This window comes from Eucyclogobius newberryi, unplaced genomic scaffold (genome assembly GCF_026437365.1).
Source record: "Eucyclogobius newberryi isolate DKJ021-1_F unplaced genomic scaffold, fEucNew1.0.hap1 SCAF_7, whole genome shotgun sequence".
NCBI lineage: Eukaryota > Metazoa > Chordata > Actinopteri > Gobiiformes > Gobiidae > Eucyclogobius > Eucyclogobius newberryi.
The window spans coordinates 11951947-12024035 of record NW_027316389.1 but is presented as its reverse complement, the minus strand read 5'-3'; the positions used below and the strand labels follow the sequence as shown (position 1 = coordinate 12024035).

Sequence of the window (72089 nt, the reverse complement as noted above, 5' to 3'; positions counted from 1 at the left end):
AAAAAAAAAAAAAAATTCAGAAGACAGATGAGTATCATTGTCTGCTAGCAGGGCACTTGGAGCTGTAGTCAATAAAATAAAGGTCTGTCCTGAGTTAATCTTTGACACATTTACTAAACTGTACAAGTCAAGCTAAATCTGTGTTTTATGCTACACAGTTTGAGTTTGGGGGTCTGAAGATGCTTCAGAATGTAAAACAGTCTAGCTCATTAATCTCAAAGACATTATTTGACAGATATAAGGAGTTTCTTTACTGAGCCATTAACGTGTATTGTACGTGTTGTCCCCCCTGTCTGTAAATACCCCCCCTTTTTTATTATGTTCAGCGTCTTTGGGTCACTGAAAAGCGCTATATAAATACAAGTTATTATTATTATTATTATTATTATTAACACTTGAAATATAATTTAACCTGTTTCCATTCACCTGTGCGCAGGCGCGCAGTTACCAATTTACAAGAGTTCTCTTACATCATCACTTTTATTTTCTTGGTCAATACCAGCAAGTTATACATCATTTTAAAGGTTATTTTCTCAACAAAACGAATATGTCATTGATTTACATTGAATAATATGCCCCAATAAGCAATTGCCAATAGTTTGAGAAAGTCTCAACTTTTACAAACGCATGTCCTACTTGTTTGCTGTTTATGACGGACGAATCGGTGTTCAATCTGTACATTCTTGTACTCAGTCTGTCCGTATGACTCCATAGAAAAACAATATCCACTCCGATTTCGAGATATTGTCAAGTAAACAAATATTCACGATGAATGCTCGACAGGCGCATTTCTCCGTCCATAACAAATTACCAGTTTGACTTATAAGATGGTGTTTGACATCAATCTTTTCTTCAGACTGTTAGCTACAGAATGAGACCATCCACAATTTTTTCGGTCCACGAGTTTGTTTTTTACAGCCTCCGCAAAAATAAATGCGCCGCTTCCGACGCATGCGGTTTCTCTGTTGACATCAAGATAGCGCATGCTAACGGTGACGTAGAAGACTTTGACATATTATTCTAGCCAATGAGTATAGCCTTCGAATGATGGGTGGGACTTCTTCACACAGAATCGTCTCTACTCAGCAGTCAAGAGCCAGATTTTTCGGCAGGAGGCGACTAGATTTTATGCATCACGTTTTCTGTTTTTATTAGCCTTTTGGATGCGCATTTTGTTAGATATATGTATTATTAAACCAATTTTTATTTCATTTTTTCACCTCTATATGGGAAATTCATGGGTAAACTCATATTTACACATTTTCACATACATTGTTTTTAGCAGTTATAATAGGTATTAGTGGCCTACAAAACATCAAAATGTATGATGATGATCATAGAGGAGCAGACACATGGCGAAACATGCTTAACTCTGTACAGAAAGGCCTGGGCTGGACTGGGAGTCAAATCTTTGCAGCGGTCCACATGCTGCTCATTTTCCAAAAGCCTTCCAAGCATCCTAAATATTCACCACAATGAGTTTATGACCACTTTTCACAACTTTCAAAGACGAGAAGTTTTGCCGTCACAGTGAAGCGAACAACAACTATCACAGAAAAGGCTTCAAGTATGTGACACTGTTTTACAAAAATGTATTTTCTACCCTACTACTACGATGGAACCCTCGAATGAGGGCTTACACTGTCCTAACAACAAGCATGCAAACGGCACACTTCCTGCTTTGGGAAGACTAAAACACTAGATCCAAAGAGCACTCAATTGATTCATTTTTACCAAAAGAGCCTTGATCATCTCTACGGTGGCAAAACAGATTTTAATTTATTGCATGAAATAAATATAGCTCCTTCAAGTTCTCAAAAGTGCCTATGGTACTTTACCGAGTATCCCTCAGTGAATTCATATTAACATGGTCTACACAACAATGCATTCATTCAAACACAAATTTAATCAATATTCACTGTAGAATATAGTCAGACATGTTTACGTGACCTCCTAAATAAACACCCACTAGGATATGAAAAAAAAAATGAAAAGAACTATAACATGTAAACAACACACCCATATTTTCTGATGATTTATATATCTGTGTGAGGGCACAGGGAGATGTTCTGTATCTTAGATCATCAAAAATTGACCCACACAGTCTGAAACAAATGGATTCTGCACGAAGAAAAACAAACTTGAACCAATCCCTCTGTGATGATTATTTATCATTACTCCAAACACAAACAAAAGAGAAAAGAACTGCGCTGCCTGCTCTATCCCTGCAATAAAACATGACAAAGTGCGAATATTAAAGCTATTAATGCTGCTGTCGTCTTCATGTAACTTCCTGTTGTTTATATTATAGGAAATAATTGAACAGAAAATATTACCTGCGGTTGTACAGCAGGAGGTGTAACTCAGTGGGGGGGTAGTCAAAAGTGATTAATCCGGTCTTGCTCCTCATGGCTTTATACTAGGCAAATCATATGGATGCACCAGGAGGTATTTCGACATTTGGAGACACTTGGACAGCCTTGAGACAGCACATGGTGGCTAATTTACAGAGCGCAGAACTGCTTAGCCCTCCCGCTGACACAGGCGGTCAGCCCACATTGCCGTCTGGACCTTTTCGGAACCGCTGGAAGGCTTTTAGTTTCCCTCATCACTTTCCATTCTGCTGCTGATTGAAGAAAACCTGTGGAAAAAAAGAGCGAGTGGGTGAGAGCACAATTTCGTAAGAGTTGGCATGCGTTTCCTTGGCAACGGGCTAAACGATACTAATTATAAAATCAGACAGGCCGTGTAGACCATGTCACTTTGACTTATGTTGTCTCTTCATCACAAATTCCATCTAAAAGCTTCCTCAATCGCTGTACTTTTTATTCTGATTTTGCATTGCTGTGTATGAATTCGTTTTTCATAAAGTTGGGTTGCTCTTCTAATGCTAGCAAGATGAGTTTGTGAGTGAATGGGCTGGTATGTATCACATTGTTGGGACCTAAACCTGGATACACAGTCACTTTATGATGACCTGCCTCCTTTATGAGGACAAAGGCACATTAGATCAACAACACTGTTTAAAGTTAAAGCGACGCTCTTAAAGCCGTACTTCGCCCACAAACAGAGTCGAGGAGGGGCTGAGGGGGAGTGTGGGCGGCTCTCTGAGGCATGTATGTGGTGTTCTCTCCACCAGAGATCTTACATGTGCACCTTGAATGAGGAAATATGATAACACTCCATCCAAGAACAAATCACTGAGAGGATTGACCAAAGCTATATTTGAATAATAAGGAGACTGACATTTGCCCTTTGACATATCCAAATAAAATCACAATAAAATAATTATTCTAATTCAAGAGTAATTAATTATATTCTAGGCTTTTACCTTTTTTATTTGTGTGTGTGTGTGTGTGTGTGTGTGTGTGTGTGTGTGTGTGTGTGTGTGTGTTTTTGTCTCCTTCCTCTACTAGTTTAACTTTTAGATCCCACTGAGAGACAAATTCATACACTCAATGTTCAATAATCATTTTGCTGGTTATTGGAATCCGACTGGCAGCAAATGTATTTGTCTCACCGTCCACATCACAGATCTATAGCAACAAGAAAGTAGGCCCAGCCATCTCAAGATGAAATAAAAATAAAAACTTTTTTGTTACAGGTAGTATTCCTCAGCATTGCCTTAAGTAGTCTAAACCAATGATTCACAATCTACGGGTCCCAAAGTTTTGAAGTCTGCCAAAAATATAATGAAGGTTTAGTATTTAAAATCGATATTGTAATCAAAGGTAAATGGATTTTTGGTCTGAATTATCTTCTTTATTATTGTCAAGTACGAAAAGTAGAGATGATGATGATATTGCCAGCAAATCCCCTTGTAAATATACAGGTCCAAGAGCAAAAAGCATTACCAATATTCCAAACAAACTAAAATACTTGCTGTGACAAATACTGTTTTTGAATTGTGATTGTGTAGAAAAGGATTTATTGGTGCATAAAGCAGACTAAATGAACCTTATTAGCCAAGCATGTATATTGATTCCTCCAGATTTATTATTTTATTCGATCATATACAGCCCATTTGTAAGTCATGGTTCATTCTTACTGGAATTTTTTTTTTTTTCAATTAAAAAAAACAATTTTTTCAAGAATAAATGGATGTGCCATGTTTAAGAAATGGTGAGCGAAAATAGCTCTACGTAAACAGTGTCAGTGCTCTCACGAAATGCATTCTCAAAAAGTCCCATTATATCCACTTAGTCGATTGGTTTGTCGAAAGCCGGGCAAATGATGGCACTGCTATTTAAGTGTAAAAATAAAACTGCAGATAACAGAAAATGAATGCTGACAGGAGCTGATAGCACCAGCACTTTACTCTATGGTCTAGAAGTCAACGATGTAATCTCAAGTACATTTGAAACACATGGAGGCATATATTGATCAATGAACCTGGGTGGCTGGGCTCGGCTGAAGATACAGTTTTACCACTTTTCGCTTTTAATATTCACTGCAAAGTCTTTCTTCTGTGATTTGACTTGTGGTCTGTGTTTCTTATCTCCGAAGAGGACGGCGTCAGGATAAGAGATGTCTTGATTATCTACACAGCCCGCCACAGAAGAAAAAGGGTCAAATGCGTTCATATTTTGAAGGATCGTCTTTAGCTTTGATTACAGCACACATTCGCTGTGGCATAGTTTCAATAAGCTTCTGCCATATAAATGATTTATTCCCATCCAGTGTTGCATTATATTTCACTAATTGATCTTGTATTGATGATGTATTGAGAGAGACTCTCACTGGGGTTCAGATCTGAAGTACATTAGTTCCTGTCTCTCCTTCTCTGCTTTATGCCAATGATTTGACCCTTCTCAAACACACTGACATCTTATCCATGACAGCGGGATTTGTCTTTCCGCATGGTTGTTTCAGAAATGAGAAGCCGCTCACTGCATGAGTTGGGTTTAAATACAGTGTTGCAGCGGAAAGATCATGCAGCATTTATCCAGTAGAAGGCTCGGACCTGCTGTATTTGCTTAATTGAATCTAAGTGGCGACTTTCATTTTTTAGACAGGCAGTGTATTTGCTGGTGCTGTTGTGTTGGCTATTTGACGTTTATTCAATTGCTTTTCTTTGCCGTTGGTTGATGTCAGTGTTCATTGTTTGATTTTCTAATCTTTTCTTTTAGCTTCAACAAGTTCAAGAAATTGTAAAAAAGGAAAGTATTGTATTTACTTCACTATTTCTTCATGTCAGGAGTTCTATCCATGTAGGGCTATATCGACTAAAATGTATATGTCTGTGCTGTTGAGAATATTTCCATAACAACATTCAGTCGATTTTATGTCAGCCCAACAGAAATGTGCTAAAACAAGTCAATAGAAGAATCAGCTGATGTTTAATTAAGTATCGGACAAAGGTGAAATTACTGTACATTTACCCACAAAAATATACACATACCTGTGTTTGGATGTTTTTCCATTGCATTCTATGATCAGCTCTTTTTGCAGCATGTTGTATTATAAATGATGTACCGGTACTCAATATTCAAATTTGCACATCTTCAAAAAAACATTTATCCCTTATTTCGATTGTGCTTACCTTTACATCTATAGTGACTAAATGCAAATGTTACATCACAGCTGATTTAATTTCAAGCGATACCTTTGATAAACAGGAATACATAGGAAAGAACCGCAAATACAATCAAACACATCCTTGCACAGGTGTAACACTTGCTGAGATCCAGCTCAGTGTGTCCTTGATATTCTTATAATCATACAGTGGAGTGCCAGCCTTGTCTCCTTGATCCATTTCTGCTCCTTCTGCTTTCCTCTGGAGAGCGTGGCTATTCCCAGCCCCTGTAAAAGCTTAGAGGCATACAGTGATAATGTAGATTACTGTAGCCCATACTACACCAGCAGCCTTTGTCAATAACTGTCTGCCTACGCTCTGTCAGATCCCTCAGCACACAACCTTGCATGAAATACTGGTTTGGTAAGTGGGGCAATAGTGACACCTAAAGGCTAACGTATAGTGTGCAATGTTCAAATGCACGCAAGACATAAAAACATGGTAGAAAAGGTCATACGGACACTGCTTTGATGTCCAGATGACAACAATCCTTTTCTACAATGGAACACAACTGGTTGAATGAGGGATTACACCGACAACGAAACGTGATTCAAAAATACAAACCTTAGGGAAGTATATGAAAATTATAGCAGGCCGATCGATTAGTTGACCAAAAAGTGGAGCTATTATTGGTTCAGACCCAATCTGCACTTAAATGACTAAAACTCATTAAAAACAAATATGTATACAAAAAGTAATGTTGTATTTATCTGTAAAAAAGGCTGATTGTTGTGCATATATATTTGATAATAAAATGCAAAGTTGGCTAATACCAATTTTGGCCAACTAAGGCACCATTGACTGATTAATGGACTAAACAACTATATATTTATGTCAATCCTTAATAGTTCATTTTAACAGCCTGTTCATTAAAGGCTGATACATACTGTACCTCTATGCAACATACTCATCATGTATTTATTAGCTTTGTCCCCCTTGTTCTAGTCAAACCCCTCTTACTATAAATATCTGTGATCCATGTCCAGATAAAATCAACCTAATAAATAATAATGATAATACTAAAAATAATACTTATATCGCCTTATATTAGCGATTCCTAAGACCCTCAAAGGCGCTTCACATTTCCGTGGGTTTTTCATTCACTGTAGCATCAGCTTCCCTGGTGTGGATTAACGAAAGTGAAGCTACCAATCTGTGCCATCGGCCCCTTTAGCCACTACCAATCGCTCACACACAATATTCATATTCATACTCAGAAGGTGGAAGAAGTGTCTTGCCTAAGAAACTGAGAGCTTACACCAGAGCCATTGACGCCCAACTGTTGAGTTGGTACTCCCAGGCCCGACCCTGCTTAACTTCCAAGACAAGACAAGATTAGACACTGAAAAGGCGGTAAGGCCACAAATGGACCATAATAGTTTGTTTCCGTGTTGCAGAGGTTGTAATTACACATGCATTGCTCATTGACAGGGTGGAGAAGTCAGATTACACGTTAGACTGTGGAGAAATTGGCATTTGTAGCCATAATTGACGCCGATACATTTTTCTTCCCTGGGATCATATGCTAATCAAAACTTGAAGTATTAAAGATGACACAATGGGCGTGATAAGGCGCTAATGAAAGAGGGGGCTTCATGTGGGACAGCCATTGACATACACCAGGCTAATAAGTTCTGTTCATTAGAGCGTGCCCCTCCTCCCTCCTCCTCCTGTCTGTAGCGCTTCTCCAGACTGACAGCTCTGACACAACCACCTCCCGTCAAATGGTAAACTTTTGACCACATTCTCAAATAAAACATTAATATTGCACGGCACAACCAAAGCACGTCATCAGCTCTCTTTATAAATGGATCAGCAGCACACTATTATTGGCCGGGTGACATAAGCCTCTACTCAACTGACTGTTTAAAAATAGATGGCGCTATCTATAATACCAGTATTTTGATGACATTTTCGGCACGTCTGGGAGGATGTCTTTGTCGTGTTGGTTGGCTGACTCACACAGGGTGCACTTGATATGACAGACTTTGATCTCGTCCCATTCTCTGGCTTCGCTCTTTTGCTATTCCCTCAGTGGACTTGTGCATATGTCGACCCACATCCACCCTGAAAAGGCAGAACGAAGATCCGTGAAATGAGATGCCAAATTCGAGGCTCTCCCTATGTGACATGGCAATGGGGGAGAAAAAGTGTAAATTAAAAACGAGTGATAGCAAGGGAAAAAAGAACAAAAACTAATGAAAAAAGGCCAAAACAGTTCGGTCGCACTGGGAGTAGAGCAATTCATTCATATGGAGAGTGTTAAAGTGCATAGACTAAGCATTTCATATAACGTTGTGATTATAGTTAAGATTTTACTCAAATGTGACACATTTTTCCTCAATTTTACAATTTTGTACTTCTTGGTTAGACTCGGGCAGCATATAGGACATATAGAGTATAGTAATTCTACAACTGTTACTGTTATTTTGTTCGTTCCAGTATACTGTCTCTTTTTTCAATGGATGTCAGACAAATTATGTCCGTTTTAGAACTCAGCTCTACTTCCATTTTCCACGTTTGTTTACATTTTTTTCTTCACACACTGTCACTTATCTAGTGTAAAACTACATGCTAAATACTTACCACAGGGTCTATCCCACCAAACTAAGATAAGATAAGATAAGATATTCCTTTATTGTCCCACATGGGGAAATTTCATTGGTGCAACGCAGGTAGATACAGAGGTAGATACAGAAGAACAGATCACTTATAGGAAGTCTGAAAAACACTTTCAGTAGAAGATCTCCTATAAATAAATAAAAACTCCCATAGACAAATAAATAAATAAATACATAAATACCATTGCATGTGATCACGACAGTAATTGCACATGAATATGTGTCACGACAGCACATAGGTTGCACATGAATTGCACATGAATTCCAACAGCAATTGCACATATGACAGAATTGCACATGGTTAGGTCAGTATTGCGAGTGTTCAGTACCAACAGTTTTTGTTATAAAGTCTGACAGCAGCAGGAAGGAAAGACCTACGGAACCTTTCCTTCGCACATCGAGGGTGGATCAGTCTCTCACTGAAGCTGCTCTCCAGAGCGGAGAGAGTGTCCTGCAGGGGGTGACACTCATGGTCCAGCATAGATGTGAATCTAGCCAGGACCCTCCTGTCCCCCACCTCCTGCACCGAGTCCAGAGCACAGCCCAGGACGGAGCTGGACTTCTTGATGACTCTGTCCAGCCTCTTCCTCTCCCTCTCTGTGATGCTGCTGCTCCAGCAGGCCACACCATACAGGAGGGCCGATGCCACCACAGAGTCGTAGAAGGTCTTCAGGAGTGGCCTTGTCACTCCAAAAGACCTGAGTCTCCTCAGGAGGTAGAGCCGACTCTGGCTCTTCCTGTACAGTGCGTCCGTGTTATGAGTCCAGTCCAGTTTGTGGTTCAGATGAACACCCAGGTACTTGTATGAGTCCACTCTCTCAATGTCCCGTCCCTGGATGTTCACTGGTGAGGGGGCAGTGGGGTGGCATCTGCGGAAATCCACCACCATCTCCTTGGTCTTCCCCGCGTTGATGAGGAGGTGGTTCCGCTGACACCAGTCCACAAAGTCCTGCGCCAGTCCTCTGTACTCCGCGTCATCGTCGTCCGTGATGAGTCCAATGATGGCAGAGTCGTCAGAGAACTTCTGCAGGACACAGCTGTCCGTGTCATGTCTGAAGTCTGCAGTGTAAAGGGTGAAGAGAAAGGGCGCGAGGACAGTGCCCTGGGGCGCCCCCACACTGCAGGTCCGAGTGTCAGACACACAGTTCCGGGCTCTCACAAACTGGGGTCGGTCTGTGAGGTAGTCCAGGATCCACTCTGCCAGGTCATACTCCACACCAGCCGTCTCCAGCTTGTCCCTCAGGAGCAGCGGCTGGATGGTGTTGAAGGCGCTGGAAAGATCGAAGAACAGAATCCTCACAGAGCTGCCAGGCTTTTCCAGGTGAGAGAGAGAGCGGTGCAGCAGGGAGATGACGGCGTCCTCCACTCCGATGCCAGACCGATATGCAAACTGCAGCGGGTCCATGGCTGAGCTCACGGTGGAGCGGAGGTGGTCCAGGACTAGCCGCTCCAGTGTCTTCATCAGGTGGGACGTGAGAGCCACTGGCCTGAAGCTGTTGAGGTCTTTGGGGCGCGGTGTCTTAGGCACAGGTACCAGACAGGAGGTCTTCCAGACCTGTGGTACCACCCTCAGCTTCAGGCTCATGTTGAAGACATGCTCCACAACTCCACACAGTTCATCTGCGCAGGACTTAAGGAGCCTGGGGCTGATGCCATCAGGTCCTGCTGCCTTCCTCACTTTAATCCTCTTCAGCTCACTCCTCACCTGTGCTGCTGTGACAGTCAGTGGTTGGCAGGGGGACTGTGTGCTGGGGGGATGGGTGAGTCCAGGCGAAGTGGGGAGCCGATGGTCCGGGGCAGATAAGCGAAGAGGAACAGATGCAGGGCATTGTCCAGCTGTGGAAGAGGGAGCATGCAGCTGTGCAGGGGGAGGGGCGGGTGACCGATCAAACCTCAAGAAGTGAGCATTTAAATCATTCACCCACTGTAGATCCCCCTCTGTCTGGGCAGGGGGGATTTTGAAGCCCAAGATGGTTTTCAGGCTCCTCCACACTCCCTGAATGTTCTTTTGCTGCAGCTGCTCCTCCATCCTCCTCTTGTAGCCGGCCTCAGCCTGCCTGATCTTCCTCCTCAGCTCCTTCTGCACAGTCCTCAGCTCCTCCTTGTTCCCTGACCTGAAGGCTCTCTTCTTCTCCTTCAGCAGAGCCTTCAGTTCACGGTTAATCCATGGCTTGTTGTTTGGAAAACACCGCACCGTCCGGGAGGGAACAATGTTCTCAAAACAGAAGTTGATGTAGTCCGTGATGCACTCTGTGATGGTGTTGATGTCCTCCCCATGTGGGTCATAAAGCTCAGTCCAGACAGTGGTGCTGAAGCAGTCCCTCAGAGCCTCCTCGCTCTCAGCAGACCACATCCTCACCTCACGGGACACCACAGGCTGCCTGCGCACGATGGGTTCATACACAGGCCTCAGATGTACAAGGTTGTGGTCCGAGCTGCCCAGGGGAGGGAGGGGGGAAGAAGAATAAGCCTCCTTGGTGTTGGCAAAAAACAAGTCCAATGTTCTATTCTCTCTGGTGGGGCAGGTAACATACTGGGTGTATGTTGGTAGAACAGAAGAGGGAGAAGCGTGGTTAAAGTCACCAGAGATGAGGAAGAGAGCCTGTGGGTGCTGTGTTTGCAGCCTACAAGTGCAGGAGAGCAGTGCTTCACAAGCATTTTCAGCATTGGCAGACGGGGCCACATAGACTGCGATCAAAATCACATGTGAGAACTCCCGGGGCAGATAGTATGGCCTCATGCCAATAGCCAATAGTTCAATATCCTTGTTACATAGCTGCTCCCTCACTGTGCAGTGTTCGGGTTTGGACCAGCTCGTGTTCACATACACCGCCAGACCTCCACCTCTTTTCTTCAAGCATTCTTTCGTTCTGTCCGCCCGCAGCAGATGAAAATTGTCCAAACCTACAATAGAGTCTGGCATTTCTGCTGTTAACCAGGTCTCTGTGAAAATCAAGACGCTGCTGTCCCTATAAATCCTCTGGGACCGCATGAGGCTCGCTATTTCCGTCATTTTATTTTGAAGGGACCTCACGTTACCCATGACTACGGCGGGAACCGACTTCCTGTTTGTCCCTCTCTTCTCTCGGAGTTTATGTCCAGCCCGTCTGCCTCGTTGCGTTTTCCTTAGGATGTCCACCGGGATAACGTGACGATCTCCGGGTAAGACGACTGTTCTCCGCAGTTTCATGAGTTCCTCCTTTGTGTAAACGCGGTACGGCGCCGGGCGGGGGGCGGGGCCGGAGCCGGGGGACTCAGAGCCAAGACACATCGCAACGACACGACGAAAACACTCAATCCAGCCGAATAAAGTCAAACTAAGTTATAATTAGAAACACATGAGAACCTAAACCATAAATACTTTATTGTAATGTTACTGCAATACGGATAAGACGTATTGTACTCTTTTTTTATGTGCATCTGTTTAAAAAAATAATCTATAAATTCAATGAAAATATGTGTAGTTGAGTTCTTGCAATAGAATGGCTCTAGTTTGTTGAGGAGATATTTGCCAATTCATTTCATATTAACCTTTTATAACTGCCAAGAATAAAACTGCTAAACCACTTGATTTGCTGCATGTCTAATAAAGTCTATTGTTTGGCTGATCTACATGCAGAACAAACCCTTCACTGTTGCCTTGCCTCTTTGTGTTGCACATTGTTAACACCCATGAGGTGCTGTACTTGTGAGGTGCCGGCTCCGTAACAGATCTGTCAGATTTAAATATATCATCAAGTGGACATTTTTTTCCCAAATCCTAATTGACGTCAAGCAAAAATAGACCTTCTTTGTCCTCTCTTTGTCAGGATTGTATGGCATAAAGCTAGAAAGTGACACGCGGATGAATGATTGCACAAAGGAATGCATTTAACATTGCATTCATACCTCAACTGATGGTTCGTCATATCTTAAGCCTACCAGGAAGTCTTTAAAAGAAATTATTTCAAACAGTGTAAACTATTGTCACATGCGTTTCTGGCAATCGGGGGATTTTTTTGGTGAAAATACCAAAGCATATTGTTACTGGAAGCTATGTTAAGACTGGTTTGGCAATTGTTCTGGAAAGAGTGAGGTCATGTTTTTGTTCCCTTGTGTCGGAAGATTTATATAATTTAACCAGATCAGAATAAGATGCATTGTCCTTCTCAGTGAACAAATTTCTTCGGCAACATAAAACAATTTGTAATGATAATAATAATGTGTGCAAAAAAACTAAATATTCATGTGTATATTTCTGATGGCTTCAAAGGCTTCTAATATTAGCATATGGCACATTGTATTATTTACAGCTAAGTTAAGTCATTTTGCGATAACATTGAATTCAAAATACAAATAATTTCTTGTAATAGTGAATTGTATTAAGTGTAAATAAGTTATTTTTTTAATAAATATTTTTTCTAAATGCTGTGTTGCAAATGCAGAAAGTAGCTGTAATAGAAAAAGGTCAGCCATCTCCAAGTGAGCAAGTATCATTACAGTTCAAACCTCTGTATTCTAATTGACTTCCAGTTTAATTCAAATGTAACTGCCTTTAACTAAATAAATAAACAACACTTCTGTCACATGCACACACCAAAAAACATAACAACCTTGCACTCAATGGCATCACCCAAACTCAAAAGTATAGAGACTTATCCATGTGTTTGTCTCCAGTAGATTAGACTATGTAAAGGCCTGCTCACTGGCCTCTTCAAACGAGCTGTAAAACAGCTGCAGTACATCCAGAACTCTGCTGCTCGGGTCCTGACCAGAACCAGGAAGTACCATCACATTAGTCCTGTTCTCAGGTCTCTGCACTGGCTCCTGTGGCTCAGAGAATAGACTTTAAAGCAGCTCTGCTTGAATACAAGTCTCTACATGGCCTAGCACCAAAGTACATCTCAGACATGTTAGTGCCATATGAACCATCTCAGAGACCGGCCTCCTGCTGGTGCCCAGAGTCAGGACTAAACATGGGGAATCTGTATTTCAGTTTTATGCAGCTATAATCTAGAACAGTCTTCCTGAAGATGTGAGATAGGCTTCTACTATGACAATATTCAAATCCAGGCTAAAAACTTTTTTTTTAGCTGTGCATATGACTGAAATTATTTTCTTTGCACTCTTGGCTTTCATATCTTAAACTGTCTTGTGATTTCTGTAATTTCTTTGTGATTTGAATGCACTTTTTTCCGGTTATAACTTTGAATTGCCTTGTGTATGAAATATTCTCTACAAATAAACTTGCCTTGCCTCGTGTGGACCCTCGATGAATGCCTTGTCCTCTCTCTTTTCGCACATTATACCAGTGGTGTCCAAACTATTACCCGAGGGCCAAATGGGGGCCTCAGACCACTTTTTGTTGGCCCTCAGGCTTCCTGCTTGATTGGCCTAAACAACCAAATGTCGTGACTACGATAGGGATATGATGTTTAGGTGGATGTCTTCCACATGAATTCCAATTTATGAGTTAAATGAATAATTATTGACTGTATTAGTTTCCAACAACGCCACCCTGGATTGGTGCCAGGGACACATACACAAGTAAGGCAAGCGCAAATTCTTTGAGTGGACCAGGAGACTCAGATATAGGAAAACAGTTCACAATTTATTAAATCTAAAGACAGAATAAATAAAACATTTGTATTTTTAATAATAAAACTACTACTCTCATTCACACATTCACACCTCTAAAACAGTAGACACATTTAAACAATTCACAGAAATAACAAAAGTAAAATAAAACAGCAGCCCAGATTGTCCCTGCAGGCACTTAGCCCAATTACCCTACCAGGAGGTGGCGCTGGTCCTTAGCAGCAGGCCTGGGACCCGGTACAGTCCCACAGTCCAGCTGGGGGCCAGAGCCGACACTCAAAAACTCCAAACGTTGATATGTTACAGTCTGTCAATGTAGAAAGGGGCCGGTGCGAACGTGCCCAAACCCACCAAGGGCACGTGGAGGGAAGTTATGGGTTCGGGGTCGGAGGAGAGACCCGCGGGGTTACCAATCCTATAATGTCCAATAGTTTGGGAAATTAACTCTCAGATGGATGTCCAGAACCGTGCGCAACAAGCGAGGGAGAGAGGAAAAGAGATACATACCGGTGCTCGAATCTGTGCACTATGCGCGCCGCGGCTGGGAGGAATCCCGGCGCACAAAGCCTGCACGTGACGTCACGCACTACAAACAGTGCTAAATTAGAGCGAGTTTGAGTACAATATAAATCTATGGAAGCGAGACAGCTTACCGGGGCGTTAAACCTGGGGAGCGTGCGGCACGAGTCATACAAGGTTTGAGCAGGGTTTGGTGAGCGCACGATGCGCAAACCAGCCTGGTTAACACGCTGGTGTGATCGCTGGCTTTAAGCCTAAACTTTGGGGTGTTTTTGGGGCGATCAGAACGAATGCTCCGGTCCTCGTGCCGCTTGCACTGCTCCCAGGTGGCAGGTGACGTCAGAGGCGAGAAGGGCCAGCGCAGGTGAGGAAGCCTCCTTTTAAAGGCCCGGGTCACAGGCCATAGGCTGTCAGGGGTTATGAGGGCCTACTGCCACACAAAGGTAGTACTTTTTACTGTAAAATTGGAAACATTTTGCTTTCACCTAAATAACAACAATTTTGATGTGACATGGACCTCATATTAATATTGAAAGCCTTAATAAATGTGTACAGGTTTATCAAAACTACCTCAATTGCAACATTTCCGTGTCCAGCCCTCAGTGACAAACGTTTGGACACCCCTGCACTATACTGATACACTTCCTGCTCCGCCGACAAACACATGTGGCTTCTTTTTGCGTGATCTGTCATCACTGAAACACATTTTCTAAACTGTCTTGGCGGAAAGAATGCTGTGTTGATAGTTCAATGGCTGCATGCTATTTCCCTCTGAATAGACATTTGATATCTGTCACTACCAGTCAGGTGTACAATGTACTTTGTGTGTGGGCGGGGGAAAAGTGTGTGTGGGTGTGTGCTATGCAAAAAGTTAGCATATCATTAAACTGGCTACCTATTGAAGGAGTATAAGGAAGTTAGGAATAAAAAAGCTATTGTGAGCGGGGCAGCACCTGGTTGTGTAGCGTGGGCTGTTGTCTGCTCAGTCAAACCACGTACAAACCTGTTCAGCACGTTGTTTGGAAAAGCCTTTGCCAAGAGTTGAACCTGCTGAAGCCTCATTACAGCCCTGGTGGGATCCCGTTCAACTGCTCTGGTAAGATGCCACGCTGCTTTTGTAAACACTAGACAAGCCAAATGGAGGTGAGAAACTTGCGTGATACGAAGACAATGAAAGGAAAGTTTGTGGAATATCTTATCATGGTTCATTTTCCGGCTAATTAGTCTAGTTCAGTTTGCGGCGCTGCTTTATAAAGCTTTGAAATTGATGTTAACAGCTTCAAGATGTAACAAAACAAAAAGACATTTAGGCTCTAACTGGTGTCCAGAGTCAGCACTAAGGGTTTTAGCTTTTAGTTTAATTTAGCAAAAGCCTCTACTCTGACAATGTTCAAATCTAGTTCCAAAATAATTACGTTTTTTCTGTGCATACTGTATGACTTACTTGCAATGATTAAATCTGAATCTGAATACATATTTCTTGTCCGCTGATGAAAGAGGAATAAAATTGCAGCACAAACCCACTTTCCATATTGTATTGTGCTTATAGCTATATTCTCAATGTTATTATAGTCCTAGAAATGAAGCAAAAACCAAAACATTGTTGAATGATTTGATTTTACTCATGCGATACGATAAGACATACGGGAGGATTAGCACTGCTCCCAAGTCAAACGCAGAAGAATCCTTTTATTAAAGACAGCACATGGATTATTGATCTAAGAGTATATTTACAACAGCTTCTTCCCAGTGTCCTGCTCTCTCTTACCCCTTGTAGCAGATGATACCTGCTTAAGCTGTGGTGTACTGCAGCGAGGGTTAGTGAGCAGGCGACATCAAGCGTTTGAGCACACTTGGCAGGCTGTCAAAGCAGGGCAGGGACTGGATCTTCCGAGGAATTATGGCATGTGGCACGAATCTCTGGGGAAATCTCATTGAACGATCTCGACTTATGCTGTTTGAAAAGCGATTTGCAGGATCTTTATTGCAGATCTGTTGTTAATGCATGTCACACAGCTGTTTATGCGCGGATAAGTAACATAAACGTGTCAAAAGATTTACATAAAGTTGATGTTTACGACGCCCTATAAAGCTATGACCGGTAGCTCCCAATGAATAGATGATGTGTTGGGTGTTGAACTTTTCTATATGACATGTTTCGTACTCGTGGGGTCTGTAATGAATGGATAAACTGTCACTAACTGTATTTGTGTGGACTCAATGCATGCATTTCTTCCTCATTGCTGCATCTGCTGAAAAATATGAATTTACATGTAATGCAAATATAAACGCACTTGTGGTTAGCATTAGAAAGCATGTCGTGTGGCAAAGAGGCTTCTGTCGTGGATATACTGTAATATGTAACAGGTAAAGGCACAGTGGCCGTAACAAACAAAACTAAAACAATATTTTAGTTTCGTGTCGTATGTCCATTATTTATAACCCTATAACAGTGTCTATGCATAATCTCATGATGTGATTTTAGTTTTTTATTTATCATTTACTCTTGCCGGTAATTATTATTTTGATTTATAAAAAAAATATGTTTTACTCTTTTGTTTTAGTTAAAGGCAAGACTGTTTTGGCCGTCTTATTCCAAAACTTGCTCTTACACTTTGACTTCTCCTGTGGTAAACGTTCATTATTTTGTTTTTATCCACCACATTAAAATAATTGTAAAAGCTCACACGCGAAAGGCCAAAACCTGCCTGTAGCAGTTGAATAATGATGTGTGTAGAAGTGTAAACAATGCTGCTATTTCCAGTGAAGTGTGTTTACTTGCTTTGCAGCTTCTGGGCCATGAACCATCAGAGTTCAGCTGCAGAATGAGCATAATGTCCAGCGCCCCCCTGGAGAGTCACCTGACCACCCCCTGGGATCTCTCCCATCCTTACCCCGACAGTAAGTTACAGATACACATAGATATACATATGTATTTATTTTCCATACATTAAGTGTTTATTAACTCTGATCTAGAAGAGATTTTGATTGCTCTGTATCGATAAATCATGTAAAACAACAATAAAACAATCAATCAAGAAACTAATTAGCAAGTGAAACTGTCAAACAAATATAAAACAAGTCATTAGAAAATAGCAAATCAAACACAACCCAGAATATGTCATTCTATTCATGTTAAACCAAATTTCCTAAAAACCATTGCATCATACTTTTTGTTTGCTGCATGAAATCATGTTTTTGCAACAACCAATAGTTAGCAGATAGATGTTTAAATTTAGCCTATAAAAAACATTCCGGCACAAGCAGAATTAAAAGAATAAACCATTATTTGGTCATCACTCGCAAATACATTGGCCAGTTCTGATGTCATTTGAATTAGACATCATATAACAAGTGTGTGACAAGTGCGTGTGAGTGACTTTACATGTTACGAGTTAGCTTGAGCAGACACGTGCTTCCTCTCGTTGCAGTCCATACAGTGATGTTTGGATGTTCTGGTCATCTGCTGCAACACGAGTCCCAGCCTCAGTTCTGGAGTAAGTTCCAGGTTTGGGACTGGCTCCACCAGATCATGGACATGCACCAGATCGACGCATCCAACGTCTCTCTGCAGAACCTCGACATGGACGGCCATGAGCTGTGTGCCCTCGGCTACCAGGACTTTCTCCTAGCAGCAGGAAGTGTTGGACCCATTCTCTTCCACAGCCTCGCAGAACTCAAGTGGAATGGTGTGTTTCAAAATGAACTTATTTGGCTTTTATCAATGGTTTCCGGTTTTCACTGTCTAAATAGTCAGATTTCTCAAAGGGTCATTTCACAATATCGCCTGCTTTAAGGACAGGTCAAGTACAGAGGACAGACTTCTACAGGGACAATAAAGTGTACCTTAAACTTCAGCTGTTTCCCTCTCAAAGCTAACGCTAACTTTTATTTTAAAAAAGCAATTCAAATAACTCAAGATTACCCAGTTGTTTTTATTTGTAGATTACTTCAATGTGTGGCATTATTTGATAGTATTATGCTTCAAATTTAATAATGTACTAGAATTGAGACAATGATGATGAAAACACAAAAACATGATTCATAAAAAGTTGATTGTGGCTCTATATTAACTTTAAGATTAAATTCATGTTAGAATTGGCCGACACATTCATGTGTATCAGCTCCTTGATTCATGCGACATTTTGAGGAACTTTTTCCTGTTACAGAATATATAATATTTAGTTTTAAATTGTTAAACGGTAATTGCTTTGGCAAAGGTTCTGAAACCCATGGATTCTTTCCTTTATAAACAAAGACATATGAGAGGGTGCTGCAAATCAACACTCTTTCCTTTTACATTATTCATTTCAAAGTTAGTTTTATAAAATACGGGGTGAAATATACAAATGTTTTCAAATAGATACTGTATAGATTAATACAGAAGAAGTTGGCCATACTTGTATACTACATCTGAATGTGAAGGTGAAGGTGAATACGGGACAATGGTCAGACATTAGCCCATGGGTACAATTCGTTGTGCTTACATCACCATGTATGTTGATTAACATGCACTGTCCTGACCAAATCTACAAAATAATAAATAATAATGTGCCAGGGACAGGGCATTAGAGGCAGGAGATATTAAGAACATTGATTTTCACAAAGATTTTTTCCCATCCCCAATAGCAGTGTGATTCCAGCAGAATTGTCTTGATGAAGTGTTGCTTGGGAGGAATTGGCGAGCTGGTCAGGGGTTGCACTGCATGCTGCTGTGTAGGGCCAAAACACCACTGTAAGCTGCGGATATGATGGATTTGTTGTTTGCACTTGGAGGAAATAGTTCTTCTAACAAAGCACACAGGGAGTTGGAAGCTAAGACGCCAGCTTAGAATCGCCGTATCCACTGTTGGTAATTAAGGTTGATTGAAAGACTTGAGTTTTTAAGGGGTACAAAAACTCACAAGGAGAAGGGGAAAAAAGAAAAATGTTGTCTAGCCTTGAATGCCAAAGGCTCCAGGGCATTTACAAAAAAACATTCTTGACACAATAGGGCTATCACACGTTTAAAAAAATTCCAGCTCCGTCGCAAAGACACACAATGGATCCATTGTTAATGGGTCCATTGTGTGGCTCTGTGTGGCATGGGCATGAATGATAATAATAATGTTGTGGATGTATGTTGTCAACGTCCTCAAAGCACTCTACATTACATAATTCATTCACTCCTCATTGCTAAGCTAATTGTGAGCCTGCACTCTCAACCACTCCGACCAACATCAATCACTGGTCGATGCTAAGATCAAAATGCTGACCTTTGTTTTGGTGAGTAACTGCAGTAACCACAGAGCCACAGCCACCAGCAGATGCCGCTAGGACTGTGCGCGTTGGTAGAATCTTGAATTAACTAAAAACAATGGTGTAGACTGTAAAACATGCTTAACTGCGCAGACGAGGCATGTATGAATGAATGAATGAATGAATGAAACAAAACACAAATCCAGGCATGGTTTGGTGTGATATTCAGTTTAAAAATAATCTGTTTTGATCAAATAAAATATTGGCACATTTGGAATCATGTCTGTTCTACTGTATTTTTGCACAGGCCAAAATCAGACGGATATAGAACCACTGGATCTCAAAGAAGGCAAGGACCCTCAAATATCTGCATCATTCGTTTAAATAACTGTACATAACTCTAATTCTAACTCTAATTCACTGCAGAGCCATATTCGTTTCCCCATTCCAACTATTCTTCCAAAGGTACACTCATAAAACGCAGCCTTGTCCTTCTACAGCGATCGAAAATCCACATTGTGGTAAATACTTGTTTGTTTTGACAGATGTCTGCGACCCTTCTCTGCCTGTTGCCTCCCCCGCGTCCTCCAGCGGTAAGTCGTAACTCGTGACAACGGGACATTCATTCACACCATCTCATTAGGCACCATCAACTGACGTGAGGTGCCACTTTTGCTTTTCATTCCACAGAAATTAAAAGACGCATGAATCGCTCATGTCTGGTCAAGAAACAAAGTAAGTATCAAATCGGTCTTGTGCATTTTTTTTATGATTTTGTGTATATATATTTAGCGATGTCTCCGCTCCTCGCAGGCCCGAGAGGCACCCACCTATGGGAGTTCATCAGGGACATTCTTCTACACCCGGAGCGTAACCCGGGCCTCATCAAGTGGGAGGACCGCACAGAGGGGGTCTTCAGGTTCCTCAAGTCCGAAGCGGTGGCTCAGCTCTGGGGCAGGAAGAAGAATAACAGCAGCATGACTTATGAGAAATTAAGTCGAGCAATGAGGTACAGATTCATGTGCGGAACTCGCCCCGTGTCAATGTAGAAACCCCATTGTAAAGCTACTTAAAGCATGATTTTTAAATGACCTGGTCTAATGAGCTCACTGGTAATTGCAGAGTGAAGTGCTAGAATAGCCTGAACGTATTGTGTTCCAAAACATTAAGCTCATTTAAATCTCATCGCGGTGAGCTTTAACTGCTTCTTGCACCTATATCAATCAGAAAGTTTTGCCAAGAGCCTAATCAATCTTTCCCATCATTATCATTATGCGTTATCATTAATTAATTATGTCTGTTTGTCTTTCAGATACTACTACAAAAGAGAAATCTTAGAGCGAGTGGATGGACGACGGTTGGTTTACAAGTTTGGACCTAATGCAAGAGGATGGAAAGAGGCAGAAAAGTGACTATTTCATTTGTTTAATTTATGCATTTTTTATCGCGTTGAAGGTTTTTAAGTGTGTTTTGACTGTTTACACAAGCAAGCTTTAATGTTGCTCGCCTTTGAATCTCTTCTTGTGTTAACACTGCACTGAGAAGTTCTTACGATGTGCCCTGAAGAGTCTGTTAACCTGTTTACAAAGAGACGCTTCTGTCACAATCAAAATGGTGTGTTTTTCTTTTAAGACGCTTCCCAGGGGAGATTTATCAGACTTGAATGTATGCCACATCTGTGCTGTGAAGTGTCCTTTGGGAACACAATAATAGTACTGCCTCAAAGCATGAAATCTAAATGATTTAGTTAAACGATGTAGTCATAGTCCTTTATCAGCATTTACAACTAATAATGACGCTTGGATTTACTATTTTGAGCTTCACAGGCTTTTCAAACGCTTCGGGTGTTCATGATTAATTTGCTCCGTATTAAGCAGCGATCGCACAGGCATTTATGCTGAAGTGTCTTGCCAAAGGACAAATAAGCAGTCATCGAAACTGGGATCAAACCATTAACCTTTCAATTATAAAAGTCTCTGTAAACCTTCTATATCTTTAAATTTTTTAACCTGATTCAGTCTGGATGCTACACACACAGGTCAACATATGAGAAAGGAGAAAAGCTATTGAGTAACTTCAATAGCTTTAATATGTTTTTGATCGGTGCTTCCTCATAACAAATGGCACTAGATGTAGCATTTGACAACCAAAAAATACTTAAACTAAAGAGCTGTCTGTTGCTGCATGTCGAATAAACACTGACTGTCAAAGAGAAAGAAGCTATAATTGCCTTCCAAAATGTAAATAATAAAGTTTGTTTTATGAATATATGCTGATCTGCTGTCTTCATTCCATTACGGATGTCTCAACCGTGAGTATGAGTGGTTGAAGTTTCGGTTAGTGTATCACATGGGACTTTCACTGTTAATCATTTGCCGGAGCGTGCCATAAACGCCATGAAAGTCGCAAGTAGCATGAGCAAGTCAAGAATGTTAGCGGTTACATATTACAAAAGGACTGAACACATAGTGCAGTCAACCATAGAAGTGTGTGAATAGGGATCAGTTCCAAAGTAATATGATTATTTTTTGTGGGAATGATTTATTTCTGTCACGTCCTCAACCAAATACAGCATGAGTCTGATCACATTCTGTCATGCAGATTGCAGACTGGGGCTTTTTCACGTCTCAACTAAATGTATGGTATCTTATGTGATGGTTGGCCTTCTTAAATGACTTAATTAATGGGTTGCTTTTAATCATGGGCAGTTTATTTAACATGCAATTTGCTATGGAAAAAAAAAATCTAGAAGATAAACTGTTGTTTTGTTTTGGGGTTTTTTGGCACTGTCTCATGCCAAACAGGTTTAACAAGTGACGGTTTACACAGATCCAAATCGTCATTGGGCAATTGCAAACGAGGACAGTGCACAGAGGTGAACTCATGAACTGTTGGGGAATATAGGCAGACCTGTAAATAAGATAATTAGGTAATTTACATAAATTGTCTCCTATATTGAGAAGTGCCAGTTGGATCAATTCACATTTTTATGAGGAGAAATTAAAACCTCCTTTAAAGAGGTAACTCTTTGATCCTGGAGATTACAGATACTTTCAACATTTGGTGGTATACAGCCTCTCTACATTAACTCTACGCTGTGACATGATTAGAAGAGGCCTTCAATTGAATTGCTCTGATTAAAAAATTAAAGAAAAAAACGCTGTCATTTGAATGTACATTACAAGGTATTGTCTCTGATTGCAGGAGAATAATAGACACTGATTGGTGCATTACTATATTATTCTACTTTACAAAATAATTGGCCTGTGCAATTTCAGCTCAAGTGCTTTATTTTGCACTTGCTTTGATTTTAGTGATGCATGTTTTACAGGGATTTCAAACACAAAGCTTATATACTAAACAACTCATTTACTTTAGGTTAATGATACAATAGTGTAGTCACACTCATGGCACGCTCTAAATGTAATCTAGATAACTGGTGTAGGATTTGCCACCTTTTGTCTTTTTTCTAACGTTTCACAGCATTAAACTTATCTGTCTGCTGGAGACAAGCGGGAGACACCACCATGCCAAGTTACAGTATCAGATCTGTGGAGAGTCTGTAAGCACCACGTCAAAATTGGCTCTGAATTAAGACGAAAGCCAGAAATAAACTGGACTGTTTTAGAACTAACCCTCCAAACCAAGTCAACATTAAGCTGCAAACTGGGCTCAAACCAGCCCCAAACGTGGGCAAGAGTGAACGCACCCTACATACTAAAATAAAGACAACAATGTTACCTTCAACTTCTTCAAACGTATTTTTTTCAACTGAGCCAACAAAGTTTTGGGGTTAGTGGGGAATCATTGGTATCCACGTTTTTTGTGAACCATACAGTACCTCTTAGCTATCAGCCGAAGTGTTGAGCTTGATCACTGAAACCTTGTGAACATTTTTGATAAAACCGGAATTGTAAAAATGGTGAGCATGATTTAATGTGCTGTGACTGTAGAGCACCTGGTGAATAACATTTTCTGTATCATGAGAGGTGACGTGCAATACCAGGCTGTGTTCATGTTTGATAAGCACAAACAGGAACATCTGAAATGTCGACCCATGTAATACAAGTTAACTATTAAGCAAATCTACACCACTAATCTCTACACAGAGACAAGAACTAGTTTGATAGACTAATGCAAACTCATTCTTTGCGTGACTTGATATCAGTTTGCCTACTGTGTGCCCAAGCTGATTTTGATCACTGCCTTCACAAGAACACATTCCCATTTGAGCGTACATTTTTAATAACATGCAGTGTGAGAAAAATGTGACAATGAACTTTGGGAAGGTCCGTTAAACCTGTACTGCCAGTACTGTGACACTTCCCGTCAGTGAGCAAAATGTTTGGCACCAGTGGAACTATTTACTTGTCTGAGAAGGAAATGTATTCTCACTTATGATGACGAATTTACTCCACATTGCTAACACTATCTAGTGTCTATCTAGCTGTTAGCGTTGTCCATACACAGTTTATGTTTTTGTTTGTTACGCATAGTCTTTTATTGCTAAAAGTGAGGAGAAGGTAATTTGGTCAGAGGAGGAAACTAGATAAAAATCAAATGACAGCAGTGCACCATGTTTCTTGTGGTGGGAAATATGGAAAGTAAGCTAAATCATGTTTTGTGTTGTTTGTAGGACTTTTGTGGGTTATAAATATTAAAATGCAATGATTTTGCCTTTGTTAGCAAATATGCTGTCTCTTATTTTATTGATTTTATTTGTTAATTTGCTATTTTATTCTTTTGCTCATAATTTATTTTATTGGCTTTATTTTTTTGGATTATCAAATTCCCTGAGCATGTACTAATTTTCTATTGCTTACAATTATTGTCACACGACTTTGGAAACTTTTTGTTTGTGGCATGTGCTATCAATTGATTGATAGTGTGATTGGATTTTAGTCTCTATTAGTCTTTCTTGTATAGTGTGTGACATTGTGAAAGAAAATATATCTATACTAGCCTATATTACTTTCATGGCTACTTAATCGTAATTGTATGCATGTTTGTAAAAAATAATGTAATTGTTTTTAGTGAGTTGAAATGAAGGACCCCAACGTCTAGTTTAGAAGGACACAAAGAAGTATTGAAAAAATTGTCGATCTTATCCTAAATATTTTTTTGTTGCCAGCTTCCTGTAAACAGAAAATACTTTTTGTTATTTCCTGTAACTATTTTGGGATTAGTACTTTACATGTTTGGGCAGAATTCACACCCAGACAGCAAATGTTACCCGCCATTGTTACTGTAATTACAAAGTAGCTTGGTTAATGAGTAACAGAAAAAGAATGCAGCCCACAGGATTGCATAATTTAAACAAATTCAGTTTCTTTTCACAGAGAGTCAGTATATTCATAGAATATATATGAAAATTGTAAGAATATCTTTCTTCTTGCAACAAAAAATTATAAATCTATCATAGCCTGATAGAAACTGAGGTCGATTATGTGAATCTTTATTGGGAGCAGACTATCAAAATGTATCAAAATGACTATCAAAATAACTGCCCGGTTACTTGCAGGTCTTCAGGAACATCTTTGCTCTTTCCTGACCGTTAGTGCAACATAAAGAAAATAGCTTGAAGAAGACATAAAACCATAATGCCACTGCTAATGCAAAAACAATATAAATGTGTTAATTGTAGAATACTTTTCAAAAACTTGCCGCTAAAGATACGAGGCTTACCGTTTTCATGCATTACATCATTCAAAGTTTCAAAGAAATTCAGTTTGTATACATTCATGTGGAATTGGCATTTTTTTCTATACAGTGTAGTTTTCATTTCTATCCAGAAGAGGGCAGCAAAGTACAGAGAAAAAACAAAATGCCACTTTAGGACCCCATTCCACTACTGCGCTCAAAAAATAAAATTACAAAGATAAATAAAATTAACCTAACCTGCAGTATCAGAAAACCGTAACCTAGATTGCACCCAGCAATTATTTTGAGACTGTTTGAATGTGGTTTGTAATAATCCGCTTTTCTGTCAGGCATCTGCGTGGGCACGTCACGGCGGAGGACGACAACATGGCGGCCTCCTTGCGCCTGGGTCGTCAGGGGATATTGTTTGGACTAAAATTAAACCAGTTTAATAAATGTGTCTGGGGTTTACAGTCATGTCAGGAACGCGCAAGGCACCTGTTCCAGTCCGCGTATTGTCTTGGTGAGTCTTGTCATTGCAGAGTTTTAAATCAGTGTAATGTTTCTTTTCGCCGTTACTCTTCGTGATCTTGTATCTGTGTACTATGTATCCTTGTGATTTTCTATCAAATAATGGTTTTGAATATGTATTTATGTTCACTTTTGACAACATGCACTTTTGACAAGTCATCTCCACACGGGCAACTATAGGAGCAGACATGAGGGTTATCCAAAGGCGTTTGAGAGACCAGATTGTCACCTTTAGGCCATAGAAAAGCTTTCTCAAACTTTGACAATGCTATTTCTTCAGTCTCAGCAAAGTGTGTGAAAAGTGGGTGCCATTCCTAATCTGGGACCATAAGTGTAAACGCAGATGCACAAAACCCGCACATCTACAGAGCAAACTGTAGCTTTATTTGTTGTACAACCTGTCAACTGCTGACCCAACACAGTGCAGTGGTCGCTCCTGTTTTCACCTCATTGTCAAACGTGGTTTTCTGAACAAAGGTGATGAGAGGGATGGCACTGAAGTCAGCTCAGACCTCACTCATTTGAGAGTCAGTTTGTGTTCTCAGTGATGACACTTCTTCTTGGAGAGGAATTGGTCTCAGACTTTAGCCTTGTCTGCTTCTGAGCACCTGAGACCAGAGAATAAGGTTTTTTGTTGTTGCTTTTTGCAGTATTGTACAGGGATAAAGTGAACAAAATTCACAAACACAGGAACTTGTTTTGGTGATTCGATGCAACACAAACAATAAAACATTGAACAATGAATAGCTACCAGATATATAAACAAAGATAAGTAAGTAAAGTTCATATAAGGTTTTTAAAAATAGGCATGATATGTATATAAATAAAATATTTAGTGAAATAAGAAGTGAACAGTGCGGTGAGTGCAAGGTGCTTAGGCAGTGTTCATGAGTACAACGACAGAGGGAAAGAAACTGTTGAGTGGCTCAAATAGTCCATGTCCAAGATGAGAAGGGTCAGCTGTGATCCGCCCTGCTCGTCCCAGAGTCCTGCAGGCATACAGGCCCTGCAGAGATGTAAGTCCGCAGCCAATCACCTTCTCAGCAGAGCACACAATGCGCTGCAGTCTCTGTTTGTCCCTGGCTGTGGCTCCAGCGTACCACACGTTGATGGAGGAGGTGAGGATGGACTCTATGATGGCTGTGTAGAACTGCACCATCATCTGCACTGTCAGCTTTGCTTTCCTCAGCTGCCACAGGAAGTACATCCTCTCCTGGGCCTTCTTGATGAGGGAGCTGATGGTGGGCTGAGCTCCCACTTGAGGTCCTGGGTGAAGATGTCCAGCCCTTCAACATTTGTACCTAGGGATGTCAAAAGCAAAGGGATACTAATACGACTATCAAATCTAAATACTAATTTGAGCAAATATCAACGTTAAAAAATATCAGGACAGGACACAACTTGACCTTTCGTGAACAGTTTTAGAAGGATATTGAGCTTTATCATAACTAGTATGTATTAACTAGGAATGTGCTATTATTTTGTCAAAATGACTATTGTTGGTTTTTAAAAAAAAAAACATTATTATCATTATGATTTTAGTATAAAAATCCGTATTAACTATTGCGTCTGTTCCTGTTCCTATTTGTACCTCATTGACAATATCCAGCAGATGGCAGCAACACACAAGAATACCAAGGACCAGAATCCTTTGAGCAAGTACACTAAAATAATAAAAATGGGTTGTAGCTTTGCAGGAACATTCTAAACACTGGAGTTCTGGTTCTTATGGTGGAATACATTGTTTATTGTGGTCAAACCCCTGTGACGATTTGCTATTTGTGCTCGATACCAGCAGCAATACCAGCTTCTTTATGTTGTTGTTCGTCTCTTGTGGCTCCAAGTCCATTGTCCTGGTGAACTCTGACCTCCTTAGAGTCTAACTGTTTGTGTGATGCTGCCTTCAGGGCCAGTACATGCTCCCGCACAATTGTAGCCTTTGGTATTGGTTACATCAGTCACATAAACAACCCGCCAGGTTGGTTTTTGTCATTGGTTCTTTTTGCGCTGCTCTACCAAGTTAAATTCACTTGATGCCTGCGGCTATACACAAGCATAGCGTGTGTGTAAAGATTCCAAGATGTAGGAGTTTGGTAGCCCTCAGATAACATAACTCCCTTCTCTTTATTCGTATCATGCATGGTTTGTTAAATTGAAAAATGCCAATAAAATAATGCAATGTCAAATTTGAAACTGATCCAATTTTGTTGTTATTGAGGCTTGTTTGTGTTTATAACCTGCAGGGGTCGCCCCACTCAAGGTGGAGATGCCTGCTCTGTCTCCGACCATGGAGGAGGGAAACATAGTCAAATGGCTGAAGAAAGAAGGTAAACACCATAATGTATTATCATTTATCATGTCTCCTATCAACTAATGAGATCTAAATTGGTATTGCATCTCAATAAAACTCTTATGTTTATATTTATCTAGTGGGCATCAATTATAATTTGAGCCGCATAGATCAATGGTTCCATAGAACTCGACCCAATCTAGACTTTATATATGTAAGACATTTTTATCTTATCTGAATTTAAGCTTATTTGTATTAAACTGCATTGAATACTAGCATTAAAATATCAATATAATGTTGCACTTCTGTACCCATAAACACGCTGATGAACCGTTTCCTTCAGCTACGTCTGCTTTAAACGAGCAGCTGCAGAATCGGCGGGAGCAGTAATGGCTCCCTGTCTGCATGACATCAGTTGGCTGTGTAGGGCAGAGGGCTCGGAGCTGGGAGCACCCAAGGGCCCCACAGTGCTAATTGGCTCAAAGAAACCGCCGCTGTCACTATTCATCACTGCTTAGCAACTCCGTTCAGCCAGGCATCACAGCCACACTCTCATCTATCATGAAGCAGCAAGTGCGATTCTGATTGGCTGCCGCGCTGTGTTGCCATGTGCCGCCGTGTCAGCGAAAACACCACCGCTCAGATGAATGGTTGAATCAATTGTTTTACACATCAGTTAATTATTCATCTGAACTCCTTTTGTGTTTAATTCTAACACCTACCTACATGACCACAACAGCCTTTCCAGTGGCTTGTGGGAGCATCTATTCAATTTTTCGATTTTCAACAGTACACCGCTCTCCCAACCCCTGAGGTCATCCCGCGTTAATGCCTCATACAAACCCAATCTGGACCCGACTACGCAGTACTCTCAGGGGTCTCCAACATCGATACTGTAATCTTCCCCTCACCCATACACATTCTGTTACAGCCTCTTCTAACATGTTTCACCCTTTTCCTTTAAAGCAGTCCTCCTGTTCTGCCCAGGTTGCTCTTCAAAATGCTGACAGAATGCATTTAATCCAAACACTACAATTTGTGCAACAAGATTTGCCAGGAAATGAGCAAGAATGCCATTGCAGACAAATAACGTATTGCTTATTTCCTCCTAAATTGTATTGATCCTCGAGGGAAATGATTTTAAATGGTTTAATTTGTTACGCTATTGATTTCAAACATGCGTTGCCTTTACAAACTGCCATTAAAACTGACAGAACTACACACAACTACTTTTTTTTTTTGTGTGCGTCTCAGTGGATAATAACATCCTTTTGTCACTGCGGCGCGCTACTCAGAATCAGAAAAGGTTTATTGCCATTGTCAAAGAACAAAATTCATAAACACAGGAACTTGTCTTGGTGATTCGATATTCAAAGCTGACTCAAGGATTACTCAAAGATTACTCAAACTACCCACGCTTAAATCTAATATAAGATGAAAAAGAAATGAGGCAGTGCATGGTAATTGCTGTGCAGTGAGAAAATGCTAATATATTCTGTCTCTCATATGGTGTGGACCATCGGGAATCTTGGGTTTAAAAGAAAGCAGGGATACAAGCTCTACATTTCCATACCGCACGTTGTCTCCCACGAAACATTGATTTGGCGTCTTATTTGATATACAAAGCCCAAGTCAAAGAGCCCTTTTGTCACTCGAGTTGTTCAGTGCAAGACATGTTCAAGAAACCCGCAGTGAATTCTCTCATTTAGTGAGTTTTTGTTGTACTTTTGCAGGTGAAGCGGTAACTGCTGGTGATGCCCTTTGTGAAATAGAGACAGATAAAGCGGTGGTAACCCTGGAGTGCAGCGATGACGGTGTCCTGGCAAAGATAATGGTGAGTGAGCAAATAATGGCCCTGTTTTTGACTCGTGTTTTGACCTTCTTGATTTACTTAATTAAACTGTTTCCTGGAGGTCCACCTAATGACACATAGTTAAGGCAGGCAGGTTGATTAATACCAATTAAAAGGTTACACAAGATCACATAGATTGCTTCCTGAATCTGGATATCTGATTAACGTTCCTCCTTCCAATGTCCCCAGAAAGTATCCCTGTGATGTAAATGAAAAATACACTGTACATATAATGTTTCCTGATATAGACAATCTATGTGATCTTGATAAAATAGTGAAAACAGGTTGACTCTGAAGCTTTTGTACGTGAGAAAGGCCGGTTCACTCATGTCAATGTAAGAAACACGAGAAACACATTGATTTTACCATTACTTTTAGTTTGTGATTGAAATTGTTAAGCAGTTCAATTATGCAAATGCTGATTATAAAAAGCTTTTTGTTTTCTCTTCTTTTCTTGCTCAGAGACATTGGTTAAATCATTCCCCAAATGTAAACTCAAATCAATGCAGAAGTACATTTGTAGCTTGTGAGGCTTGACTCATGACAGTTGGTTAGTTACAGAAATCCACTTCTTTCGTCAATCTGGAGCTTTTACGGTAAAAGGCTGTGGTTTTTATGTGCCCTCAGTAATTTGTACTTCTCGGTGCACACAAATACACAAAAAAACTCTCCAAAAGTTTGTAAATTGCAGCAATTGCCAATAGTTTCATGTAAATTCCCCGCCACCATCACTGCTAGTGTGTAGATCTGTGGTGCATGCTGGGATAGCATGATGGCAACTACAGGAGCTCTATGTATGTTATTTTCCTTTGTGTCAATTAAGTCGTAAAGAACTGTACAATAATAATAGTAGTACATAGCTCTGTTCTTAGTGGTTCTTTTGTTCTTCCTCGCTAAACCACTTGTGTTTGATTTTAAATCGGCCGATGTCCTGATATTGCTTCTGCTCCACATCTACTTAAATCCATAGTTTTATTCCGTATACTGTGGCGCAAAAGCTTTTCAAAGTGGTTCTGTGCCTTGGGGTTTTGAAATCCTCTTAATTTTTAGCCAAAAAGTTGATCCTGTTCATTTCAAATACACTGTGCGAGAAGAGGTGGGTGGGTGGCGAGTACCGTATTTACCGGACTATAAGTCGCATTTTTTTCATAGTTTTGGCCGGGATGCGACTTATACTCATATTTATACTTATATACTTATACTCCGGAGCAACTTATATGTGATATTATTTATTATTTTCACACTTGCAACTGCATTTCATATTCCAGTGCAACTTATATGTTTTTTTCTTCTCTATTATGCATTTTGTGGCTGGTGCGACTTACAGTCCGGAAAATAGTATATCGTTTATAGTAAAATGTACAACAACATTTGTTGACTCAAAACACAAATGGAAAAAGCTTAATTGTACACTTTCAAAAAAAGGCATATGGTATATTATTTCTGATTTAATTTATTTCCTGAATTGATTTATCACATAACCACAACACAGAAACAGATTCTAAACATAAAATTATTTGCTGCAAATTATGTATGAAATAGTTTTAAACAACATTCCTAAATGATTTGATCTTTGGGGTTTAGTTATTTCATCCATTACGTTATAATACTACGTTACTTCTACTACTGTGCATATTCCACGTTTCCTTCAGTCCCGTCTCCCTTGATTGTCCCATTCCCTGCACTAATTGGCTCCGCCCGTTTCCTCTCTTCCCACTGTAATCTGACAGCAGTGTCCAGCGGTGACTACACTCCTCACACTCCATTCCCCATTGTTCTTTTTGTGGTTTGAATATTTTAATGGGCTGTCAAAGACGCCGCCATCCGTGACGTCTCCTCGCCACCCACTGAAAGGAAAGAGCTAACATTCTTTCATCATTGTTTATTGATCTCTGGAATATTCCCATCCAGTTTGTAAAGCCTGAGGGATGGTGGGCATTATTTACTCGCATTTATGGCAGGTGATATTTTTCCTTGTCATCTGTTTAGTAGCAAACTATTTTCAAACCCTAATGATTGGGATTTGTCAACATTTTCTGGTCAATAATGGGCCATGTCTGAATGTAGGAGTGACGGAAGATTATTATGCAAACTTGACAATATGTCTCTACTAGTAAACGTTGGGACATTTGCAATTTCAATTATGATTTAAATAATTGTTTGCTTTAATTGAATAGCAACATTAAGTTCACATTAGAAACAACTTTATTCTGGTAGCTAATAGAGAGAATAAGTCTGTGTAATCCCTCATTCGTCCAGGAGTGTTCCATTGAAGAAAAAATGCAGTTGTACCATCTGGACAACATCCAAAACAGAATCCAGATGATACACCTGCATTTTTTCTTCATTTTGAGAGAATATTTCACTCTTTGGCACTAATAGAATACATTTTGTTTATTTATTTTTTAGATTTATGGATAGATTCATCTCCTTACTTTTTGTTATGGAACACAGTGGTCAGCAGGGATCAAGTGTGTTGCCCAAGCACACAATAACAGTATGAATGTTTGTTGCTAGTTTGTTGTTACCCTGCGACAAGCTGGCTCCAGTCACCCGCGACCCCAAACGGGAACAAGCGGTAGAAAATGAATGAATGAATTAATGTTTGGAACTAGGGCAATGGGTTTTAGTCGGGATTCAATAATTTCTTGAACAAAAGAAAGAACATTACACAGAGAGGGATCGTGCAGTTTACAGAAAACATTCAAATAGTCCTATACGTTTTGTCCGGCATCTGTCCCAATTAGTACAAAGTCTTTGAGCCTTAAAACTCCTGCCATGGACACAATCAGCAGATATCTACTTTTGGCAGCAGGGGAAAAAGGCCCTCACAAAAACATGGATGACACAGATTGGACCGACGATTAAGGACTGGACCGACATTAATATGGACATTGGCAAAATGGAAAAATGACATTCGGACTTAAATTGAAGATTGGCAATTTGGAGAGATTCAATCACTTGCAATTGTCAATGATCAGCTCTAGTGTTTTTATCACAGCCAAACCTAGAACAATGTTTTTTTTTTTTTTTTTTTTTTTTTTAAATTAAACATGACAGGCTTTAATCAGTGCCATTTTTGTTCAGGAAATTATTGTTGGGACCTAAAAAAAAAACTTTGAAAAAAACAACTGGAACAAGACACAAAGAGCGAGCATACAAACATTTTACATGGTCTTCTATTCGATTAACCCATTTGGTCCAAAGTTTTTCGAAACTGCCCTTGAGTTTATTTAATGTTTTTTTTATTTTGCGGATGTCCATTATGTTTCCGTCCGGTCCTTGATTGTCATCTCAGTTTTATGTAATCCATTCTTTTGTGATTCCTGTCTTCCTCCCTGCTGCCAACAGTATGCTCCATTTGTATTTGTTTTTGATAAGACGGGGGGAAAAAAAGAATCAAACAATGATCTGTCAGTGTTCACAGATGGAAACACATCTAATGACATTACTACAACTGGCGCATACTATCTAGATCGTGCACCTAACAACATCTAACATCTTTTGGGTTTACTCCATCCGATTTCCATTTCTTTCCACGCGTTTACGTTCCCTTACTCCATCCTGGTCTCGCTTACTACGAGCACGAGGCAGTTTCCATGACAACCGCCCAAGAACTGGGGGTAGGGTCTTCGGCGGTTGGAGCAGGCAAAGAAAGATGGTCTCTATTAGATAAGCCCCCTGAGCGCTCTCCCCTTTTTCTTTAATTCATAGACGGCAGCGTTAATAAGAAAAAACAACATTCAGTTTGTCGGAGGACGGACTAATGTAGCGTCCGCACTCGTCGGGTCAAACTTCATTAGCTTATCAAAGGGTCTCTTTCCAAACAGGTTTTTCTTCTTCAGATAATTACGTGCTTGTGGAAAGCCCAGGGCAAAACGGGTAAATCCCAGCGCTCTGCAGACATTATTTATGGCCGTCAACTGCCACAATGGCCCTCCACCAATTTTAAACCACAGCTCCCCGGGTGTTGGACAACCGGTGGGGGGGGGGGGGGGATATGCTTACAACTGGAGTGTGGACTAAATTGAACTGAAAACAACCACCGATTTTGGAATAAATGATGGTATAATATGTACTAATTTGTGTGAAATTCCTAATCTTTTTCGACTTCACCTTCCTTCACCTCCTTTCAATCATTTGCCGACAGTGTGTGTGTTTATAGTATGGTTATCAAAATGAAATTTCCCCATGTGTGAAACCAGATACTCATTTGGACAAGTATCAATACTAGTAAAATTCACATACATGGTTTTAGAATGATCTTGAGCTTTATTAGAACTAGTTTAAGACCACATGCTAACATAAAAGTACTATTATCTTTACAGTCTTTTTATCATTATTGTAAGATAATCCTTTATTGTCCCACATGGGGAAATTTCATTGGTGCAACGCAGGTAGATACAGAGGTAGATACAGAAGAACAGATCACTTATAGGAAGTCTGAAAAACACTTTCAGTAGAAGATCTCCTATAAATAAATAAAAACTCCCATAGACAAATAAATAAATAAATAAATACCATTGCATGTGATCCCGACAGTAATTGCACATGAATATGTGTCACGACAGCACATAGATTGCACATGAATTTCACAGTAATTGCACATACGACAGAATTGCACATCAGTATTGTGGCATCTGTATTGAGTTTTGAGCCTTTTGCTCATTATCAAAATTGAGTTTGAAATCATAGTATTGTGGCAAAATTAAGTAGTAGGCCTATATTTGATTACCCAGATATGAAGGTAAAACATGTTAAAAATCAAGTCATTAATTATGATTATGATTTAACATAATGTTTAAGTTGTACTCCGAGTTCCCAGATCCTACTAAAATCTGAAAAGGATCTTGGATTAGTATTTAATGTGGAGCAGTTGGGATTGCAATTGCCATTTTAAAACCACAAGAAGTCTATTACATTTTAACTTGGCCAAGCATACAACAAAAGAGAGATATCTACAAATACATAAAGATTAGATCCCCGATAGGTTTGGTTTTGTAAATGTTTGTTGAATGGACATACTGTGTATTTCTGTTACGTTGTCAAAGCCACACATTTGTTTGCCCTTCACTGTTTATTGCTTGTCCATGATCTTTTGCCCCCACATAAAGCTTCCTCCAAAAATTAAAACGATATCAGTTTTATGGGCTCTATGTAACATGTTTAATTACTACTGCTCCTCAGTACCATAACGAAGCGGACAATTCCCTTGAAACACATTATACGCCTTTTCTATGTCATTAGAGTTGCCTTTGGGGGCATTTTCGCCAAATCAGTCTGCTTCCACTGATGCTATAAAACTATTAAATGTGTGGGTCTGGCAGGCAGAGGTCCTGTCTATTTATATCATCAGAGAGTGTATGAATGCGGGGATGTGCATCACAGTTCACAGCACATGTTCATTCTTAAATGCCAGCTCATTCATGTAGAACAGCCTCTTACCACTGTTGGATCTTCAATCACTGCAGGTTCTGAGATGTCTGTACAAAACCACTTTGTAAACATATAAACGAATAAAAAGAACCGTGTGTACAACTGTTGTAAAAAAATAGTACAGGTAAAATAGGCTTTGTGACTCTAATCTGTGAGAGCAGTAGTTTGATTGTGTCCCAGGACAATCTGGTGGCAGTGTTGAGCTCATCTCACACAAGCTACAGGGCATACTAGTTTTGCCCAACATTTTTGCGGATATAATGGGTAAATAAACAATGTATTTTTCATGAATATCTCCAGTAAAATATGGCACATACAATGGGGATTTGGTTATTTTCCTCATGTTTAGCCTTTTTGAAGCTTATGGAGATCATAACTAACTCCTCCTATACTTATGAATATGCTTCCTTATGCTGGTTTGATATTCAGCATGATTGAGGTAATGATGAAAAATATATTTTGTAAAGGTGTCATGGTGTTCAGCCAGGGTATTTGTATTGATGACACCTTTCACAATATTGCAAATGTATTTATATTGCAAGAAACTAAACATATTGCAATAACTACAGGACTTCCATCTGACAGAAATGTACTGCATTTAAAATTGAAATGTTAAAAAACAAAAAAGATTTTCCTTACTCGATCTCAATTGGCCTTGTTTTCTTTTTGACACAGTTTGACAAATACATTCAGGCATGTACATTTTTTAAAATAAATTACTCTGTCAAAATATTCAAATATCACAATAATTTGGAGCAGCCCTACATAACGGTACATCATATTACATCAGAGTTGCCTTTTTCGCACAATGCTGTAGTATTTCTGATTAATGTATTCTTTTTAGGGAAGACCTGAGAATTGGAAATTTCCCTGAATAGCATCCATCACCTCCCAGTGGACAAACAAGAAGATGAGCTAGGTATGCAGAGGCACATATTATGAACATAGATGTTTACTTTTGAGTTTTTTCCTCTTATTTCATGCACTAGTAATCATTTTAAAGAAGAGCATAGGTCTTCCCACTGGTGAGCACAGGTGTTCTTACCCTGCTCTCTTCTTTCCAATCCAGTTACAACTTGTGCTATTTTTGAAAACAGGTTGTGCAGAGGGGGTGGGGCATTGTTTTTTTGCCCTTTCAATAAGATAAGATAAGATATTCCTTTATTGTCCCACATGGGGAAATTTCATTGGTGCAACGCAGGTAGATACAGAGGTAGATACAGAAGAACAGATCACTTATAGGAAGTCTGAAAAACACTTTCAGTAGAAGATCTATAAATAAATAAAATAGTTGTCACAAATGTATGACAAAAAGTAGTAGTAGTATTAATACCAAAATACTGTCAATCACACACATACACACGCTATTTACATACACAATTCATGTTGCTGCATTCATACACAACAGTTCAAAACATAAAGGTGGGTGATTCAATTTGAGTTTTTGTGTCGCTCCACCTTTAATATCCTGTAGCTGTTGTGATTTACTTTAATTTTCTAACTGTCTCTTTTGACCAAGACCTTTTTTAAGAAGTAGGTCTCTGTCGATTCCTTTTCATAAGAGATGAAGTTTGGCCAACCTCCGCAATGCACAACGGTTGGCCTTTCATTTACACTGATCAATACTGAGTGAGGAACAACACCTTGCCTTGGGAGAACGGCGCGCGCTGGCTGTGGATTTGGCGTACCAGCGTAACAAGACAGTGAATCAATGGCTGACGGCTTTCAGCAGCATGAAAATACATCCATCGCACTCTGGGAGCACTGGACTTTCACAGTTTTGCTTTTGACTGGTTTGTCAGGGCAACTTTGTTTGAGTGATGGAAAATGTCCCATTAGAGACTTTTAGTGTTGAAAATGTGGAGAGCAAGAGTATTGTGGTGCGACAAGTTGAGCAGTACAATACAAAGCAAGAGTGGTTATAGAGGTAAAGATACCCGTGTTGAATAGTTGGTGTTTTATTTGTGCTGCTGAAGTGCAAGATCATTGTAAACGACTCATAAACTGCATACTTTATGACAGATTAGACTACACATTTCACTAAAATGTAGTGAACATTTATTTCATATTGTTCCCCAATTTGACCATTTTGGTGACAGCCTAATTGTACTTCCTGGTTGGACATAGCAGCAGATATGACATGGGTAATTCTACAACTGTTTCCTAGCAACCAGAACTGTGTGGTGTTATGGAGCATGTCTTCAACATGAGCCTGAAGCTGAGGGTGGTACCACAGGTCTGGAAGACCTCCTGTCTGGTACCTGTGCCCAAGACACCGCGCGCCAAAGACTTCAACAGCTTCAGGCCAGTGGCTCTCACGTCCCACCTGATGAAGACACTGGAGCGGCTGGTCCTGGACCACCTCCGCTCCACCGTGAGCTCAGCCATGGACCCGCTGCAGTTTGCATATCGGCCTGGCATCGGAGTGGAGGACGCCATCATCTTCGTGCTGCACTGCTCTCTCTCTCACCTGGAAAAGCCTGGCAGCTCTGTGAGGATTCTGTTCTTCGATCTTTCCAGCACCTTCAACACCATCCAGCCGCTGCTCCTGAGGGACAAGCTGGAGACGGCTGGTGTGGAGTATGACCTGGCAGAGTGGATCCTGGACTACCTCACAGACCGACCCCAGTTTGTGAGAGCACGGGACTGTGTGTCTGACACTCGGACCTGCAGTGTGGGGGTGCCCCAGGGCACTGTCCTCGCGCCCTTTCTCTTCACCCTCTACACTGCAGACCTCAGACACGACACGGACAGCTGTGTCCTGCAGAAGTTCTCTGATGACTCTGCCATCATCGGACTCATCACGGACGACGATGATGTGGAGTACAGAGGACTGGCGCAGGACTTTGTGGACTGGTGTCAGCGGAACCACCTCCTCATCAACGCGGGGAAGACCAAGGAGATGGTGGTGGATTTCCGCAGACGTCACCCCACTGCCCCCTCACCAGTGAACATCCAGGGACGGGACATTGAGAGAGTGGACTCATACAAGTACCTGGGTGTTCATCTGAACCACAAACTGGACTGGACTCATAACACAGACACACTGTACAGGAAGAGCCAGAGTCGGCTCTACCTCCTGAGGAGACTCAGGTCTTTTGGAGTGACAGGGCCACTCATGAAGACCTTCTACGACTCTGTGGTGGCATCAGCCCTCCTGTACGGTGTGGCCTGCTGGAGCAGCAGCATCACAGAGAGGGAGAGGAAGAGGCTGGACAGAGTCATCAAGAAGTCCAGCTCCGTCCTGGGCTGCGCTCTGGACTCGGTGCAGGAGGTTTTGCAGGTCTTTCCTTCCTGCTGCTGTCAGACTTTATAACAAACACTGTTAGTCCTGAACACTCGCAATACTGACCTAACCATGTGCAATTCCGTCATATGTGCAATTACTGTCGTGATTCATGTGCAATTACTGTGAAATTCATCTGCAATCCATGTGCCGTCGTGAAACATATTCATGTGCAATAACTGTCGTGATCACATGCAATGGTATTTATGTATTTATTTATTTATTTTTATCTTTATTATTTTTTCCCCTCCATCCCTTGTTGGGTTTTGTCTATGGGAGTTTTTGTTTATAGGAGATCTTCTACTGAAAGTGTTTTTCAAACTTCCTATAAGTAATCTGTTCTTTTCTTCTGTATCTACCTCTGTATCTACCTGCGTTGCACCAATGAAATTTCCCCACGTGGGACAATAAAGGAATATCTTATCTTATCTTAATGTAAACACTATAATTTACATAGAAGTTCAAATGTTATGACATAACACCTTTATTTTGTTAAATGATTGTTTAAAATGTCAGAAATTTGTGTCAGTCGTGTGTATGGTATTATGTGAATGTTGGATGAGACGTATTGATTACATAGACAGAGAGTTTTAGTTTTAAATATTGTAAAACTACACCGATTATAAATATATACGCAGCACTTGTGTTTTTGTTTCCATTTTTCATGAGATGAACTCAAAGCTATTAAACCTTTTCTATATACACAAAAGACCAATTTCTCTGAAACACTGCTCACAAATCTGTGAAAACCGGTCTTACTGAGCAGTTCATTTTGATATTAATATTCCATCTCGCAGGTGTAGGAATATTGCAACAGGTGTGCTTTAGGCTGGTCACAATAACAGGCCACTCTGAAATGTTCGATTTTGCTTTATTGGGGGGTCAGAAAACCTGTCGGTATCTGGCTGCTGAAGTTGCTAGATATTATCAGGACCTGGAACACACTGTCATATTTTCCAATCCAGTGTCCCAAACATGCTCAATGGGCAACATTAATATGCCATTCATCCACAACCATCACCTCATGTTGATCATGCACGGCCCCATGTTGCACACCTCTCTACACAATTCCTGGAAGCTGAAGACATCTCCGTTCTTGTATGGCCAGCACACTCACCCACGTGGTGTATGTTCACAGTCGACAGAACACCACAAACAACGTTTTTACCATGTGTATACTTATTGATTAATGAAAACTAAATGATTATATTAAAAAATGACAAAAAAATTGGCAAAAAAATGGGCTGTTGAATTAACAAATCCACTGCAATGCCATCCCGAGCTTTACTTACCGTTTTAAGTTTGCTTCTTCAATAACCCATATTTCTGTTTCCCTTAGATGGAGGAGGGCAGTCGGGCCGTGCGCCTGGGCACTCTGATCGCCCTGATGGTGGAGGAGGGTCAGGACTGGAAGCAGGTGGAGATTCCCTCTGCTGAAGCTGTTGTTGCTGCTGCTCCATCTGAGGCTGCCCCTGCCCCAGAAGCCACTGCACCCGCACCAACACAACCCGCCACTCCAAAACACACGTCTGGACTGTAAGTTACTATACTATAAATAACATGATTAATAATTGTGTGTTTATCCTCATTGTATGCTACTCTTCCATGTAAAATTGATTGAAATGTGCGTTTTCAAATCCAAATGTATTGACAGCAGGTTGACAGATGGATCATCCACTCCAGTCTGCTGCGTGAAAAAAAAAAAATTGGACCATGAAATGCGCCATTGAACCAAAGAATAATGACTGCCATATAGAAAATCATGCACCAATAGATCAAAATATATTATCCATGCTAAATGTGTCACAAAAAAAAAAATCATACAAAATAATGAAATGGACAGTATGTAGGGAAATAAATGATGCTGTGTAGCTATTTACAATATTGACATGATATTCTGAATTGAAAATGCCAGATTATGTATTTGTTTGCTGTAATCTATGATACCGGTGGAGTATTTTTTTTCTATTTCTAACATTTTAAATCTCAAAATTGGTCTAATCTGCCCATTCACAAGTATGTTGACGATGATTGTGAGAAGTAACATCAAGTTGCTGATTATTCATGATTATTGACACCATGACCACAGTAAAATAATTGATTTTCGCTCATTAAAATTTTCAATGGATCAAAATTACTCTACTGTCTGACCAGCTTTACACAAATCAACCTTTCTGAATTATGAAGTCAAGTTAATGAATGCACTTATAGTCTATAAGTCAACATAGCATTTTGTATAGTAATATTATAATAGAAGAAAAAAATATGTTACTTCAGTTAAATCTATACTAAAATGTTCACTAATTATGAGAATCTTGACCTTCCTAATTACAACAAAGTGCCACACGGCCAGACCGTAGCTATGTCTTTTCATTTGTGCCAAAATTACAACATATATTACCAATTAAGACTAAATAATTGGAGAACATAGTAGGGACATAGTGATGTGTATGGAGGGTCGGTGTGAACAGGACCTTTGTGATCAATGGCCTCTTGGTTAAAGGAGAATAAAAATTACTGCATGAATCACTCACACAGACAAGTACCGTATTTTCCGGAGTATAAGTCGCACCGAACTATAAGCCAAAAAATGCAAAATAGAGAAGAAAAAACATGTATAAGTTGCACTGGTGTATAAAATGTAGTTGCAAGTGTGAAAATAACAAATAATATCACATATCAGTTGCTAGCCCTGCGACGAGTTGGCCACTGTCCAGGGTGTACCCGGCCTAAGGCCCGAAGTCACTGGGATAGGCTCCAGTCACCCGCGACCCTGAAAGGGAACAAGCGGTAGAAAATGGATGGATGGATATCAGTTGCTCCGGAGTATAAATATAAGTATAAGTTACACCCCGGCCAAAACTATGAAAAAAAGTGCGGAAATATGGTATAACATGGTTTAAAGCCATTTTATACCATTTTTGTTTCATCATCATCATCATCATCATCATCATCATCATCATCATCATCATCATCATCATCATCATCAAGTAAACATGGTGGTATTCCTTATTGACAAAATAAATGCCACGGTAAAGAGGATTTCCGTCCAAACAAACGTGAGCTGTTGTGCAAACATTTTGTGCTGAGTCCAGAAGTCTTCAGGTTTCATCATCCTGACACTTAAAGATGTAGAGCAGGCCCGATTTATGGAAGATTCCACACAGGGAACAAGCCTGAGGGTCCACGTCAATACCACCCGCTCTGACATTTACATTGATCGTGTGCCCTGTGGTAAACACAACATGCATCACATCAGAAACAATTAAAGGTGACAGAGAGAGAATGTGCGTCATTAATGTGTCAGTCTCCAAAACGCTGTGTCCTCATTGAATTCTTTTCTTCTTATAGATGAGTTCACCATACAATTATTATGCTGGTATCACTAATAGAGGCTTATGTAACTGCTTTCACTGTTATTAAAATGCACATATGTTAAAGCACATAATATTTGGTCTGGGAAAGAGTCGACCGAGAGAACATTGTTGACATTTATTTTTCTTGGGATACAACTATGTTAGACGGCCCTGTTAGACCATGTATTTAAATGAAAAATGTTCTTTTGCTCTTTTCTCTAGCTTGCGTCTTAGTCCGGCAGCGAGACACATCCTGGACTCACATGGGCTTGACCCAAAGTTGGCCACGGCCACTGGACGAAGAGGACTCGTTACCAAGGAGTAAGTCTGCACTCACACTAAAACTACGCTAAGGTCAAATAGTGTTTTATCTTATTACAAATCAGCAATCATGAGAATTATGTTTGCCTGGCCTTCCACAGCAGACCAGTTTTGACTGTGTTTAATCCCTGGTGGGTTAATGCCCTTGTGGTGGTCTGTGATGTCTTTACTAGTATCATGCTGCCACATGTAGCTTCCTCCAGGCGGCTATGATTCCTCTCATAAAGTAAACTGTGACTGGACTAAAAAATCTCTTTCTGCTGCAATAAGGACAATTTTGAAATGATGGGGCTTGGAGCATTAACAGTGTATGTTTATAAAATCTGCAAAGGTCGGTCTTGTAACAAGACTTTGTTGTGCGCCATTAGTTTCCTTGTTTTGTTATTTTCATTGTATATATATTGTCCCAGCATTGCACTAAGAATACATTTGATTGGGAAATTGAATTAAGGCTGCTGTTATTATTAAGGCAAGTGGCTCCAGTTTTCAGAGACTGAATAAGCTTTCAGAATTGAACTTAATCAATTGTTGTTTGTATTTGAAGCTATGATAATTATAATAAAGTGCTCAACCCTGAAATACATTTCAATACTCTTGTTAAGTGCTTTGTGCAAGAAATGTTAAATTGACACATTATACATGCTGTGTGGGATTTGTGTCTTCATTCAAATGAACTGTCCTTCATAGTTTGTTTATACAAACGGGACATTAGCCTATCTGCAGGAGGCACCTGTTAGCATCTGAGCACACACACACAAAAACACACTCACAGTGTCTATGAAGTACAGAGCACCAGGTTCTGTGATGATGGGCACATGCAGGCACAGGAATGGCAGAAGGGTTTGGGTAAGTGAAAGAGCGTGTTAGCATTGTGACACTTTAATCTTGTTATATCACGAGTTCACAGTAAAGAAAGCTGTTAGCTGCAAACAAACTCGCACAGCTACCTGCTGTCAGGAGGGAACTGATTGAATGCTCTCGTTACCCAGCTCAAACCCTGCTGGGGAATCTCATTAGGGAACTTCAGTCTCCATGGCAACCCAGTCTCCAGGACCCACTGGTGGCCATAGTAACAGACCGTGTACCACAGGGAGAAGGGAGAGGTACTCAATGTGGCTTATGAAGCAACCCCTTTTTACTTAAATTCTTAATTTAATCTTTGTCTAATTGTTATATTCTCTGACCTCACTAACTACAATTAATTCCCACAGAAACAAAGAGAAAGTGTTGGCAATCACCTCCAGAGTCTCGCTCTAAAACATACAAATCAAGTTAGAAATCTGTGGGTAATAATAGACTCAGACTTGAACTTTAACACTCACATCAAATCAATAACATCAGCAGCTTTTTACCATCTAAAAAACATTGCCAAAATCAAAAGTATAGAGTCTAAACCAGACTTGGAGAGACTTATCCATATGTTTGTCTCCAGTAGATTAAACTACTGTAACAACCTGATCACTGGCCTCTCCAAACGAGCTGTAAAACAGCTGCAGTACATCCAGAACGCTGCTGCTCGGGTCCTGACCAGAACCAGGAAGTACCATCACATTAGTCCTGTTCTCAGGTCTCTGCACTGGCTCCTGTGGCTCAGAGAATAGACTTTAAAGCAGCTCTGCTTGTATACAATTCTCTCCATGGCCTAGCACCAAAGTACATCTCGGACTCTGAGGACCTCAGAGACCGGCCTCCTGCTGGTGCCCAGCGTTAGGACTAAAAAAGGGGAATCGTTTCAGTTTTATGCAGCTAAAATGTTAAAATCTTATTTAGCTGTGCATATGACTGAAATGATTTGATTTGCGCTATTGTCTTTTATGTTTTAGACTGTTTTGTGATTTCTGTATTTTAATTCATTTTTCTTGTTGTGTGAAGCACTTTTAATTGCCTTGTGGAAGAATTGTGCTGTACGAATAATCTTGCATTGTCTTGCCTACAACTTGATTGGTGCATCAAAAGGTGAAGTAATTTAACATCTCTTGTCTATATTATTGCCACTGATGGTCTCTTCAAACATGTTTGATCATACACTTAAAACTGTAAAATTGTATTGTGCCTGGAGTAATCACTCTGCATTGTAAACTAAAGCTCCTAAAAAGTTTCACACCGGCTGAGCTTCTTGAGAAAAGGCCAGAATAGACATGGTTTCCTTCCTTTTGTTGTGGGCCACATTGGAGCAGGGGTCCCCTCGCTCTGGTCTTTGCACTGGAGCCTGGCTTTATTGGGCCTGAATAACATGGGTGTCACACAACCTATGGATGAGATCATGGTGTGTTACATAACCCACAGGAAGCCTTCAAAACAGGTTCATTGTCAACGACAAAAATACAAAGTATGTCACTGTAAAAATGTTTTTACTCCAAAATCCATTATTTTTTCTTTAATTCAACTTGATTCAAAATATTCATTCATGGAAAAGGGACTCAAAATGTACTATTTCATATATAAAGCATAATCCCATGACATCATCATTTCCACCCTTTGTGTTAAATGATTTGTTATTTTCTCCTCCTTACAAAGTGTGCATGCTTATTAACAGCAGGCTCATTGAAAAAGGTGTAAAGCGAGACCATTCCTCTCATGGCAAAGCTCATGTTTATTCATGTTGAAGTGCCACAGTCGGTCCTAGGTGGCAGCACAAGCCACTTTATTAATGGCTGCCTTTGTACATGTGCTGCTGGTTTAGTTCACACTGGTGCATGTGTGGGCTGTTGCTTCTGCTTCTTAGGATTCTTTTCTTTTCCTTTGGCCTGGCCCTCTGTACACTCAATCGGTCAACGAGAACAGCCCTGTCGCCTCTGACCAGATTTTCATGCTCAAATACGGCAATCGGACTCAAAATGTCTTAAAATCTCTAGAACTGACTTAGAAATAAAAGTTACAAATACTGCAGGAAGTGGTGGGGTGGGCAATATTGACAAAAATGAATACCTCAATATATTTTTGACAATGTGCTCATAATGCATCATGAATGTGCCTTTTAAATGTTTTGGTTGAGGTTCAAGTATTGCATAGATCGTGAACAAACCATGAAATTAACAACTCAAAGGCAGAAATATCAGTTTATACCTTTTTGTTTGGGGAGGGTTAGGTCTAATATGTGTCTTAACCTAGACTACAAATGACAGAATAAATGTTTGTCGGGAAAAAACATGACAAAATATGACAGATTGAATAATAATATAAACTCGTGTCTATGCAATGTATTAAGGCTAAACCAGCAATAAAAGTAGGACGTGCAGTATTTAAAGGTGCTGTACTTGAAAACAGAAGTAGTTAATTGTATTCATTTTTGAACTATTTGCATCGGTCCACATTGTATTGCTCACTTACCCTACTTATTTCTGAGCATCCTAATTATTAACTGCAAGTTTATGAATGCTTTTCACAACTTTCAGAGGCCAGAGGGAATTTTGCCGTCACAGTAAAGCTAACGACAACCAGCAATAAGCCATGGTGCAGACTACATTTCACGTCAACGCGTCAAACTTTAGTCAATCGGGACCCCACAGACTTAGAATGTCGATAGTCCTTGGCTTCAGCAACAGTTGTTGAGGAAGTGTCATGTTTACTGATGGGGATTTCCAAGTGGGCCCAGTCGTCTGACCACAAATACACACAATACTGAGAGGAAACGTGTGCGCACCTGGACCGATTCTCACAACAGGAGCAGGGGCAGCTGGTCAGGACATGATACCTTCCCTGGCCACCCCATATCCTGCATATCTCAAAATTACTACAATTATTATAAGCCCGCAATAAAAACGTCCAAAGCTTGTGATGTCTTGGTCATTGCTTTTAGTATGCTGGCAAATGGAAAGTCGATATGTCTCCACTCGCTTCATACAAGACCTGTTTGGCCATAATGAGCTGAAGTTGTGGATTAAGTTGTTGCAGCGCGCCCTCGTTGACACTTGATACAAGCCCCGGCGGGTTAGTTTGTTCCCTGGAGAGCTGCTCCTGCTGCTGCTGCTGCTGCTGCCGCTGCCGCTGCCGCTGCTGCTGCCGCTGCCGCTGCCGACGACGACAACGACGACGACGACGACGACGACGACGACGACATGGTTTCAGATAGATGGCCCATAGTTACCCCCAGAAAACCCTGTCTGCCATAATTAATCTAAAAATGTAGTCTGCGGAGATGTAACAATGTTTTGGTTTTTGTGTGTGTGTGTGTGTTTTTTTTTTTTTTTTTTTTTTATACACATGCTCGGGGGTAATTGGCTATGTGGTAACTATTGACCACACGACCTATGTTGTTTCAACTCTTTCAACTGCTTCTGAAACTGACAATTATGAATATGATTATCAACCACATAGCTGGTTAGCCTCTGTCATGCCTTTTTAGATATTAGTATTTGTATTTCTCTTAAACGCTTTGGCAAAAATGAATAAGAAATGTGCTTTCGGAACCACAGCAAACTGATTTATTTATTCGTTTTTGGTTATATATATTTATTTTTTTATGTGGGCAGGACTGTTGAGCTCCATTTAGTATGCATTTACTAAACTGGGCTTTTTTTTTTTTTTTTTTATATTAATTTACTTTGAACAAGCCCCGGATTTACTTGTTTGATGATATGTTTTTTCTTAAATGCTTTTTTTAATTGTTGTTTAATTGTGTTTTTTCTCTTCTAATTTCAGAGATGCACTAAATCTCTTGAAGGCTTCTCCTGGTGCCAAACTTACACCACCTCTGCCCTCGGCCCCAGGTCCGGCTGCCCCAGGTCCGGCTGCCCCCGCCCCTGCTCCAGCAGCAGTACCAGCAGCAGTAGCCGCTCCCCCCGGCAGCAGACCCAACATCCCTCCTCTGTCTGTGCCAGGGAAGCCGGGAGCACCGGTGAGCCGCCACACCTTATCTCACTTTACCAGTGATATTGTTCTTTAATGCTGTTTGATGACTGGAACCTGTAGTTCTTTGTTTGAAAGATCCGATTCAGTCTGTAACGAGACCGTTGAATATTATGTTCTCAAATTCTATACATAGATTCTGTTACAAACAACAGGATGCAGTGTAGACATTTCTGACAACTTGCAATAGAAAATAATGCAATGATTCAAGGTGTCTGCAAGATATGCTTATTAGAGAACGAAACGTTTTACAATGCGTACATAAATACCTCTTCAGTCCACTCACTGAATCATCTTTTTTTTAATATATATAATATATATATATATATATATATATATATATATATATATATATATATATATATATTATGGCTGCTATTTTTAAACACATAATGTCTATTGCATTTAGTAATTCTTGAATCTGCTCTTCCTCAGGGTACATTCACAGAAATCCCAGCCACAAATGTGCGGCGTGTGATCGCTCAGAGGCTAACGCAGTCGAAGACCACCATTCCTCACGCATACGCCACTGTGGACTGTGACATGGCGGCCGTCATGCAACTGCGCAAAGATTTAGCCCAAGGTATATCAAAATAACCCAATACAACTTCATGTCATGTGACTGGGAAGAATGTCCTCGTTAACTTGGCGCATGACTTCCTATTTCACTAATGCATATCAACAATTCACACAGTGTTAGTTCCTTTTATTTAGCGCAACGTTATCTAAGAATCGCTTCAAATTACAATCTGTAAGCTTTAGATATTGGCAACTGGCAACATATCAAGCCATGCCTAAGCTTCCGCAACTCGCCAGTGAACACATTTAAGTTTTCCGCTGCCACTTTGAAATGAAAAAATGTTTAGTGTTTAGATTCTCTAGCATTGCACTTAAAGACATGTCTGTACCATCCTTAAAGGAGTTTGAACAGAGTGTACTGTTGTGGTGAATCATTTTTTCTCGGTCACCAGTATGTGCATTGAATTTCCTTGGTCTTGCCTTTTAGATACATGCATGTTGTGTGACGGTTGGTTAAGTATATAAAAGCTGACCATCTGACTAAAACGTGACTAGATCGTCTCTGCACTTGTGTATCTGCTTAAACAAACACAGTTTGCCGCTTTACTTCCTTGGAAACGGTTTCTAACCACACTTCTTGCAGCAGATTTGGTGTGTGGTTGGAAGTCATAAAGCATAAACTCAGAAAAGGGAAGGTTAACATGATGTTGTAACATGATATTTTACAGTCTAAAGGTGCCTGTTTTGGCCCTGAAAATGTTATCGCTTTGCCCGTAATGTTCCTTTTATACGTATCGATCTTGCATTTACTCGATTACAGTTGTTTTTATTGCTGAAAAATACGTTGATCAACATGCACTCTGACTGCAAGTGGGCTCGCCTCTGTACAGATCTGACCTGTAACTTCGCCTGGTGGCATTACCTGCTTGTCCGCCATGCTGTGGAACATTCAAAGCAAAGCAATGACATCTTAATGGAGTCAAGCAGGGAAAAGTTACATAGTGCCTCTTTAAACATGTTCACGTCAAAGTGCTCTAGAGCTCGATGCTAATCTTTTATATTATGTTCTGCACTTTCTCCTTCTGAAACCTGGCCCTTTATAGACGGTAGTTAATTAGACGTCGGTGCTGATCAAGTCTCTGTCACAAGTACTCAGCCTGTCTAAAACATGCTCATCTATAAAACAAACATGAAGGCTCCGTGCCATGAGGAAATGGTCTGATCATCCCAGGCCATTAGGTTGCGTGTGTGTGTGTTCTGGGGGATTCTGCGCCGGTTGTTTTTGCCGGGCCTCTTTGTTCCGGGGCAGAGAGATTTCACGGTTAGCTCATTAATCATCCTGCTCATGGCATTCATAACAGTCTGGTACAGCTCTGTGGACTCCAGTTGGCAGCAGCGCAGGCCCAGGCCGACTGTCCCCCCGGTCTAATACAGCAAACACTGAGAAATACAGTGCCCACTCGGTGGTTGGGTGGTTCTTCTTGTCTTGTCTGTTTGCTTAAGACAAAATTAGACCAACAGATGTTCTCATTAATGCTTTTTGTCTTTCCAGAACAAATTAAAGTGTCCGTTAATGACTTCATTATCAAGGCAGCGGCTGTTACACTGAAAGTAAGTAGAATGTAATTAATTTTCACACAATCCTCCATGTATGCAGAGTTGCAAATGTTTTTTTGTCTTTCATATAAAGTAGTAAACCGTATTAATTGGATCAACAAAGAGTGGATTAGACCCTGAACTACACAAGTTTGACCACTGCAGACCACATACTTGTATGAGAGGTTTACACTACATGTCCGTATCAACAGAAACAGCTGACATGGCTGATGAGCATATTCCAAAGATTAAAACAATGTAAAATCAGAAGTTTCTGCTTGTGTTACGGTGCTTTGCTTGAGGAATGCAGAGCGTGAATGTGCTTTTAAGTTTTACAGTTACAGTACAGAGAATCTTTAATGTCTGCTGGCGTAAACATTGTCATAAACACATGGACAAGCACTGTTTCAATTCGTTTCATCCAAGACTCTTCACCACATTACAAAAGAAATGAGCACTTAACTTGCCTAAAGCTATCTTAATGTTGTCTGTGTAATCCCTCATTTGTCCAGGAGAGTTCATTGTAGAAAAATATTCAGTTTTAGTCATCCGAAAACCAAACGTGTCCGCATGACTACAACTGAATGCATCTTAATGTTGTTGTATCCATTAGGAAATGCCTGAAGTGAATGTGACATGGGCGGGAGACGGACCACACGCACTCGACACAATCCACATCTCAATCGCCGTAGCGACAGAGCGAGGCCTCATCACGCCCATCATTAAAGATGCTGCTAGCAAAGGTGTCCAGGAGATCTCAGCTAATGCCAAGGTAAACGGTCTAATACAAACTTCAACAGCGACACATCACAAACTGTGGTCAGAGAGTCTCACTTCCTCTTAGTTTGCCTGGCTCCGCCTCTGTTTGTTTTACGGCAGAACATTGGTATTATAACTTAGGACAGTAAACATGGTCACTGCTGTATGTTCTCTCAGCTTAGAATGAACAAGATAATTAAAATGCTATAAATGAAAACAAAAATCTCCCAAGTAAAGCACAAAGGGGAAATGGCATTCACAGATTGTTTTTAAAGGTTATACATGACTTATTTGTGTCTCCAGATACAAAGTAAATCTGTACAAATCAAATCTTGCTTTTAATGATGACAAGTGTAATGACAATTTATTTGCAGTCTCAAAAATGTTAGACTTAAGATGACGTATGCTATTTGTTAAAAGTGCACTATGTAACTTTTCTGGTGTGCACTCAATTGTCTGCTTGTCTCCATGGAGATGACATTGCTTTGCCCAGAATATTACACACAGTATGACACCGAACTGTTCTATCTTACATTGATTTAATTACATGTGTTTTTATTCATAAAAAAATACCTTGAAAAACATGCCTTCATACAGAGAGCAGGGTCACCTCTCCACAGATCTGACCTGTAACTTGTCACCTGTTTGTGTCCGTAGAGAGAGACAGGTTTTATGACAAACTCTGATCCTCCACCAGATGAATTAAGTCTTTAAGTATGAAACACTCTAAATAGACTGTATGTTTACATCCCTGTGCATTGTGTGTCTGAAGATGCTCTCTATGTGGTTGTTGTGTTGTGTAAACCTGCAGAGCATACCACATTAGACACATCCTGGCTCCTGTAGGGAACTGGTTGTATACGCCGGGGCTGGGTTTTGGGCTTTGCTGGTCTCAGCTGTTAGTGGCCACATGTGGAGCACAAAGCAGTGATTGTTGTTTCTTTATCCTACACACACGCACGCGCGCACACACACACCTACACACAAACACACACACCTAAACACAGACGCACACACACACACACACACACACCCTTACACACCTACACACACACACAAACACAGACACACCTACACACACACACACACACACACACAGACACATGCACACACACACGCACACACACCTTCGCACACGCACCCGCACACACACCTTCACACAAACACAGACACACACGCACACAGACACGCACACAGATACACACACACAGACATACACACACACACATACACACACACACATGCGCACACACACACACACACACATGCACACAGCAGCTGGGGATAGACATTTATAACAGGCATGAGCTCTAAATATAATGGCTTGTACATTCTACAGCACATGGCCTATAGGGTACAGTAGACTGCATAATTGGTGTCTTTTATCTCATTTCTGGGCATGGATGAATGAGGGTGGAATTGCAGCTTTCTCTATTATTTGTTTTCAATATATGTGCCGTTATGGTTTTTGTGCTGTAAGTATATCCTCATTTTAAACTCAACCATTTTGCTCAATTTGGACTTGAATGTACATTGGCCATACAAAAGAGGCGCAGTGGGTGCAATGAGCCACTTCTTTATGCACGTTTTAATTGGTCTGGAGTTTAAAATGAAGCTGCAATATGGATGAGCTTAAAGGTCACACGGCTCCATTTGATAATAATAGCGCATCAGTCTGTTTCTTCCCCTTCACAAATGCTGAGAACCATCTGACGGTGTCACGTTGTCGTCCACACTGACTCGCTCTGGGCTTTTCTGCGCTGGTGCCTTTTCTGCGATAGCCTTTCGAACACATTTTGATGACGCGAGCGACGTTAAAATGAGAATATTTTAGTTCTTGCTGATTCCGTGTTTATATTTGGGCGTTGTTTTCTGACTCTCCTCTTTCCGTGGTAACTGGTAACGCATATGTTTCCTCCTCCGCCATTGCCAAACGACCGCTGCAGCGTGTCATGCTCTATTTGTTTATGGATTCACCAAAGCTGCCGCTGATAACGTGTCTCAAAGTGCTCTACTGCTCATTTGGGTGTTGCCTATTCCCTTCCCTCATTCTGACAGTGAGCACTCGACTGACTTTCGTTTATAAGATAAGATAAGATAAGATATTCCTTTATTGTCCCACATGGGGAAATTTTATTGGTGCAACGCAGGTAGATACAGAGGTAGATACAGAAGAACAGATCACTTATAGGAAGTCTGAAAATCACTTTCAGTAGAAGATCTCCTATAAATAAATAAAAACTCCCATAGACAAATAAATAAATAAATAAATACCATTGCATGTGATCACGACATAATTGCACATGAATATGTGTCACGACAGCACATAGATTGCACATGAATTTCACAGTAATTGCACAGTAATTGCACATATGACAAAATTGCACATCAGTATTAGGTTAGGTCAGTATTGCGAGTGTTCAGGACTAACAGTTTTTGTTATAAAGTCTGACAGCAGCAGGAAGGAAAGACCTACGGAACCTTTCCTTCACACAGCGAGGGTGGATCAGTCTCTCACTGAAGCTGCTCTCCAGAGCGGACAGAGTGTCCTGCAGGGGGTGACACTCATGGTCCAGCATAGATGTGAATCTAGCCAGGACCCTCCTGTCCCCCACCTCCTGCACCGAGTCCAGAGCACAGCCCAGGACGGAGCTGGACTTCTTGATGACTCTGTCCAGCCTCTTCCTCTCCCTCTCTGTGATGCTGCTGCTCCAGCAGGCCACACCATACAGGAGGGCCGATGCCACCACAGAGTCGTAGAAGGTCTTCAGGAGTGGCCCTGTCACTCCAAAAGACCTGAGTCTCCTCAGGAGGTAGAGCCGACTCTGGCTCTTCCTGTGTTATGAGTCCAGTCCAGTTTGTGGTTCAGATGAACACCCAGGTACTTGTATGAGTCCACTCTCTCAATGTCCCGTCCCTGAATGTTCACTGGTGAGGGGGCAGTGGGGTGACGTCTGCGGAAATCCACCACCATCTCCTTGGTCTTCCCCGCGTTGATGAGGAGGTGGTTCCGCTGACACCAGTCCACAAAGTCCTGCGCCAGTCCTCTGTACTCCGCGTCATCGTCGTCCGTGATGAGTCCGATGATGGCAGAGTCGTCAGAGAATGTCATGGAATTAGACATACACCCGATGCTATTCCTTAACACATTGAGAACACAATTCAACCTAGAATATGAAACGACACAGAAACATCAGACATTTGTGTGGCATGCATGGGAGAAAACGCGGGGACTGTGTCAGCCAGGCCGTTGTAAGGAGCCTGGCTGACCCTCCTGCGTCTCACCCCCGCGTCTCACACCGTTTTTTCCCATGCTGGTTGGTTTTATTAGATATTCTGGAATAGGCGGGTCACATTTCTCATTGGTCAGCCTCACATCAAGGCACTTGGTATTTTTCCGTAGAGATCAAGCCTTGGGTAAACATTACCCAGACTCCTCTGGGTTATCACCCCCCTAGGGTAAACATCCTTTGGCCCATCTTTATGACCCCTTCACAAATCCAGTTTGTCACACACCCGTTCTTCTCTTAGACTAATGATGCAGATAAAATATCACTATTATGCAGATAAAATACATCACAGAAATATACTCATATATTCACATTTTATCACATTTCCCTCCTGTTTATCAAAGCATTAGTCTACTGTCTCATATGCCAAACACATTATTCTTTTCAGTTTTCAACATGTCTTTCATATTGGTGTTAAAATGACACTTTTACACACAAAAAGTGATGCACATTTCTCAACATTGAACAAAATTATTTTCTCTCGGCCCACAACATTTCTACAGCATTACTGTCCTAAATTTTGAGTCAGATTGGTCAATCTCTGTAATTTGACGAACAGACAATTTATCTTGTCTATAATTTTGTGCGGTGTGATGGGAAATATAAAAGTACAAGCGGAAAGCCCTTAAACCCGCTGCTCTCTGGTCAGTCACTTTGACTCGTCAGGGACCTCTCTGGACACCCCAATAGACTCAAATACGTAGTATCAGGTGCTACTGGAACCAGATTGTCCACTAACCTCTCGACCTTGACCCTGCGGTATGGTTCTGGGTGATGCTGGTCTTTGTTATGACCATGGCTGGCCACAAAAGGGATACATAGGCACAACGTCCCACAAGTGTCCCCACATCACCATACGTCCTCTCTTGGTTCCTTAAGAGACCTCCTTCCGCTGCTCGCTTCGCTCACACCTATTACACATATGAACTGGTACATTTCCCATCTCAATTCATAATCTCATTAACATTACATGTAGTTATGTTGTAGCAGATAAAAAACTCTCTTAGTTAGTGCAAACAACTGTGGCTGTATAATATGCCATTGTGTTTCTTCAGCTTCTGTCATGTCAATTATACATTGTACATTATACATTATGCATTTCATAACCTTTCAAGTTGATCACTTATTTTCTTCCCTCTATTCCATTAACCGGTATACACAGTTGTGTATGTTGATCGATTGTCCCGATTGTCCCGTTTGTATAATACAGGTGTTCAGCACCCATATTACCGTCATCACTTGATGATGATAACTGTTGATTCTTTTTCACAGAGTATGGTACTCTGCGCACCGTAGCCTCTGGCTCTCGTCCATTGTAGCAGAGTATCGTACTCTACCGTAGACTCTGGACAAAACTCATACAAACGAAGTCCTGCGTTTGCGATGTTATGGATCTGCCGCTGTGTTGTCCAGACATTTCTCTCACTTTCCCATGAGAGCACCCATGTTCTCGTCCTCCCCTGGTCGGTGTGAGGACGACACGTTGTGGCTCCGTCCACTGGCTGTCCACTTGGCTCCGTCTCTGTAAACACCACATCTCCAACACGTTCTGCTGTGGTGATAAACAAAGTCTTTTCGACAGTTCAGTGTATTTCAAACAGTTTTCTTGTTTACAAATTTTTTTTAGTAATTATTGATTCGGAATATTTGTTTACACGTACATCCCTCCTTTTTGAGATATGGAATTCCCATTTCTCAAACTTCTACACAATTCTACATTTAAACAAAATTCAATAATCCAGATAGTTTACAACGTTCACTAATCCAAGATGTAATCAAGGAAGAGATGGAATTGCGTCTGTCACTCCACTCCGCAATGTCACCTCTTGACCTTTCACAGTTCAGTGGTCACATCCCTGGCTGAGCCCCCCCTTACACGGCGCTGGGCTCCCACCCTGTGTGTCTGTAATCCGACACTGCCTCTGCGATCTGTAACTTGTAAATCTGTTTTACCACCATTTGTTTCAAACTCCAAATGTTTCAAACTCTAAAAGTTTCAAACTCTAAAAGTCTGGTGTCCACGTGTGCGTGCATATGTATGTATGTATGTATTCAAATACATCAAACAATAATAATTATCTCAATAATTCCCCCGTTGAGCTGACCATAAGGGTCAGTTCACAACTTTGAATTTTTCACATAATTAATAATTTCACATCTCCTCTGTGGGTGTGGCCTGAATAATGTCACCCATCTAATGTAATATGTGCTAATCTTCTATATGTGCTTCAGGTGAGTTTCAAACTCAATCTCTCACACCTGCTCATGTGGTGCTTTACAAACATTGTGTATTAGTTTGTTCTAGCAAGTCTATATGTGTATTAACATCAAAATGATTCTAAACCTTCCCCTTGTCCATAAGGCACGTCTCTTGTATCAACCTGTTTTTCCCATTGTTGCCTACTTTCTTTGTCTTTCCTTTGTCACGTCACATCTTCCTCTCTGTCTTCCCCTCTGTCTCTCTTTGTCTTCCTCTCGTAACGGAGGAAACACCCATTTCCAAATTTCTAAACCTGCTTTTTCTTTCTCTCTTTTCCTTACTCTTACCCTTCACTTGTAACCTGCTTTTACTTTCTCATTGCTTCTGATATAACTATCAGACGCTGCATCCCCTGGGATTCCCCTGTTAGTTATTCAAATATCCCCGTCATTCTGCTTCTAAACTCATGTATTGATTACCCATCCCCCTGGTTATAGTTTTCACTATCTTCAGGTAATCTGCGGGTCTCGTAAAATTTATTCTTCTGCATTACACTCCTCCCCCCGGGTCCGTCCTGACTCCGTCCTGAGTCCTATAATGTTTAAGTCCTGTTATCACTGGTTTTCATAACTTCTATAGCGTCTAAATTTAGATGATATTGTCTTATTTAAATCCATTCAATTCTTGATTGAATCTCACAATCCTTCAGGTATTTACTTTAGATTGTCAAATTCTTTCCCTGTTAATTTTAACTTTTCCTATTACCCATCACGTCAACCCTCCCCCTGAGGTGTTGCTGTTAGTGTCCCTGTGATCCGTAAAGATAACAACATCTGCTCCATCCTGAGTGCTCCAGATTCTTTGCCAGTCAATAGCCCCTTATCTCTGACTATCTTTATGACTTGGTGTCCTGTTGTCTTTAGTTAATGACCCATTCATGTCTTTCCAAGGAGGACATCGGACGTCACTATTTAACTTATTCCCTCACTTACGTCTACATGCAATACGAGGTTTCCTCATGATAATACAAATAAATAAGTTACTGATATAACTTTTACTATCACTTTACTTACTGCCCGTTCTATGTCCAAAAACATCAGTAGTCACCCATTTACCCACATTATCACTTCCAGGCCTGTGCCTGCATTTGATCCTAAATTTAAAAACCCTTCTGTCTTTTCGTCCTGTACTTTCATCTAGTCATGCATTAAGTCCAAAAAAGATAATTTTCGTCAAGTCCAAAAATAAAACAAAACAAAACGTGGGTTTGTTCTGTGCACTCAAAAAACACGATACTGTAAAAACACAACTTTTGTCTTCTATGTCGGGGACAGGAAGTGTCCTGTCTGTGATCACATTCCCCCAAAATATCGGCCATCTATAAAAATCTGAATTCATCTTCATCTCTTATCAAGTTTAATGACATCTTTATAATTGATTGTTGTCAATCAAAACAAAAACCCAAATTTTTTTCTACAGATCTGTTCTCATTACTAAAATTTAAAACCAGCTGAGTTTAGTTTTACTTATTAATTCACGTTCAGAGCGTCCTCTGAACTGCTTTCCCTTCTCCTGTCTTGTTGACCCCCCTTATCTCCCCCTCTCTGCCACGTCATCTGAGCACGCTGGAAGTCTCCCTCCAAAATCCTCTTATGACTTTTCCTTTGTCTTTTTACAGTTTGGGGTGATAATTCTGGCATTATGTGGTCTCGGTCGTCTGAGAGAAATGCTACTTGCTTTACAGTCACGTCATATCTCAAGCTTCTAGTAGAATTTCTTATTGATTTTCCACCGGAGATAATGCTGGGTGTTTAAAGATTCACCCGTGACTGCAAATTTTAGATCTCTCAGAATAACGCCTTGTGACCCTTGTATGATTAATTGTGATTCTCACACTCGTTAATGAATCACTTATTAATCCTCATTCACACATTCACACTTCTCTCTTACTTACTTCGCTCGTGCACAGCGCTTACATTCACACATCTTTATGTCAGTAACAACTCGGCATAAGGCTTCATTACTTTCTTTCGGTGAGAAACTTAACTCATGGTGAGCAATTTAACTCCTTTATGTGAGAAACTTATCTACACAAAGCCAACCAATATTTTTTTTTTAATGAGTAAATATTAAACTCCTGTATTTTATTTAATGAGTAAATATTAAACTCCTGTATTTTATTTAATGAGTAAATATTAAACTCCTGTATTTTTGACTGAGAAATATTAAACTCCTGTATTTTTTGTCAATGAGAAATATTAAACTCCTGTATTTTTTGTCAGTGAGAAATATTAAACTCCTGTATTTTTTGTCAGTGAGAAATATTAAACTCCTGTATTTTTTGACTGAGAAATATTAAACTCCTCTTTATGCGAGTAACTAAACTCCTGCATAAAGCCTATGCATAAAACATTTCATGGCTAACTCTTTCACACACAAAGTTTTGTCTGACCTTCTTCGTCGCCTGTGTTCTCCTGCTGCTTCGAAACGACGCGCTCTCCTCGCGGAGACTGAGGTGCGATGGGCGGCCACGGGAAAAGTGGACTTCCTTTAGCTGTGCACAGACTTCACCGATTCACCCGTCAATCTCCGCGAAGGGGCTGCTTGCCATCCGGCTCGAAGGACCAGAAAATGTCATGGAATTAGACATACACCGATGCTATTCCGTAACACATCGAGAACACAATTCAACTTAGAATATGAAACGACACAGAAACATCAGACATTTGTGTGGCATGCATGGGAGAAAACGCGGGGACTGTGTCAGCCAGGCCGTTGTAAGGAGCCTGGCTGACCCTCCTGCGTCTCACCCCCGCGTCTCACACCGTTTTTTCCCATGCTGGTTGGTTTTATTAGATATTCTGGAATAGGCGGGTCACATTTCTCATTGGTCAGCCTCACATCAAGGCACTTGGTATTTTTCCGTAGAGATCAAGCCTTGGGTAAACATTACCCAGACTCCTCTGGGTTATCACCCCCCCTAGGGTAAACATCCTTTGGCCCATCTTTATGACCCCTTCACAAATCCAGTTTGTCACACACCCGTTCTTCTCTTAGACTAATGATGCAGATAAAATATCACTATTATGCAGATAAAATACATCACAGAAATATACTCATATATTCACATTTTATCACAGAGAACTTCTGCAGGACACAGCTGTCCGTGTCATGTCTGAAGTCTGCAGTGTAAAGGGTGAAGAGAAAGGGCGCGAGGACAGTGCCCTGGGGCGCCCCGACACTGCAGGTCCGAGTGTCAGACACACAGTTCTGGGCTCTCACAAACTGGGGTCGGTCTGTGAGGTAGTCCAGGATCCACTCTGCCAGGTCATACTCCACACCAGCCGTCTCCAGCTTGTCCCTCAGGAGCAGCGGCTGATCTTCTCGCTTTCTGTTGTGGCGGATGTTGCCCGGTTGGGATTTGAGCTGGATTTCTGGTTTGTAGTTATCGAAAGTCAAAGAGACACGTCAAAGCGGCACCAACATCCCACCCAATTTGTGTGAGGAAAAAAATATTATGGAATGTGGAATTAGTCACATTTTTAATTGAGATTTGGAATTTCTAACTGTCAATAGGATGTTTGGGTCGTTTTGGGCCACAGCCAATCCATTGTCGGTAAAATAATGTGGTTTAGAGGTTAATTCAAAGAGAAATTTGACTGTTTTTTTTGTGTTCAATGGTTAAACGCTTCTCTTGATTATGTTCAGGAAATTACTGTAGTTAATTGTAACAAGACAAAACAGAAATCAAGTTGGAATTGATCAACATGAAGAAAACAATGATGCATTTATTTTATTTTTTAATAGTCATATCGCCCAGTCCTATATTTGATCTAATCCAGTTGAAGAGATTGGTGTGTTGTTTACGGTAGATGGTAGAATGTAAACACAAACCCAAATGTTGCTATCACAACCAGCCAGGAACTCTCTTCATTACAAAGACATTTATAGTTGATCAGTTAAAACATTTAGGCAAGGCAAGTTTATTTATAGAGCACAATCTGTGCACAAGGCTATTCAAAGTGCTTCACACAACAGGAAAAAAATACATCACAAAAACATGACAGAAATCACAGGTTTATAGGTGATTAGTTCAAGTAGTTTTGTCAAGAGTCGATGCAATCAAAGGAGAGCATGAATTCCAACTTCTCAAACCATTTAATTGCATCTGAAAAATAAACTCGTTGAAATGTCTAGATTTTTTAAACGGTGATCACTTTAAAACCTCCATCATAGTTTTGTCACTGTATCTCTAGATGTCATGCCACCAGAAATGCAAGCAATGACATGGTTAATTGTGAATGCATTGTTTTTAAATATATCTATGTTGTATTTGTATTTTCTTTCCTCCTTTAGACCTTGGCTCAAAAGGCCCGAGATGGCAAACTCCTACCTGAAGAATACCAGGGCGGTTCATTCAGGTATTTTTTTTCCCCCCAAAGCTTTATTTGCTCCATTCTGCATTACATTACCAAGAAACTAATGATACTTGGAACAAATATCCATTGATTTCGCTTTGGTTTATTCTGCTTTTTACTCTGAGACACAGACAGTTACTGTGCCATCAGTTGTAAAAAGTAGAAGGCAGGCGTTTCAACTCATTTGAATTAATGGCATCATTTGGACTTGAATGGGGTTTCTGTGTCAGGCAGAGACGATGATTTCTTATGGTGATGCTCCTTTTTGTCCTCAAGGGAATATATTCATACTGATCTATTCCGCCTTCAGTCCCTCGGGTTTGCATTCTCATTAAGGTGAATGGCAGACTGTGGGCCTGAGGGTCAAACTTACTCGCTTCAAATATTGTGCACATATTGTGCACCCTGTTTCAAGGTACACTAAACAACATTATAATCTTCACCTGACTGGCCAGTGGCTCCCAGTCTACAGCACTTACTATACTTAGAGAAGCAAAAATAATGTGCCACGCATCATTCATAATGGGGCGGGACTGCTACTGGCTGTTGACCCAGAACGCCTCATAATCTTTGCATTTATATTCATAAAACACTATTTTGAATATACTTGAAGTCCTGTTGCATACATGCAACATATTTTGATTTGTGTTGTGGTGGTTGAATGTAAGAAATATCTGCGTTCAGTTATTTGTATAAGCAAGGTATTGATAAAGGAACTAAAAAACCTGGATCATTTCTGATTTTCAAAAAAATCCACTCATTTATTATCTGCTTCCCTTTGAAAAAGTGACGTCTGACGTAACACCGGCCTTAACATTTGCAATATCTTAACAACAGATTTCTGATGTTGTGCTCGTTCATGATTATGAACGGTAATTGTTTATAATGTTCCGTAATATTCTGATTTGTATAACAAAACTTCAGCATTTATGGGTCACACTTGGCCAACACTTGTTTAAACACAAACTGTATCTCTTTCTTTACTTCCCCCCCTCCGTTCTGCAGCATATCCAACCTGGGCATGTTCGGCATCAGTGGCTTCAGCGCGGTCATCAACCCTCCCCAAGCTTGTATCCTCGCCGTGGGGTCGTCCAGGAAGGAGCTGCAGCTGAGCGAGAACCACCAGAGCCTCCAGACCAGGCAGCTCATGACCGTTACACTGTCCAGCGACGGGCGGCTGGTGGATGACGAATTGGCCTCGCGCTTTCTCGATAAGTTCAGAGCCAACCTGGAGCAGCCTCAACGCATGGCACTTCCGTAAACGGGGAAATCTTGACGACAGGGAATTGAAAATGTCCTAACATGGCCTAGGTTTTGTGAGCTCGTGCAGAAAGTATGTTTATGTTTGCTTTAGGAACCTGGCTACACAACATGAATATGACACAGATTATGCCTGTAATTGTAGAGAAAGGCATTCTTGTTGATCTGATATTTCAATGGAATTTATTTGGACAACACAGACACATAGGGTTATAACACGTATGTTTAAAGTTCCATGTATACGTATCCCTTTAACGCCCCAGGACAGTTATTTATAAAAATGTATGTTTTCTGGTTGTCTGTACAGTTACAATTTGGTGTAAATGGGGTGGTGCCAAATGCAACTGATATGTTCTAGTGTGTATATATAGTTCAACTGATAATGCACTGGAAAAAAGCTTATTATCTTTGTTCACTGTATTTATTCAGAAACTCATTTTGTTCTCTAATAACAACGTCATTCAATCCACATGCAAATAAAACACTCTTCAACTTTACTTATTTGTCCTTTTTTCATTCCACCACATACAGATTTCAGAGCTGGATCAGTTAATTAGTCTAAATGTCTTCCTTAATCATTTCATAAAGTCTTAATAGGATATTTTGCTAGAGTGAGTATGCAGGTCAGTGTCTGCTGGCAGATGTGTGTCGCCGCCGTCAGCCCCGGCAGAACAGATGTTCATTCATATACACGGAGCAGAGCGTTGTTCTCATCACAGGGTTCAAACGGAGAAGGCTGTACTAAAGGTCACTGGCTGTTTTGTATGCTTTGCAGAAATGTACAATACTTTTCATATTATTCATTCACCACTCTGTCGGATTGTTAAAAATATTGATGCCTAGATACAGTACTTATCCATCCTAAAAGTAGTAAGGCATTTGAACAAGTGTCGATACTCCAAAATAACAATCTGGACAAAATGTAACATATACTGCACAGATTTATAATGGTCTATAATGACCTGTATCACAAACGCATGATAATATTCAAGAAAATGCCATAAATGTGTTTTGTCTAAAAAGTAAAAAATAAATGGCTGTGGTATTGTAATTGAGTATCAAATGTTTTCCTTTAGTATTGAAATCTAATTTTAAATATTTCCTCCGTCACGCCTGACTGACAAAAGTGTAGATGCCAGTTTGTGCTTCACACTGGAAAATACTAAGTCTTTCCCAAGGACAACTAGAAGTATGCAGTGAGTGAATATGATCCTTCAGTTTGGTGCAAAATGTGCGACTTCCATACCACGGAAGGGAATATTACTTAGCCACTTAAGCTCTTTATAAGATATGTTATTGCATATATTGATAGTATTGTATACTGTTGTTTTTTTTTAATTAACCAAAAAACATGTAATGGTTTTGGTCTTGTTAGTTAGATAACTCACCCACACCTTGTTGTTGAGCATCAGCAGCACATAGTATTATTACAAACTCACATCTGTGTGTATGTTTCCTCTCTTTTACATCTCAGTCATCTCTTCACTCATTCTGTTTTTCTGGGACATGTCATTCTGGTTGCTCTGGCATCAAATAAAGACGTGTGTACTCTGCGCTGAGAAGGGCCCTATAATGAAAGTAGCAGACACACAAGGCGAGGCGCGGATAACAGGCAAACCTCAGCTGTACTCTAATGTACGGGTTACCACGGAGACGCACGGTACATTCACATAAATGTAATGTGCCCTTCAACACAGCCAGCCGAGTGTGCTTGGACAGTTTATTATTGTTATATGTACCAAATTGATTTGTAGTAAATTGAACGATATCAGATGTTGGTGAAAAATATGTGTTGAAATCAATATTAGTGCGTGGGTGTGTGATGTGTTAAGAACATATAGATGCTGATGTGTGGAAAAAACTGTGACAGATAGAGCAAATATCCAAATACCGGTACAAAGATCAAATGATAACCAAATGCATGTTTTTTTTTAGTCCCTCAGCCTGCACGGTCCACAGCTTTTGAAGATGATTAGTCATTTTAAAATTGGGTTACCTATGTGTTGAGAAGATGGCACACACACAGCAAAATGGTTAAGATTTAAATTTCCTATACTTGGTATGGACTCTGCGTTTGCATGTTCTATTTCTGGGTGGTTTTCTTTTGGAGACGGCCTATAACATGTAGTGTAGTGTTCATCCACCTGAAGAGAATCGGTTCTGACCTGCACCACGTTCTGTTGTCGGGCCCTCACCAACACTCACTTGCCTAGTATGAATATGGTGTTGACTTGAATGATTGGTGGTGGTCTGAGGGGCCAGTGGCGCTGATTGGAAGCCTCACTTACATCAGTCTGCCCTAGGGTAGCTGTGTCTACAGAAGTAGTCCAGTGTGGAGATGACGAATGATGGCTACAGTGTAGTGCTTTGAGAGGCTTGTCAAGCCTTTGAAGCGCATTACAAGCACAAGGCATGATTATCTGTTTTCTCTCTTTTTCTAAACACTCCCATTTGTCATACAGTATGAGATAAAATGTGATGTAGGGTATAACAATAATGGTAATCACCTCAAAATGTTTTTTTTTTATTTATTTCTTGGCCTTTATTTAACCAGGAAAGTCTCGCTGAGATGTAGCATCTCTTTTTCAGGGGAATCCTGGTCCCAGAGGGGAGGAGCCTGTTGTACATGTTTTTAGTGGTAGGGGAAACCGGAGTACCCGGAGGAAACCTATGCAGATGTGTAGAGAACATGCAAACTCCACTCAGAAAGGCCCCACACCGCATGAGAGTCGAACCCAGGACTTTCTTGATGTGAGGCTCACCACAAGTGGATCTGAGAGGTTAACCACCGCTTAAACAATATATAAACATTTATTACATATGTAATTCCACAATATTATGTTATTTAACACGTTTGAGGTATTCGTTTTAACATTTACATTTCTTTAGCTTACAGTTGAGCAGTCATATTGTTTACATACAAGTTAATTTAGCCTGAACGCTCTGAGGTCAGAACTCGTAACGTACTCTCTCTGGTACTGGAACTCAGCAGAAGTATTGTGGAAATGTTGAGGCGTAATTTCATATTTTTCAGTCTTTCTGGTTGTGCAGAATTGAAATGTTGAATAATTTTGGGTGAGTATGGTGATTTGTTTGTGTGTGTGCAACTGGTAGAGCCAGACAGTAACCACAGCAACCAAGTTCAGAGCATGTTCAAAAAAAGAAAAAAAGTAGCCTATTTCTGGAGTTGCCGAACACAACACAACAAAAATCACCTCGACTACCGGACCAAAACAAGTACCTGACATTTCCCTGGCTTTTCTGGATGTGGATTGACATTTACAACACCCAGTCTCTGCCCAGCAATCTTGTTATGTGAAGCCGCTGGATAAGGCAGGCACCAGACATCACAAATCCGATTTATTCCCACAGAGGGTTTGATGAACTGACTGGAGCGATATCGTGGGGGCCAGAGTTCCAGCAGAGGTCGGGCTCATGGGCACGCAGCAGGCAGCGGGACGGGACGGAGGCAGTTGCTATGGCGACGCGAGTGGGCGCTCACACTTGTGTTCCAGCGATATTTGGATTCCTTGAGATATTCTTTTTGATGCGTTTGATGCCGGAAGCCCAGGTGGGTTCGATACCAGGAATGCTTTATGCTCCGGTGCATTAAACCAAGAAGAGGAAGCTTTCCACCCCTACATTTGGGGAGCTTCTAACACACAACTGTAGCTTTTTCAAATGGACTTGAAATTATAGATACATTTGCTGTATAGGAAAGTGAATTCAAAGTGAAGTTATGCAGCTCTGTGCCCATTAAAAGCTCCCCAGTTTTACAACAATGCAACAATAAGTACATTTGTTTTACCTTTCCTGGTGAGTACAGTGCATTATTATTATGTTGAAGCTTTCTCTTGATGGCAAATTGTCATGTTATAACAGAAAGTCGAGTGATTGGTGGTGGTTGAAGAGGCCGTTGATGTTTGACAGCCCCAGGACAGCTGTGAAGAGAGTGTGAAGAATAAATGAATAAATTGTAGCAGCATTTGTAAAACTTCAAAGCACATATAAAAGTCTAAGTCTTTAATGTGAAAGGTAATTTCATCTGCTACATCTTCCCCCTTGGTCACATCCTCCGCCAACTCAACCTGGACTTTCACTGCTACGCTGACGACACCCAGATATACCTCACCACCAAATCCACCCAAAACCCTCCCCTCAGCCACATCGAAACCTGCATCTCTACAATAAAATCATGGCTCACTCTCAACTTCCTCAAACTGAACAGTGACAAAACAGAGCTCCTCCTCATTGGCACCAAATCCACTCTCAATAAAACTGGTCCCTTTTCACTCAGCATCGACACCTCGACCATCACCCCCTCTACCCTGGTACGCAATCTCGGTGTCATCATGGACCCCACCCTCTCCTTCACTCCCCATGTCAGCCACATCGTCAAGACCTCATACTTCCACCTCCGCCGCATCGCCAAAATCCGACACTGCCTCACCCTCCCCGCTGCTGAATCCCTCATCCATGCCTTCATCTCCTCCCGCCTTGACTACTGCAACTCCCTCCTCACTGGCATCTCCTCCCATTCCCTCCACAGACTCCAAATGGTCCAAAACTCCGCTGCCCGCCTCCTCACCCACACCCGGTCCCGTGATCACATCACTCCCGTTCTCCGCTCTCTCCACTGGCTCCCCATCAAGCAGCGCATAAACTTTAAAATACTCCTCCTCACCTTCAAAGCTCTTCACCACCTTGCCCCCCCCTACCTGTCTGACCTCCTCATCCCCCACCGCCCCACCCGAGCTCTCCGATCCTCCTCCTCTCTCACCCTGGCTGCACCAACATCCCGACTCAAAACTTTTGGCGACAGAGCATTCTCCCGAACAGCACCCCGACTCTGGAACTCCCTCCCCCAACCTGTCCGCCACTCTCCCTCACTCACAACATTCAAATCCCACCTAAAAACATACCTCTTCACCCAAACCTATGACCTCCCCTACCCCTAGCCTCCTCTACCCCATTGCCTACTCTTCTACCCCCTGTTACATCCCCATCTTTTTCTCTCTACTTCTTCTGTCTTGTTCATTTTATCTGTATATTAATGTGTATTGTACGTGTTGTCCCCCCTGTCTGTAAATACCCCCCCCTTTTTTATTATGTTCAGCGTCTTTGGGTCACTGAAAAGCGCTATATAAATAAAAGTTATTATTAAAAAAGTTATTATTAATTTAGGGGATCACATGACCTTCAGATGAGCCACGTGCATAGACTACCACATATTGAGAACCACTGCATGATCTAATTGAGTAAACATCCTTGTGATTAACAACAGAGGACCGGCATGTACCCGTGTCACAACTGACCCTTTTCTTTCTCGATTCTCTCAATGTCTAATGTAGTTTGCATTTTCACGCTCAGTTAACAGGATTTCCTCTGCTCTAAACTTCTGTTTTCTGTTCTCTTGCGGTTTGAGTTTTAGATATTGCTAATCTACAATCTACAATCTTGTTGAAAGCGTGTGGGAAAAGCCAGCACAACTTTGGCGCTAGCTTATAAAGGTAAAATGTATAAATGCCTTTCTACAGCTTGCCAACAACTTGATTTTGTTTCAAGGTGTTTCAAACATGTAAGTTTAGTCTCAGAATGACAAATGTAAATTGTCAAAAATGCTACACAAGGCCAATGTATAATATCAGTCTCACATTGTGCTTTTCTACTAATTCAATGTTATTCCACCACTCCAATTCTATTTCCACAGTTTTCCTGTAACAAACCGAATTAAATGTGGCTGCTCTTCACCACTAAACATCCATGTGCCTTGTTTCTACTGAGATGGACTTTGGAAGGCTTTGCAGTACTTCCAAAATGTGGAGATGACAGTGTTCTGATTCATGCCGCTCAGTCTGATAGTAAGATGTCTGTAAACTGTGGATGACTGGACATTCCAGAGGGCTCTGCAGTGCTGTGTGACACTGTCTGAAACAACCCGGTGTCGTTCCAATGGGCAAACACAAACCCAGCTCTGGTTCTGTTGATGGAGTACAAAGCCAGGCCTTTGAAGCACTCACACCCATCACGGACACATCAGTGAGAGAGACATGTGCAACAACGTCAACGACTCTTTAATATGAATGATTATTTATTTACAGCCAACATCCAGGGTAAGCTTAGACAATATGAAGAAATAATCACTTCCATGTATTGATCTCAATTGTGATGCATTTTTAATTAATAAAAATAACCAAATGTGGCTTTTGAACATAAAAAGGACAGATTTTGCTACAATTTATACTGTACCTTCAATTCTGAACTCTTCTCCACACCACATGCTTTTGCTGACAGATGAATGGCTGTATTCATTGCCATTAAAAGAGACCCACATTTAAATAATTTAATTATATCCATCAAGTTTCTTCATCTTATCCGGGACTGGGTCTTGGAGGAAGCACATACACCTCCTCCAGCTCTTCCTGGAGGATCATGGGTGTTCCCAGGCCAGCTGAAAGACATAGTCCCTCCAGCATGTCCTGGGTCTTCCCTGGGGACATGCCTGGAACACCTCCCAAGGGAGGGGTCCAGGAGGCATCAGGAACAGATGCAACCTCAGTTGGCTCCTCTTGATGTAGAGAAGTAGCGGCTCTACTCTGAGCTCCTCACCTTGTCTCTAAGGGAGCGCCCAGCCACCCTGCAGAGGAAACTCATTTTGACCGCTTGTAACTTTGCTTTTGGACTGAGCTCCTTCTTCCCAGTAAGAGTCTGATACTTATTTTATTGAACTGATTATTGATCAACACATTTACTTTGTGCCATACAGCTCAGTGTATGAAATGATATTCACTCTGATCCAGTCTGGTGAATTGCGGAAGGACGTTCATGTTTAGGAATGCAGAGGTGGTTCTGTTCTAACCACAAAGACTTCACCACATCTCCTACTGTGTTCATGGAAACAGTTTGGTGTTGGCCACGTCATGGCTGACTCAGCAGTCTGATGTTTAATCTGTGGATCACTCACGCTTTGGTCCACCCGTTTCCTCCTGTATTTGCTCTGGGATGATGTCAACCAGTCCACACCACCTCACTTCACTGTAGCCAGAAGGACTTCCCCGTCCTGTTTCAAATCATCTTTCCAACTTAACACTAGATTATTTTAGACCAGACCATTTGCAAATCTCAAAATTCTGCAAAACCCCTCCAACTCGACTATAAAATAGTCATAGTCATATTCTTGATCATTGTAATTGTAAATATTCTCTATCTAGAAGCCTCGAGTCACCATATTTCAACATGTATTTGGTCCATCTCATTTGTGTATATATTCAGTCTATTTAGCAAATTCCTAGTTTTTGAATTCTGTTCACTGACAATGGCAATAAACCCCTTTCTGATTCTGATCTCAATGTACAAGAAATAATAAAAAATAAAAATCATTGAAACAATTGTTAGTGACCGCCCCCTGTTGACAATGTAAAGTCTCTCAGTGCCAAAAGAAAAAAGGAAACATGACATTGAGAGACTTTATAATTTACGTAATAACTGTTTCATAGTTTTACTTGCAAAATATTTTCAGTCCTATATCGTTATCTGAATCTTTACGGTTGATTGACATGAGGTTGGATCGCCATTGAAAGATAAGATTGTTCACCATGTGCCTTTATTCTGTGTGATGTAATTCGCCCGTCTAATCTTAGTTCCTTTTTTAGATATCTACTTCCTCACCCATGGGTGGTGCACCACTATATCCTTTACCCTTAAAGATTAAATACCCGACACATTAACACTTCGGATCAGATTTACCCCAACTGAGAAAGATAACAAGCAATCCCTCAAGCTGAAGTGTTGACCGAGTTGAAATTACATTCTTACATCATTCCTTCTTAGTTACTCATTGACCCAGCAACCCATTAAAGCAGGTCTCCTCAGTTTATGCATTGTTCTCTAGAAAAGTCTATACGTCTCTAAATATCATCTGTCTTCTCTGTTTGTTTACTGTCCACTTTGTATGTCATTCAGACCATGTTTCCCGTTTAATATGAAAAAAAAGCCAAACTATATAACTTTTCTGACAGGAGTTCCACCATGTGCTTGTCTCGTTGATGGATTTGCGTCGCTTGAAATGTTCCAGGAGATTAAACGTATTTATCTCCGTGAAGACAAGCAAGAGCAGCCACCAAGCCAAGTTACAGGTCTGCTCTGTGAAGAGGCGTAAGAATGCATGATGCAAGATTGTTTAGCAATAAAAACAGTGGACAATTAATGCAGAATATAATAGAAACAGGGGTTAGATAACTGTATATGTAAATGCATTTAAGGTAAGATAAGATAATTCCTTTATTGTCCACACATGGGGAAATTTCATTGTTGCAACACAGGTAGATACAGAGGAAAAGGACAGATAACTTTAGTTTAAAAAACACTCTTAATAGAAGAACGCTTATAAGCAAAAACTCCTATAGACAAAAAAGATTTAGACAAAAACAAAAGACCAAACATAGAATTTCCACACAGTTTGTAGTTGACATGACACTGACACATTTTTATCTCAATACATTCTTTCATAAATTAAGCTGTTGTGTTGAGAAATTCAATCTTTGGCAGTTTATTGTTCATTTTTTGTGCTTTTCCCTGCAGCTTCTCCAAACATATCATCTTTTTTAAACATAGTTGTGTTGTTATTTTTCTTTGCTTTACTTTGTTTGCTCCTCCTAATGCTGATGCGTCTCTGTGCGCTCACTTGCTCATGTCACTGCCACTGCCACTGCAATGAAATGAACAAACATCGCCATGACAACAGCAATGACAGGAAGCCATGACAAGCTCAAAACTGCCAACAACTTCCTTTAAAACCAGTGTCGAATCTGAAATCGACTGCTTTTGATTTCACATTTACTTTGTGTATACTGTCGTTGAATTGAATAGTATTTTCCATAAAGCCGAGGAGAGAGAGAGCACAGGGAAGTCAAGGGGCACATACACAGGGTTACTATTGTTTAACTGTTCCTGTTAGTTATAAAACATGATGTACGACGAGAGGTTGTCATAGGGATCCCTTGGTTGATAAGAATAATAACAAATATAGCCGCAAGCGGCAATGATCGGCCCTCGCCACGCCGCCGCCACGCCGCAAGAGGAGGGGGCGCAAACGCGCCCCAATTGTCCTTTTATTACATCTACTGCTGAATCTGTGACGCTGTCACATCTTCTCCCCTTTGTTTTACCATCAAAAATCAATTTTATTTTGAATTCTTGGCAAAATGTGCGGCTTTGCCGCACAGACACCGTGACTCTTTGAATAAAAATGTGGATAACTTTTGATGGTCCTGAAGATGAGTCCCACCAAATTCCAGGTTAATAGGGCTAACGCCCTAAGAGGGGTTCGTGAAAGTCTAAAGTGTAAACATGTTCTGGCGATTTCCCCATTTGAATAACATGGGAGGTTTCGGTCATCGTTACGGCAAAGCCATAACAATTATGACATGGGTCTCATTGACTTTTTTGATGGGGATGCCAAAATTGAGTTGTGTGTCAAATTTCATATAATTTCGCAAAACTAAATATTTAACCTGCATATAAAATCTGTAGGGGGCGCTGTGGATCCAAATTAATTTATTTCACTTCAAGTAGGTTTAGGGCAAAGAGTTTAACAACTGATTCTAATTTGAAGCAATTCGGACTTTATCTGCGCAAACGGCAGAAATGTTAAATTTGGGAGATTTCTGAAATTCTTGCTACAGTTTGCGGCTTCGCCGCACAGAGACCGTGACAGGTATCAATGTAATTTGGATAACTTTTGATGTCCCACTCCTCAGTAGCATTTTCACCAAATTTCAGCTTTTTAGGGCCACCGCCCTGGGAGGAGTTCGTAAAAGTACGACGTTTGGAAGAACTCCGAAGTCATGTTTAGCCATTTTTGAAGCAATATGGCCGACATTTGGTTGGGTGGACGGCGTTGCCGTAATAATATTTTTTACTTCTCTTGTCACCATCTACCTCTGCGCCAAATTTCATGATTCTACGATCAGATTTTTTTTGGGTCATTTCCCATCTCTCAATGCATTTTTGGTACATTTGGGGGCGCTGACGCGCCAATTTTTTTAATTTTAGAAAAAGGAAATAGCCAGAATGTAGAGAGGCACGATTTTTAGAGGTGTGCAAATTTTTGTCAATGTTCACTGGGTGAAACATAGGGGGGTTGGTCCCGAGAAGAAGAAGAAGAAAGAAAGAAAGATTAAAGCCGCAAGCGGCATCCAACGGCCCTCGCGGGCCGCCGGCCTTCCGACTCTGCGCTTTCGACTTGATAAAGATGGCGCCCTTATTGTGTGTTGAATAAAAAAAGAACTTGACAGACGGCGACACAATTGACATGGCCAATCCAGTGCAAATCAACACAAGTGTCAGTCAAATTTGCTGCGCCGCCGCACAGAGACCGTAGCACTTGGAATATAAATATGGATAACTTTTGATGCCGCGCTTGTGTAGATGATTTTTCCCAAAGTAAAGCTTGATCGGGCTATTGCCCACGGAGGAGTTTGTTAAAGTGTGAAGCGTAAATGTGAACATTTCAGAGATTTCGCTGTTTTCCCATTTCTGACATATTTTTGCGGGTCCGCCACACAGAGACCGTAGCACTTAGAATCAAAATATGGATAAGTTTTGATGCCCCGCTTGTGTAGATGATATTCTCCAAATATGAACTTGATCGGACAATCGCCCTAGGAGGAGTTCGTTAAAGTGTGAAGCGTAAAAATGTGGTGATTTGAGCAATTCTATGATTTTCCCATAAGGATAACATGGGATGTTTCTGTCATCGCTACGGTTACGCCATACAAAATATGACTTTGGCTCTCATACTTTTGTGATCAGGATGGCAAATTAGAATTTTGTTCAAAATATCATGTCATTTGGAAAAACTCTATTGTTTATAGGCCACTCTGAAGGCCAAATAGTCAGAATTCTGGGAAACGTTTGCGGCTCCGTCGCACAGAGACCGTAAAAGCTATCCTTAAAA

General features: G+C 40.8%; 2 protein-coding genes across 2 annotated transcripts; both read left to right on the top strand.

Annotated features, from left to right (window-relative positions):
• The first annotated feature begins 15274 nt into the window (after window positions 1–15274).
• ehf (ets homologous factor) lies at window positions 15275–21525 on the top strand. The gene is made up of 8 exons (XM_072435924.1): window positions 15275–15388; window positions 17082–17193; window positions 17724–18061; window positions 18753–18759; window positions 20076–20123; window positions 20221–20265; window positions 20344–20539; window positions 20843–21525. Exons 2-8 carry the CDS (start codon window positions 17118–17120, stop codon window positions 20940–20942), a joined length of 810 nt encoding a protein of 269 aa, XP_072292025.1. The 5' UTR covers window positions 15275–15388; window positions 17082–17117; the 3' UTR covers window positions 20943–21525.
• A 3986-nt stretch (window positions 21526–25511) lies between these two features.
• On the top strand, window positions 25512–61135 carry pdhx (pyruvate dehydrogenase complex component X). Its single transcript, XM_072435221.1, has 11 exons — window positions 25512–25693; window positions 27945–28028; window positions 29725–29825; window positions 39905–40101; window positions 42144–42242; window positions 46884–47079; window positions 47526–47673; window positions 49162–49220; window positions 49819–49977; window positions 59811–59875; window positions 60878–61135. The coding sequence occupies exons 1-11, from the start codon at window positions 25558–25560 to the stop codon at window positions 61131–61133; spliced, it is 1500 nt and encodes a 499-aa protein (XP_072291322.1). The 5' UTR covers window positions 25512–25557; the 3' UTR covers window positions 61134–61135.
• The last annotated feature ends 10954 nt before the right edge of the window (window positions 61136–72089 follow it).

Bases quoted from the DNA above. Each gene is read 5' to 3' on its own strand.
- ehf (XM_072435924.1), top strand. From the start codon at position 17,118: ATGAGCATAATGTCCAGCGCCCCCCTGGAGAGTCACCTGACCACCCCC. The intron at 17,194-17,723 runs GTAAGTTACAGA...CTCTCGTTGCAG, and splicing joins CTCCCATCCTTACCCCGACA to TCCATACAGTGATGTTTGGA. The intron at 20,124-20,220 runs GTAAGTCGTAAC...TTCATTCCACAG, and splicing joins CTCCCCCGCGTCCTCCAGCG to AAATTAAAAGACGCATGAAT.
- pdhx (XM_072435221.1), top strand. From the start codon at position 25,558: ATGGCGGCCTCCTTGCGCCTGGGTCGTCAGGGGATATTGTTTGGACTA. The intron at 42,243-46,883 runs GTAAGTCTGCAC...TTCTAATTTCAG, and splicing joins AGAGGACTCGTTACCAAGGA to AGATGCACTAAATCTCTTGA. The intron at 47,674-49,161 runs GTATATCAAAAT...TTGTCTTTCCAG, and splicing joins GCGCAAAGATTTAGCCCAAG to AACAAATTAAAGTGTCCGTT.